The sequence below is a fragment of the Symsagittifera roscoffensis genome, chromosome 2 (genome assembly GCF_963678635.1).
Source record: "Symsagittifera roscoffensis chromosome 2, txSymRosc1.1, whole genome shotgun sequence".
Taxonomy (NCBI): domain Eukaryota; kingdom Metazoa; phylum Xenacoelomorpha; order Acoela; family Convolutidae; genus Symsagittifera; species Symsagittifera roscoffensis.
In genome coordinates, this window is record NC_087063.1 from 74,667,665 (window position 1) to 74,719,640 (window position 51,976).

General features: G+C 35.4%; 3 protein-coding genes across 5 annotated transcripts; 2 read left to right on the forward strand and 1 right to left on the reverse strand.

The window, feature by feature from the left end:
- Positions 1-7,849: 7,849 nt before the first annotated feature.
- On the forward strand, positions 7,850-8,530 carry LOC134840502 (tRNA wybutosine-synthesizing protein 3 homolog). The gene has a single exon (XM_063856347.1). It carries the CDS (start codon positions 7,853-7,855, stop codon positions 8,528-8,530), a length of 678 nt encoding a protein of 225 aa, XP_063712417.1. The 5' UTR covers positions 7,850-7,852.
- A 79-nt stretch (positions 8,531-8,609) lies between these two features.
- On the reverse strand, positions 8,610-23,965 carry LOC134840500 (uncharacterized). Of its 3 annotated transcripts, none has more exons than XM_063856345.1 (5): positions 23,738-23,965; positions 16,616-17,096; positions 16,205-16,355; positions 10,190-10,349; positions 8,610-9,765 (listed from the first exon to the last, which is right to left on the reverse strand). In XM_063856345.1, the coding sequence occupies exons 2-5, from the start codon at positions 16,676-16,678 to the stop codon at positions 8,610-8,612; spliced, it is 1,530 nt and encodes a 509-aa protein (XP_063712415.1). In that variant the 5' UTR covers positions 16,679-17,096; positions 23,738-23,965. The 3 variants fall into 3 exon arrangements, with proteins under 3 accessions (XP_063712415.1, XP_063712414.1, XP_063712413.1); XM_063856344.1 differs by lacking the exon at positions 23,738-23,965 and adding an exon at positions 23,409-23,725; XM_063856343.1 differs by lacking the exon at positions 23,738-23,965 and having other exon boundaries at positions 16,616-17,924.
- On the forward strand, positions 14,376-16,211 carry LOC134840501 (PSME3-interacting protein-like). Its single transcript, XM_063856346.1, has 2 exons — positions 14,376-14,580; positions 15,017-16,211. Exons 1-2 carry the CDS (start codon positions 14,425-14,427, stop codon positions 15,584-15,586), a joined length of 726 nt encoding a protein of 241 aa, XP_063712416.1. The 5' UTR covers positions 14,376-14,424; the 3' UTR covers positions 15,587-16,211.
- Positions 23,966-51,976: the final 28,011 nt, after the last annotated feature.

A 51,976-nucleotide genomic window follows, 5' to 3' on the forward strand; every position in this document is an offset into this window, starting at 1 on the left:
TATGTTGTTTGATTTGCAAAATAGTTGAAATTGGTAAGCGCGAAATGTTTGAGCTTGATCACACCTTATCCTGCGGGGTACCCCATTATTAGAAATGTATCGTTATATAAATTTTAATGCAACATCTGCTGTCGTGTTTGAAACTACCTTAGCCGTTGGGAATTTTGACCACTTGTCTACTGCCGCTAAAATGTACGCGTCTTTATTTAACTCGTCTGGGAGCGGTCCCGCAAAATCCAGCTGGACCTCTTCGTTAGGTTTAACTACTGGTTGCATTTGGAATGAATGTTGTTTGCCAACAATTGGTTTTAAGTTTTTACCTTGTGTACATTGACGACATTCTTGTGCCATTTGTACGATTGTCCTGTGTATATGCGGGAACCAGATGTTTTGCCAAAGATCCAGCATGGCCGCAGATCCAAGATGGGCGAGGTGCAAACTTTCCAGCACTGTTTGAGTTATACGTTCGTCAATGAGTAGACAATCGTCTTTCACGTGTAATCGGTTTCTGATGTTATAACAGTACAGGCCAAAAGACATCTTTAGTGCTTCCCAGTCCCGCTTTCTCACAAAATTGACGAGTGGCTTTCAGTTTCTGTCTTTTCGGGTTGCCGCGGCGATGAAGTTTACCCTGAAGACTTCCTGATGGTTTTTTCTGTACAACGGTGTATCTTCCGCCACCTCTGTGTTGGTCTCCTTGTCGGTTGTGGCTACAATTTCGTCCGCAATGATTTCGTCGCTGGCCTGCAATTGGGTTCTTGACATCGTGGTTGGCTCTATGTTTGGTCGTGTTTTCTCCTGTATTGTGATGTTGGGGTCCTGGCGGCTGACGCAGTATTCATAAGTTTCCTTTATTTCTATTGAAAGGTCCGTTTGGATGATGGCGTTTATTGATTCTGGTTTTGTTTGAGTGTATGTCGTGGTTGTCACTTTCATAGTCGGAGGCGTTTTCTTAATGGGTCTTTCTGTTGAGTCGCTGAACACTAGTTTCGGGAAAGCTGTTGGTTTTCTTTTTTTATTTTCTCTTGCGTCCTTGACGGTGGGCGGTTGTTATTTCGTATCCGATTGTTTTTTTGTTTGGTGGTTGTTTGTGCCATCTAGGGTCAGACAGACTTTCCTCCCGGTCTGATTCTTCTTGCCATAATTCTTTGTTAGTGTTTTCTCCCTTTTGGTTTTTTGGTATAAAACCTCCCGTAAATGCTTTCATATTCTGTTTTCTCATTTCGTCTGGCGTTCTCTCGTTGTATCGTTGTTGGTGTTTTGGCGAGTTGATTTTTCTATTTTGTGTTTCTGACTGATTTTTAAACAGAGTTGTGAGCGAATGATTCAACTTAGGACTTGAATCAGGTTTGAATGTTTGACCGCTTATGCAATGAATGAAATGTATGGAATGCTATTGAGCGTTAGATTGCCTTATTATCGTTCTCTTATTTTCCGCGCGTTTTTTTTATCAGCCGATAGGGCGTTAGTTTCCTATTGGCTAACTGGTTTAAAATTAAGTTGTCAATCATCTCAAGATTGTTAACGAATGAGTTGATTAACACCACAACGATTTCCCCATCATACTCACTTGGGGGTTTTGCGATTCCAACCGGATTTCGGGATATATAGTCAATTAATCGCATTTTATTACCTGCCAAATGTTTGATATCAAAGTTGAAAGGGATAAATCGATCGATCCATCTCGTGAGCCTACTTTGGCTTGTCTTACATCGTTCGCTGATGCTTAATGCACTGATCAAAGCTTGAAGATCAGTGATGACTGTGAAGTTTTTCTCGTAGAAATAGTATTTGAAGAGCTTGTCGCCACACGACCCCCAAGAGTTCTAACTCATTTACTGAATATTTTTCTTCTAAAGAATTTAGGAATCTTAACGCGTATGCAATAGCTACCACCCCTCTTTTGTGTTTTGTTCTAGGGCTGCACCGAGTTCATAAGTAGAAAAATCACATACCACACGCGTATCAAGGTTTTGATCAAAATGTTTATTATGAGTAATTTCAGCGACTAACTTTTTAATCGTTTGGAAGGCGGTTTCATGTTCAGCCGACCAATTAAGTGTTTTGTGCTTGTCTGTGTTTTTTAGGAGAAGACGTAGTGCCGCAGCAGGTTGTGCCAAATGTGGGATATATCTTGTAAGATGATGTATTGACCACCTGAAACTTTTAATTTGTTTTAGGTGGGGAAAGCTTTTCGATAGCGTCTCTTTTCCTTGATATAGGTGTTGTTCCTTCGCTATCAATGTGAAACCCAAGCCATTCAATTTTTTTGCATGCAAACTACTTACATTTATCCAATGATATCGCGAGATTTTCTTCTTCCAGTTTTCTAAGAACTTTTTCAAGTGTATCTCTGTTTCTCTATTGACCCTTTTGTAATGATCAAGATGTCGTCTATATACGCATATGTATTTTTTATAATTAGTTAATGTCAGATCGATTGCTTTTGAAATTCTGCCGGCATATCTGTGAGTCCGTAGAATCCAGTTTGGAACTGGTATGTTCCCGTGGCGTTTACTCCAAATAGACTATAATTGCACTGTTCTCTTGTTTTTTTATCCAAAGGGATTTGTGAATTAGCGTATCGAAAGTCAAGAGATGATAACAGTGTTTGTTCTTTTACGTCGGATTTTATTGTTTGTCCGATGTTATCCAGTAACAAATCGTTGTTCGGCATCTGGTATTTATTCTTGTGGATGAATTTATCAATTTCTTTCGAATCTAATGCGAGTCTTACTGTTTGATCCTTCTATACTGTTATTACAATCGAGCTGGTGAATTGTTTGTCGGAACACTTTTCCAATTTTATAATATGTTTCTGGTCGATTAGTTTGTTGAATCGTTTTCCACCCTTTCGTGCAGGTGGATCTGAATACGTCGACCCTTTTGTTGAATCAGTGTAACGTCCGGAATAAACTTTGTTTTCATTACATGGTTTTTTGCCTTTTCCAATTCTAAAACATAAATTAGTGAAATTTTCTTTTACCCACTATTTTATCTCCGGATGTGATTTGTCTTCTTCTATTATGTTTAAAACCTGTTTATATTGTGGCTTTTCTTCAACTAATTTTATTCCGATGTTTGGCAGTAGGTTACGCCGAGAATATTTGCTTTTTGGTCGTCGACCACAATAAATAGGGCCGATTCAATAGTCCACCCCCCGGATTGTATTGCTAGAATTAGTTGTTCTTTCGGAACGATAACTTTTCCATTATAGCATGCTAGATTTCGTGCTCTATCTTCCGGCGGGATTTTTTTATTAAAAAGTGGATTTATCATTTTGTTGTAGTCGTCGTGCTGTTGTTTCATTTAGGAATGACGTTGGACTCCCTGAATCCACGATAGCAGGTATTTCAGCAGGTTTTGTTTTAAGTTTTACTATATGTCCATTTAAATCTTCGTCACTGGTTTTTACAGTTTGTTTGATTTCGAACGCGTCTGCGATTGCCAACATGGATTATTTATCTCTGTAGCTCCTCCCATCCGTTGTGTGACGTGAACTCAGCAAAAGCGACTGGGTCGTTTTTCTTCGGTTTCGTGAGGTTGTTTTTCTATGTCTTTTCTCGGTTCGTCTTCGTTGTTATTTTGGAAAAAAATTTACGTTATCTGAGCGACAGACTCACACAAAGTGTCCCCGTTTTGCACATTTCGTGTAAATTTTATCTCGGGCTGGGCACGTTTGTAGATGGTTAGGGCCGAAAGATTTCCCACACTTATAGCACTGCTTTTGGGAAGTGTAGTTCTGCGGACCTCTGTTTTGATTTCCTCGTGTGTTTTGTCTTCCGCGCGAGTATTTTCCTCTATTATTGTTCTGAAAATTTGGCAAAAATCCGTCACGACCTCCTCTGGGTTGGATGTACCCCATTGGTTCTTGTTTTATTGTCACAGGCGATGTAGGTCCGATTGGATTCAATTTCATAGTTTTGCTGTGTTCGATGCCCTTTTCGCGTTTTATTGCATATTCGTATGCTTCCTGTGGTGTTCTTGTTTCCGCTAACAATTCCTCGGCAGTTTTTGCATTGTTCATGTGCGCTGTGAACATACCACGAACCCATTCATCTTCTTTGTCCTCACTGTCTGCACGAAAGGCTAGTTCCACCAGATCCGCGTGGAATTTTTCCAGTGTTCCGTTTTTTCTTCGTTCACGGCTGATAAAACTGTATCTTTCGAATGCTAATTCTTTGTGTGATAAAAATGACTTCCAGCACTTGTTTTAATTCTCTTGTCGTTGTCGTTTGTATATTTAACCCTGGTCGTTTTTGTTGGACTTGTCGTTGTCCTTCCATGCTTAGGCATAGGAATAAATAGCTTCGTACTCTCGCATCCGCTTCGTCCCAGATTACTGAGTTGCACATAACACCCTTGTCTCTTGCTTTTTGGCATCTATTTTCCCAATCTACGTTCTTCTCTTGGTTTCTAACCTCTCTGTTTCTCCGTTGTGCATGGGTTTCTCCTTGTATTTCGACCTCTAAGATTGGTTCCGTTGGCAGTGTAATTTCATGTTTTTCACGTAGCAAATTTTGGATCACTATTCCTTCTTTTGCGAATACTGCAAGTTCTACAATTGCGGCCCATTTGCTCCATTCCAGTGGGGGCTCCGATGATGCTTTTTCCCAAAATGAATTAAAGCTGAGTGGGTTTTTTGTAGATCCTGCTGGCTGAGCCATGTCATACCCTGAGGTATGCTAAATGTTTTTATCGAATTCGAATGGATTGGCGAGCTAATTGTGAGTGAGGCTGAGCGCATAAATAAGACCCTTGGTTCGTAAACTCTTTATTCATGTTCTAACGGTATAATCTAAACTCTTCGTTAGGTTTACCTTCAAGGTCAATTGACCAGCTCAACAAAGTGAGCTTAACAATATAATATGTATTTACATAGTACTTTGCCAATCCGGCCGGATGACAGGTACTCTCAGGAGTTGTAACTTGCAAATTTTGCGTCCAAATGCGACTGCTTGAAAAATGCTCTTAGTTTCCGAGATGTGACGATTGTTAGGTCATTTTTTTAAATTAAAATGTTGAAAGAGTTCAGATATGAAGAGTTTCACAAATTTTGAAGTGCTCATCTCTATAGCGAAGCAATGTGAGGGTACTACCAGGGTTTGCGAGTTTTGCCTTCAAATTTGAATGCTCAAATCCTTGTACTTTTTGAGATATGACGTGTTTTATGATTTTTTTTTATTTTTCTGAAAATTTTTATTTTGAAAAATTCAAGAGGTTTGCTTTTGCCATCCTTGTAGTTGGGTTCTGTGCGGATACTCTCAGGAGTTCTAAGATGCAAATTTTGCGTCCAATTGCGATTGCTCAAATGCTCTTACTTCCCAGGATGTGACATTTCTTAGGTCATTTAAAAAAATGTTCAAAGAATTCAGATCTGAAAAGTTTCACAAATTTGAGCCGCCAAATGTGACTGCTCAAATCCTTGCAGTTTTCAAGAAATGATGTTTTGTTGTGATTTTTTTCAAAAATTTTTTACAGAAAACTAATTTGAAAACTATTTTTTTTATTTGAAATTCCTAACCCTGTAGTTGGAGGCTGCTATAGTACTCTCAGGGTTTGTGAATCTTATGTCCAAGTTTTATCCCTCAAATTTTTGTAGTTTTTGGGAAATGACGTTTTCTATGGTTTTTTCGAAGAATTTTTTTTTTGGAAAACTAAATTAGAAGTTTCTCAAAAATTGATTTTTTCCAACGCTGTAGTTGGGTATTGTGAGATTACCCCCGAGAGCTGCAAATCTTGAGTCCAAATGCGGCTGCTCAATTGCTGTTAATTTCCGAGATGTGACATTTTTTATATATTTTTCAAGTTTTTCAAAGAACTTGGATATAAAAAAGGTAGATTAAATATAAATTTTGAATAAAGAAAAACTTGAATATAAAAATTTTTACAAAACTTGAAATTACCATTCCTCTAATTGCGTGCTGTAAGAGTACACTCAAAGGATGCATATACTTTTTTTGTCCAATATGTGCGGTTTTTTATGGGTTGTCAAAAATTAGAAGCACCGGAGGTGCGTTACGCGCTTGTCAACTTGGTTTGGTATTGAACAAATGGACCGAAAGGGTGGGGAGTGGGATACGCTAGAAGAGCCGATTGTGTATTGTTATTGTATGTTAAGAGAGACGTTGGAATATTTTTCGATTGATCTAAAAAAAATTCTGTTAAAAGTTGCTAGTTAGAAAAATACCTTCTAGTATTTGGTTGGGGTGGAGAACGTTCTTTTGGTCAATGTGGGGGAGATGTCCACATAGGCCGAAAGTACGAAGTGCCCGGTGTTGTTAATGACATTTTGTGAATCATGTTGTTAATCATGTAATCCCAAATGTGTGGAAGTGTTTTGAAATTAGAATTGATTCATGTAAAGTGTGTTAAGAAGCGATGTGTGTTATCTCTTCAATAATCTGTCTGAAGAACATCATTTAACCAGTGTGAAAAAGAAGTCTCCAAAACATGGCCTTTTACATACTCGCCTTGTAAGTGTTTCCCTCTTTGGGCATATAATTTTGTCCATCCAGAGGCGAGAGAGTATCCATCAAGGGAACCCTTGGTCCCACTCTCAACCTTGGCTTCACCTTCACTTCTACATCCGATTCACTGTAGCGACGACTTTTATCCTCTTGTCTAGGTCCATTTAATTAAATTAGAGCTTGAACAGAATCTTAGTTATAGGATTAAATCAATGATTGAGCAATTTTTGTCGTAAATGACGTATATGTCAATTTAGAAAAATGTTAGTCAATTTTTAGTCGAGCTGTATTTTTTTGTAAAAAGTACTGATTGTATTTTTCAAAAAGTACTGTAGTGTGCTAAACTTTGGCGAAGTAGAGCTAATCGGTCGACTAGAAAAAAGTTACAAACGTTTCAAGTGTTTCGTCCTTGCCGAATCTATTTATGTACTTCTGTTTTGAACTTATGTGATAGTCAAATTTAGATTCAGTTAGAAGGTTTTGTTTCGAAAAAAAACCACGTGTTTAATTTATTTGAGGTCAAACTGGTCTCGGCAGATATTATTGATTTTAAAAATCCGATAATTTTGCGTTTGCCCTGCCCCCAAATTTGAATTTTGAAGTTATTTTAACGAATTATGCAATGAAATTTTGGATGGCAAATAAATAAACAAAACTGAACACATTTGTGACAAAAGATGTTACTTCATAATTTTGACAAAAAAATAGCACATACCCTTAATAGCATTTAAAAGTATTATGACAATGAAAAACTGGTTATGTCATTGGTGGGTATGTCTCGGAAAGAGCTCATATTTAAACAGACGTTACCCTCCTCCCAGTCTGTATCCAGGGTGGTTTTGATCCATTTTAAGTCCGAAGTAATTGATACTTGGCAGCCTGTAAATTAAGTACGGTATGTTTGATTTTTGACTTCGTTGCTCCATTGCGTGTTACAGATGTGATTTCTCCTAATTTCTTGACCTTCACAAAATTGGAAAGATTCGAATTAGCAATTAGATAACTTTTGTTTTATTAAAAGCTCTTGCTTTGAGATACAAATTAAGAAATAAACGTGCCTGAAAGGTTATTGAATCTCCTTGAGAATGATTAAGATAAGAGGCTACTGGCCTTGTAATCTAAATGTCCAAAGTGAACCAAATTTCCAAATTTTGATTTTTTTTTCACTTATTTTTATGCAAGATCGTAACAGGGAGTTGTTCTATCAGATCATTAGTATTACTTATAATAATATAATAGTATTTTTTATGGCGTTCTCTCAAGTGATGGTTTTGTAATAGACCTAAAATTTTTTCTATATTAAGTTGTATGATAACCTCACTTGAAAATAAATTGTTTTTATTATTAGCCTAATTTGGCCCTTTTCTGGTTTCAGTTTAAATATGAGTGCACTTGAAAATGATGATAAAATAAAGAGCACCGCAGATCTACAGTTTTTGAAGCTGAAGACTGCGAAGTTGTCTTCAGTTGACCTTTCTAAAAAGGGATCAATTGATGAACCTATTCGACCTTTGATACGAAAACTTAACAATTTGCAGGACTATTTCTCTCTCAGCTCGTGTAGTGGTCGCGTTATGATAGCAAGTAAAGAGCGAAATAACGATAAACAGAACATATCTTGGCATGCTAATTTGCACCACTGTCCTAGTTATGACGAATTGAAAAATAATTTAAAAGGTCAAAATACGATTCTGAAGTATGAGCCATTTGTGCTGCACGTTCAGTGTAAAGATTTCATGGCAGCAAAACCGCTGCTGAGTCACGCTTTGCAAAGCGGATTCAGAAATTCGGGGTTAATTCCTGCTAAACAAGGAAGGTATGTTCTCGGAGTTCGAAGTACGCTAACGCTCGAGCTACCGGTTACAAATGAAAACGGAGAAATTTTAGTCAGTGAAACATATATTGAGATTTTGCAGAAAACGATTGAGTCAAAGTTTGCTCAAAATGATATCTACATCAAGCGTTTTGAAGAGAGCATCGACAAAATGGTCGAAAACAAAAAAGAAAACCGGGAAACGTTAATTGATTTGGAAAATCTCAACACTTCTAGCTCCGGTTAATTTAAAAAGAAGAAGCTTTATAATTATAATGTATTCAATTTGAAGTCGCTTTTTGACGTTTTGCGTCCAATTTTGGTTATCAAATTGGTTTTTCTTCCACAGAAACACATGAGTATCGTTCATATTCATCTTGTAAAGCCAAAGGAACGCTGAAGTTTTTCCGTCGAATATACTTTTCTCTATCATCTATCGAAGACGAATCCTCGTTTGTATCTTGAGAAGCTACTTTCGAGATTCTGACAGCGGGAATCCTAGTCCTCGGACCCGAATTTACAGGCGGAGTCTCAATGATTGCAGTCAACACTTCCTCGTCGTTTTCAATTGTAGTAGCCAAGGTGACGAGACTCGTTTCGGTCGGAAGTTTCACGACTTCGCCCATCTTTTTGAAAATCAGAACCCGATGGCCTTCGGGGCTTTCAGCTCGCAGAAAGATATCCGACAACTCGCTCGAATCGGGCATCTCAACTCGTTTCAGCTGCGAAAAGTTTAGATGTCGGCTCAGCGAAGTTTCCTGATATCGCACGCGTTGTGGTTCGGGTGCGACCCACCCGCCGATGCTCCGTGTTTCGGAATCTTGACGCTGGCCGAAATATTTTGGATCTTGTACGAAGTATTGCAGACATTTTTTAATAGAAACACGTGTTGTTTTGTTCATATAGCCGAATAAAATTGGGCTAATTGATACACTCAATCCGTATAGAATCAAAATTAGTTTTGAGTTTATTGCGATTAAATTGATTCTCGATATGTAAAAAGGTATCATGAAAATGTCGAAGAAAATAATTAAAACTATGCTTGACTTTCTGATTTTGTTGAGATTTCGGCGAGATTGGGCGATGTGATTTGAAGATAGAAAATTGAATTCACTGTCTTCGTGATCTGAAATTTTACTTTGACTTAGTTTCCTGGAGTTCAAACGTCGATCATAAATCAGAGTGGCCAAAATTATTAATATGAAACTGGAGTTGAGGGTTAAAATCGGTAGGATAACAGCGACTATTTTGACAGACTGTTCAGTGGTTTTGTTGTTGATTTCGTCTAAGTTAGCTGCACAGTTGAGTAGGTTTGGATCGTAGTGGTATGGTTTGTAGTCTGGCTGTTGTTTGTCTTCTGGTTGTAGCATCCAAAGGAGACTGGTAGATAGTGATGTTATGCATATGATAGTGGTTGTGACGAGGGAGGTTGCTTTGGTCACGAGGTGCGAGTGAATTATTGGGAATAGAATGGCGAGTAGCCTGAAAATGGAAAATCATTTCACGTTTATATAAAAAAAAACAAAGCGAGCACATCCAACGTAGATTAAATTGGTGAAATTGTCAAAAAAATAATCAGAGGTAATTGTTGAAAGAAAATTGATCTGAATTTTGCAAAGTAGGAGTAAAGAAATGTTTGGTATCGCATCAAATGACAATTTTTGTTGCTTGGGTAGGTTCAAAATGTCGTTTTTTACTTTTTTAAATTTCTGCCGAACTATTTTTCAATCAATTTAGTGCGAAGTATACATTATTTTGTCCGTGAATCCCTCTTGAATACAACGGGCATGAATTTACAGGAAAGAAAGTAGGCTTAAGGCTCTACATTTCAAATACCAGCAATTGCTTCAGCTTAAATGTTATTTTAAAAGGGAAGATGTGACTCGTTGGCTGATTTTTCGCTCACCTGTCGAGCGCCATGAGAGTGGCGAGGGAGAGTGTGATGAGTTGACAGGTGGAGCTGATGGTAGCCTGAGAGAGACAGAGTGACTCACTGAATTCCCACTTGTCTCCCCCACTCCACACACACACCAACACACTTAGTGGCATACTCATCATCGTCAACACTATACAAATAAACAGACCAAACTATCCAACGGTTACATGACACAAAATCTTGAATCAATGGGCCCCCATTCTTGATTATCCCCCGAGCGAGGATCCCAATTGCCGATGAAATAGGATCCCATATCGACCAGAAGACAACAAATTTTCATAACAATGAAATATAAGAATTTATCAGTAGTGTAATATGATAACTATAATAAAACATAGCCAACAGACAGTTGGAAAAGAGCCAATGAACGAAAGTAAACAGAAAAAATCTAACTATTTTTTTTGAACTTGAGAATTTCAAAGAAAAAAAGTAGATGGCCTTGAAGCTCTTATAATTACTAGAACTATTTTTTGTTGACATTTTTTTGATAAAATCAACCCAATTTGAGAAAACTGGGTTAAACAGGAAAGTTTTTAATTTGCTGGGAAATCTGCAAATAAAATTCCACTCTCGGAACTAGAATTCGATCACGTTTTTCATGATTTTTACATTTTTGCTGTTCGATAGTTGCGTTTGCCTTCCTTTTAAAAACGAAGTGAACTGAACATAAAAAGAAATCATTAGGCTAACCGCAAAAAAAAAATAAATTTTACCCTGTAGAAATGTTGAGACTTTTCCTGAAAAAATAATCGAAAAAAGTCACCACTACCTATATAAGAATCTGAACTACGTTCATCGACTAATTGGGGTTTCAATTTACGTATGTCTGAGAGTTGCCAACACATTGCAACGTAAATAATGTTTTTTTTGTGATGCCTTTTTCACCTTACATCTGTTGAAGCGCGTATGCTTTAACGATACAGTTTTACCCTTGCTTTAAACTTTTTTTCAAAAAGTGTATAGTTTTTGTGATTATCTTTCAATGTGTGTTCCATGTTTATCTTTCCCCGAACTATATTTGCTCCGGATTTTGATCTTAGCTAGATAAAAATACATTTTTTTTCTTCTAATCTGCTGTGATACTGCATACTTAATATTTTAAAGAAATTAAAGATTATACAAAGTGACTATTCATTTTGTCTTTTTAAAATCAAAATATAGAGAGTTCACAAGTATGCTACCAGCTTCTGTTCAGATGTTTATTGAAGGCTAAAATTCAAAAAAAAAATGTTTTTTTTTGTTTTTTAAAACTGCATTCACTGTTCGAGGTACATCGTCTTGAGTTGACAGTAATTTTTCAAAAAACTTACTGACAAATAAGTCTATCCCTGTTATAGAGTGTTTTTTGCAAATCTGTTGTTTCATTTAGTTCCATAAATTTCAGATATTACTGGAGATTGTGATTGTGAGACTCAGTCTTCCAAAATTTGCTGAAAAAGTTCGTCCAGATTAAATAGTTATTGAGTTTTTCACAATCGCAATTTTTGATCGAATTAAAATATCTGTCGTTCACAGAAATTTTACGGCATTTCTCCAAAAAGTCTCTATCCATAGATTCGAATACTTTCAATTTTTTTATTTCAATATTCTGTGTAAACTATGATTTTTAAGTTTTTTTTATGTGTTTTAGTTTAACATTTAAAGTGATATTCTGTAAAAATCTTTTAATTTGACTTTTTTTTTAAAAAATAAAATTGTAAATTTCCTATTTATTTTCCCACCTCCAGTCCGGATAATTTAAATCAACTCTGTTTATTGTTGTTTTTGTTCCGTCTTTCGAAGAAAGTGAGGAATAATTATATTCTGGTGGTTTTTTTAAACTCTGGTCCTCGGGGGATCAATCTCTTGATCGGCAAGAACCCAACCGGGTGTGCACACCATTATAATAACGTGTCACGAGTCTAAATTGCTCGTTTTATAACTTACACTTGGCGAATTATCCCTCACTACAAAACCGTAAGTGGATTAAGGCAGCTAATTGGTTTTCATTCCATGCACGAATCAATTTATACTGCTTTAGTTTGAATGTATCACACACAAATTTTATTACTTTGAGCCAAAAATTCATAATTTTGCCAATGTTTAATTTAGTAAAAGCTTTTCGAGACCAAATAAATGGTAGTCGGAACATTCGGGATCTACTGTCTATCTATCTATCTACCAATTATTTGATTAGTTTTTCTGGTCGCATGTGTTTAGGAAATCTTGTTAAAGATTTTTCAACGTTTTAGTTTGCATGTTTAACGAAAGAGTTTTTGCAAGTTTGAGCTATATCGTATATTGCAATGCATCAGAAAATCTTTCGCTTTTCGATTATATGAATGATGAACCAATTGTAAAGATGTATTTATATTTGGCCGATTCATTGCAAGTTTTAAAATAATTACCCAAGTCGACCTTTTAAAATCTGTTGGAGCGCAAATGCTTCATCTCTACAATTTTACTTATTTGTAACGCAAAATTTCAATGCTTCTCTGCCACTGTTCATGTCGCCAAATCTAATATTCTCAACCCTATGAAGCGCAACTGTCAATCTGGGTACAGTCAGGGGTTGCAAGTTTGGATTCCAAATTTTACGTCTCATCCTTTTGGCTTCCGAGATATGGCGTTTTTTTATATATTTTTTTTTTCAAAAAATTAAGATTCAAAAAACGAAGAAACTTTCAATCCTATGGTGGTGCGCTATCAAGGTACCTTTCGTAATTGCAAAGCCGGCCTCCAAATTTTACTGCTCAAATCGTTCTAGCTATTAAGTTATGGCGTTTTTATGATTTTTTTAAAAAAAAAATTCGCAAAAGTTGTACATGTAAAAAGCTAACAGAACTTGAAAATCTCAAAGCTATTGTGGGGTGCTCTCAGGGTACACTATGGAGTTGCAATTTTTCGCTCTAAATAGAGCTGCTCAATTTTGGCGGAATGCTATCAGTATACACCCAGATGTTGCAAATCTGGCCATCCAATTTTGCTGTTCAAATCGTTCTGGTTATCGAGATATGGCGTTTTTCTTGATTTTTTCATCGCTTTTCAAAGAATTTGAAAAAAAAATAACAGAAATTGAAATTATACACCATCTGGCGGAGCGCTCTCAGGATACTTTATAGATTTGCATTTGTGCCCTCGCAATATGACTGCTCAAATTCTTTTGGTTATTGAGATACATCGTTTTCTATAGTTTCAAATTGTTCAAAAAAGTTAAATTTGAAAAATAAACAAAAAGAGTTTGAAATTCTCAACCTTCTGGTGGGGTGCTTTCAGGGTGCACTCGGCCTTCAAAAATGGCTTTCAAGTATCACTGATCGAAACCTTTTAAGAACAGAGAAAGAGCGTATTTTAAGTTTTTTTAAATATTTTTTCTTCAAAAAAACATTGGATTTTAAAAACTAAAAAAAGTTGAAATTTTCAACCATGTTTTGTGGTGCCGCCAGTGAGCTCCTAGGGGTTACAAGTTTGCCTTCTATTTGAACTTCTCAATTTTATTTGAATTTTCAGCAAATTAAAGAGTTTTTTCAAGTTAAAAAAAATGTGAAAGGTGTGTGTATGCTTTCGGCTTTTTAGGGTTTTTTTTTAGTTTAAAGCTTCACAAATCTGATAAATGTTTGTGAGATATGACCATTTGGGTGAAAAATAACCTATAAGATGACCTAAAAATGTTCAATAAATGAAATAGAAAACCCCGTTGAAGGGGTCAAATTTAGATTTACGGTTGCATTCATTGTTTTTGTTTTTTGTCAACATTTTAGGAAGCTCTTTTCACGTTCAACATTCGATTTGAAGCATCGTTGGTGCGAGCAATGCGCTAGTCTGTATAATACTCTATAGTTGGGAGTCAATCGCTAGTTTATATTAAACAAAGGTTCATTAACAAGCTTTTAGTCAAGTTTAAAAACAAAACGTTACCAACGATTCGTGAAAGACAATTTTCTGAAATTTCAAATTTTTAAGACATGAAACAGTAACTTACGCGCAGATAAACCATTTTTTGTACACTATGTTCTGATGCGATTGTCCGAAACTGTGTTTTTCTTTTCAATGCAAAGAGGTTTTGTAGGATATGCACCTGTTTACAAGACAAAATTGACGATACACTTTGATTTAAAAACCCTTTTTAAAAAAACTCTAAAAGCTTATTATGCTTCGGGTTACGCATTTCAGATATATTGCCATCAGTTATCTCCCAGCATAGAATTAATCGACCAGTTAATGTCATGTCTTCCGGTGGTATTAGGTTCGAGACTGAGTCTTCTATTGAGGAGCGGCAGAAACAGACACAGGAGGAGTGGGAGCGAGTGAGGAAGGAATCTGACCCCCTTCTAGCACCAGAAGTGGAAGTGTGCAACAAGTCGCTCTTCGAACAACTCCAGGTAAATTAGTCTCTGTCTCACTACTTTGTTAAGATTTGATCAAAGTTGCGTTGCCAAAAATGATGTCTAAAAAATTGCGCCAAAAGACGGCATTTTAAACCATAAATCGAAAAGATATAGCGTGAAGCAATGTTTTTTCTTAAAGCAAAAATATTTCTGATGGACACGACACAGGCGCATGTGAAGAAGCCATGTGAAGCCATTTTTCTAGGCCCCCTATGTTGCAAAAGTTCTCCCTATTTTCGCTCCCCTGTGAAATATAAATTAATTAATTGCGCTTTAACAGCTGGTAAAAATGACTTTTTTAAAAAGTGCAAAAATATAGAATTTTTGGAAAAAATGACATCTGATTTGAGGGCGGAAGCCGGTCTACTGCTTTAACTTTCCTATTTGTAGATGTCCGTGTGTTTAACCAAAACTGATGTTGTGGTTTTAGGAGAACAGAGGTAAACGAGACGAAGAATTCGAAGAGAGTCGCAAGTTCAAAAACCACTTTAGAGGTCTGGAAGAAGAAGAGACCACATTTCTGAGCGAAGTCGAAGTTCAATCTAGAAAACAAAGATCGAATCTGGACTCAGAACTGAAATCACTCATTGAGCAGAACAAAAATGTTGTTATCGAGAACTTGGCGGAGCCTGTAATTGAAACACCAGTGGTTAGTTTTTCAACTCAGAAGTTAGGGAAAAAAGACGAAACGAAAGCGGCAGGATTGAAAAGTTTGGTTGTTAAAAAGAGATTGACAAGCGATCTATCGAGTTTGGTCAAACCGAAGTTTCAAAAATTTGAAGAAACCGTAGAAAAAACGTCAAGCAATCAATTCACCGATCAAGAAAAAGATCTCCTTTCGGAAAAAGACCGAAAAACAGAATGTTTGAAATCTGAATCGGACGTGAAAGTTGAAGAAAGTGAAAAGGTTACAAAAAGGGGCGATGTTATAGTAACTGCGGGATTGAGTGCGTTGGCTTCATATGTTGGCAGTGATTCGGATATTTCAGATTCTGATTAATTTTCATCAACAAATCTCTAGTTAAATTGTTAACATGATTACACTGGTTCTGTTCAGTCTGCAATTTCAAATGTTTATATCGCTTAAAAATATCTGCTCAAATCAAAATTGGAGTTTTTGTGTTCTGTCTAAAAATGACGAATCCGAATAACGAAATCCTTTCTTGTCAAAACTCAAATTGACAACGGTGATTATTTTAAGAGCCATGAACCACAATGTATTGGAGTCGGGGAAAAGTTTTGGTAGTTGTTGCTGTATTACCCTAAAATTTACCGTAATCGATGTTCAGAAACGACGACAGAAAAAAAATCGGACAAAAGCAACATCCTCCTGAATTTACAGCTAAAAATTGAAAGTTATAAAATAGTTTACAGCTGAGAACCGAAACTGCTTGTAAAACGAATTTTATCTACAGAGAACAACCATGTCCCAGTTTTTCACCATATGGTTAAACACAACTGCTACTGCTCGGTTTTCATGTGTGTCGAAAACGATTGTCAAAGTTAATAACCTATATATTAAGCAAATGGAGAAGCAAGATTTGCATTCAAAATAAGAATGAGAAGCTTGGAAAGATAACGAAAACTGAACGTGAATAATGCTTTGTAAGGCTCTTACCAAGGTTACATGTGACGATGATGAAGACAGTCTGCATGGGGAGGTCTCTGAGGATGAGTTTGGGTCTCTTCAGGTAGACATACAACAGCATCCCATTCGAGCAGAGCGACCACACCATGTTCAGAATAGTGAAGATGGCCATGAACACTCCCTGCAATAGAAGACCAGTTGATTTAGTTAGTTGAGACGATACAACCACAAGAGAAAGGACCAGTACGGGCTGAGGAAGGAACTTAGGAGCTGTTCAGCTTTGTGCGGAGAACCGCTGTTAAGATGAGATTTCATTGAGCTTTTTCGCTATACTGAGTTTTCTCAAACCAAAAGGAGAAAATATATTAAAAATGTGGTGCGTGAAAAGTTGTCGAAATAGGTCAATTGATCTTTTGAAAATAGAGTTCAAATTAATGTTACCTTGGCTGCCTCTTTCTCCATGTACACATGCGTCTGTTGTATTCCCTCGATGCGAACCACCATTGATGCGATGCGATTCTTAAGTCAGGTGAGAATGTTCGAGAACTTTCTAGAAGTAACGCAAACGACGAAGCGAAAAATTCAAAGACTCCTTTGCGAAAGTCTTGCGATCAATCAGTCTTAAAAGATAAATTTCTGGAAAAGCACTGAAATTTCTGATAAATTTCGAGAAACAAATAATTAGTAATTAAAAGGTTGGTGATAAAATGTTGAAGTAGCCTACGAATAAGTCCAATGATTCAACGACGAGTAATTTCGAAATATGATTTGAAGAACTAAACGGTTATCTGAAGTTTATTATAGAAGAGTAAGAGATAATGGGCCAAGCTGTAGCGAATAATTTCTTTTTCGCTGTTCCTGGAGTCAAATTTGAACGCTGAATCTTGATGAAGTTTTCAATGATCGCCCACTCAAAAATGGACTAAAACAGTTGAACTGGACAATTTTTCTGAATTTGCTGTATTTTTTTCTTCTTTTGGTGCGTCTATTTTTAGTCTGAAGCTTGTCTGCTGTCTTAAAACCTTTTAGAATACGCTGTGATTTTTTTGGTTATCACCGAAGTTGTCAATCCAATTAGTGTATGTTAACATTTAAAATAAACCTTGTTTCCTTGTTCAAATCTTCTTAATCCCGCTCAAGCAAGCCTAATTAGACGATACTGTTATATTGGGTTTCATTTTAATCTGATTAGAGACGGGTGCTCGGTTGGATTCAAAAGGGGTTTAAAATCCAATTTTAACAAATTAGGAAGAGACAAAATTCGACTAATTATCAATCAGGCAAAATGGAAATTCGATTGTAGAGGTTGGTTGGATCTATTTGAAAATATCTTAAATCCGAAATGAGGCAAAGGAAATGCAAAGTAAAGGAAATGAGCGGCTTCTAATTAAAAAATGGCCAGCTTTCTTGGCAATGGCTTCGATCTTTCAATTTTGAGGGAATCAGATGCTTTTCCTTGCTTTATCTTTTTTATGCTTGCTGTGTTTTTAGTTCATATTTGTCTCTCTGGTTGAGTTATTTTAACATTCAGTTTATAAAAATTACAACTTGTGCTTTGGTTCTTCAAAAAAAAATATTTTACAATTGCGCTTTTGTTAGTCTGTCTGTGCCTTTGTTTTCTTTGTCTGTGCCTTTGTTTTCTTTATTAGCCCGAGAAACTAAAACAATCATTCGGAAAAAAATATTCTCAATCGAAGCGATACATGGCTGATCTCATTGTAGTGTCTATTCATGAAACTGATTTGAAATTGAATTGATTCTGAGGAGAAAGAGCCATGATGGTAAGAGTGAACAAAGCTGTACGCTGTTCAAGGGCTCGGGTGGTTGCTTTTGGCAGATTATTCAATAGATCGTAAATTAAGCCCTTAGAAGTGGAGCAAGTTATTGTAAAGTTAAGAAAACTTACTTAACGCATACCTTCCCACAACTTAAGCTTAGGTAAAATGCTGTAAAAAATCGATTGTATTAGAATTGAGATAAGATACTAAACTGAAGTTAACCGGATAGTCAAAGAAGCAAATTAAAATATCAAAACCAACGAAATTTTTTGAAGAATTGGAATTTTCTCCCAGCGGAGGCGAATGAAAAACTGCATCATAAAGCGGTTTGCAGAAGCTTATTTGCTCGTTTATGGGTATTTAAATTGTCTTTAGACACGAATTAAAAATAAAAAATGTTATCTTTTAGGGTAAAAATGCAACTAAATGTCAGATAAGATCTCAAAGCTACTTCATTTTTCAAATATGTGACGCTTGATGTATCAGTTAACATCTACACATTGTGCTCGGAACTTATCTGGTAAAAAGCCTGAAGAAATGGACTTTTGATTTTGTCCACCATATCAAAGCATCTTTTTAGCTTTTAAGCCAAATTGACCGAGTTTTATGTGCCAATAATTTTTACTACCATACTATTTATCCATTAACTGACCAATTTTAGATGCTAATCTATTCAGCCATATTATACCATATTCAGTCCTATTTAAAAATTGATGGTCAATTGAATACATTAACTGTATGTGCCATACATATGGAATTGGGTTAATTTCTTGGCATTTTTATGACTGTGTAGAATAATCGTAGCACATTTCAACGCGGTAACCTTTCTGAATAGAGTCTATACAAAATCAAGACGTGAAGTATTTCTATTTCAGAATTGATTAGATAAAATGTTCTGGTTTTGCTCTTATGGTTCACTTGTCAGAAACAAGCTCGATGTTCTCATTAGTTTCACAGCGACCAGTTTTAAATTCCACCGGGATTCAATTACTAAGTGACAGTTTTTAGAGCGAAAAGGGATAGAGGTGGAGAATAGGAGAATATATTCTCTGTCAAAAAATCAATGGGTTTATTAGTCAATCATCATGTGAATTAAATGCAGATCAAATCCCAATTTTGGAGGTTTTTTATAGATTCTCTGAAAAAATAGTTTTCTTCGAAACAGGAAAGGAATTTTTCAGTGCATGGAGATATGAAACAATGTATTTAAGGCCTTCTTGGAATATTCTTATGAACTTCAAAAAAGGAGCCTTGATGAAGTGGTCCTCATTCATTTTGCAGAACTATATTTAAGAAAAGTTTATTTATAACACTAGCCATTACTTCAATTCTTCGCAGTTTCGCTCCGTGCTTAGACAATTTTAATTAAACGGGACTGTTAAGTTAAATTAGACGGCTCAGATCTTCCTTCTGTTTTTTTAATCTTTTTTACCGCTAAGTCCTGGACTGAAAAATTTCATTTGTTTTCTTACCAAAATATTTCTTTTTGAAATTGGTTCAGCTGTTTTTCACGGAATCCTCCAGTTTAATTCTTAAATTTAATCCTTAAGCTAGATAGCACGTAATGAAGTTAGGTGGCAGAATGCCTTGGTGTTATAAAAAAAAGGGAACCGATAGAGTGGTTTTGATCGCCTTACATTAGAATGGTTAGTGGCTCGAGAACAACCGTGGCATTTGTTCAATGCCTTAAGGATGTGGCAACATTTCCCAGTCCAGAAAAGGTAAAAGCATAGTCAACGTACAGTTTGGAATATTGTTGGGAATGTGCTCAAATATTAAAAGAGTTTGAAATTTTTCAAAACTTATGAAACTGTTTGACAAGTTCTTTCTGAGTTGAAGCGTGTGTAAACTTTTAACTACTAACTACTACTAATGCGTGTATTGTCCATTTTCCCATTGTGGCGGGACTGGACTTTCAGAAAGTGCGTGAGCAATGGTTCAGATCAAGTCTAATTCTTTAAACAGCAGCAGAGCCGCAATTTGCCGCAATTCGTTCTGAAAACTGCTATTTTGACCGATGATGCACGTATTGCGTCTCTTTCATCGGAAATCATATTTCCCAGATAGCTGAATTTTTTGACAGTATTCAGGGTTTCAATTTGATTGATCTGTAGAGTAGCTTTCTGATTTGAGCGATAATGGGAAGGATTATTGAATCTTGGACAAACATAATTAGTTTTATGTTAAGGTTTTTTCCTCAGACCTCTGAATTTTTTGCACCCATTTATTACAAGAATTGCAGCGTATTGAAACGGCGACGACTCCCTTTAGACAATAAGCACATGATTGTTTTACGGTTTTTTGAAGAATATACTTATGGCTTGAAATCAAATTCTTTGTCTTATCAACAATGATTTTTAAACCGCGTTCTTGCAAAGCCTTGTCCCAAGTTTAATTGTCCTGCTGTTAAGATAGACTGCCGGTTGAAAGTCCAGAAAAACGAGGGAGTGGACGTCAGGAAGGACATCCAGTCCATAGCGATTTCAGTCTGAAAATGCTTTGTTAAGGTCACCGCTCCAAGCAACTCATGGAAAGTCAAACTTTTAAGAAGAAAAAACAAAAAATGTGTACCGCGTTAATAAGTGAAAATGCTTTATTCATGAACATTGAAAGACGTGCTTGTTTCAATCAGGGGTCATCGAAGGTTTTCCATCAGACGATAAAAATTATTTTGTGTCAAACTTTCGATGTGAAATATCAAAAACGATAGGCTGGCGAACATCTGAAAAAACCAGTGGTTTCTGGTTGGCGTATTTTACGATTTCGGATAACCCTCGTTAAGGTTTTTTCCAAAAGAGATAAGAAGTTACGTTGAAATCAGATAGATTATGAATAGCGTGAAATGAAATGAAATTTGTTAATATAAAGGTCGGTGACAGATTGCCAATGATCTATATCGTGAATTAGCTTCAATGACCTTAAAAGTGAACGCGGTACATATGCATTGACTCAACCTGTGTGTACGCTATCAGTGTATATTTTATAGATACTAACAAGACTGCTCGTATCAGGGCGAAGCCCTGAATGTTCCGACTGCCTTTTAAGGTTTATGAAGCAGTAATAATTTCAATGAAAAAAAAAAACAAAATGAAAAAAAAAATTTTCTAAAATTTGAAATTTTTTTAAATAAAAATCAATCCCCCCACACGCAATATAAAGTACAAAAGGATAGATTTCGCTCCTTGTAACAAACCAATTATGGCAAATAAGCTTCTTGTAACCAATTTGGAACGATTTCTAAGTCGGATTAACTCTCCGCTTACGCGTTAATAGCGCGAAATATATCGCGCGTTAATTGTCCCGAATTGGCCAAAATGGCATTATTTAAACCCTTGTAACTCTGCGAAAAATGATCACAGGTGAAATATCTTTTCAAATTTGAGCTCAGGACAACAATACCTTTCGAATGATATAAAATAATTTCGTCAAAAATGGCTAGTTAAAAAGTCGAAATTTGTCTGAAGAAAAAAAACCCACCCCGAGCACAAATATTCCGTTACTTTCGTATCGAAAGTCGGAACAATAAAATATGCAAATAAGGCATTCATCCTTCTTAGGGGTCTATGGCATTCACCTGGCGCTAAAAAAATTATAAATGTATCTGTTCCGACTTTCGAAGAAAGTGCGGATTAATCCCGTACTAAACTTATTTCCAATTACAGACATGACCTGGTATAATCCGGAACTTGAGCTAAAAGCGGTGTGCGCAGGTATGAAAAATACTTGTGTACACCTGCAAATAGGAAAAATGTGCTCAGTCCTGGTTTTAAATAAAATTTATGCTTGGTGGTTCTTTTCAGTCAGTTTTCGACTTCTTAATTAACCAATTTTGACTGAATTTTTGTACCACTTGAAAGATATTGTTGTCCTGAGCTCAAATTGAAAAGATATTTTACCTGTATCAATTTTCGTAAAGTAAAGGAAGTTTGAAAATTGCTAATTTTGCCAATTTGAGAAATTAACGCGCGATGTTTTAAGTTTTTATAACAGGCGTAAGCGAAATTCAATTGAGGCAATACAAGATGCCAAGTACATCCTTTTATAGTTTACATTAGCGTGTGGGCGGATAAATTGAATTAAAAAAATGAAGAAAAGTTAAGTTATTTGTTTTTGCGATTATGTAGTCAATTTTTCAATCTATAACCTTCTGAATTGACTGAAGTGTAGTCGGAAAATTCAGGGCTTCGCCCTGATATACGAGCAGTTTTGTTTTTGAGAGTGATTCGTTCGAGTCTTTTGGCAATTAACAGTTGTTGCTTCATTAAAAAATTAGGTGACTGCTTGATTTTCTTGTTCTATCGGTATAACTTTTTTTGCCCCATATTTTTCTTATTTGTTTTCACTGGTTTTGATTTTTGGTATTTTGACCAGGATCCTGTTCGTCAAGGGCTCAAATCTATTGGAATAGTTCGTGTACACGTCGTCGTGCGCCTTTTCGTCCAGCGAATCTTCGTTCATTCGTGCGATTGAACAAAGATGTGTTCGGTTTGAATGTTACTATCGTCCGGCCAAGTGTTTAGTTCCCTTAAGTTAGCACCACGTCTTTGCACCTATTTGGGTGTGTTCTTCTCCATTCGGTATGTAGTGTTCTGCCGATTCTAGTCTGCTAAATAAAATCGTGCTTGTTGTCTTGTTGTTTGGATGATGTGGGCTAGTCCTACCTTTTCCGTGTGCATCTTTGTTCGCTCCCTTTGCTTACAATTGCATTATTTTTCGCTTTGATTGGAGCCCTATTTAATTCCTTTTGGCTTCTTTTAGTGAATCAAAAATTACGCTGAAATTACCGTATTCATCGGCGAGGAAACTACATCAAAGTGAGTTTTTTTTATATAGCCCAATAAAGTTTATGAAAAGTATCAATTTTTAAGAAGTTTGTAAATCAATATAGTTTTGTATGATAGCCAAAACATGTCCTTTTAACTATATAAAATAGTAATTTTTCTTTTTTTATCTTTTAAACGGTTTTGCCCAATTTTGGAGATTATATGCTTTCTTATATTTGTTGGGCTACGTAAGAGGTTCACTTTGATGTAGTTTGATCATCGATGAAACCGGAGTGTTAACTTAACTTTGATTGACTATAAATGGCCCATTTTGAAATGATTTTTCGGCCCGAGTTTGCTTGATATTAATTCAAGTAAATCTGGTAAACTTTTGTTTCAATATATCTATGTCTAATATCAACCAAGTTTGAGTAAATGCGCGTAGAATTTCCAAGTTTGTTAGCTTTGTCTGGATAATTGAAGTCAACATGATATCCTTAGACTCTGACATGAGCACTATAACGGTTGCTTACTAGTGGGCTGCTTTTATTTATTTTTTCTACAGATTTTCAGTCAATTTGTTTTGTCTACCTAACATCTTTCCAAGATTCGAAGACAAAACTATCGGAACAACCAAATTATTTTTGCTAAAATCGGGTACTCAGTTTACTATCTCAAAATAAGATCACTTACTTCGTTTGCGAATTTTGATGATTGGTTGGTATCAAGTTTGATAACGCTAGTCAATAATAGCCTTCTAGAATTTAAGTTGTTTTCAAGATAGGTTTAATCAAAATCAGTAATGCCTTTTATTTTATGGAGGTTGAATAATATTTTGGCAGCTGCCAGAATTTAGATTCGATGCGTCTCAGATTGTTTAAAATTTACTTCGCTTATTAAAAATTTACTTCACCCAAGATTCCTTCCATAAACTGATAAATCATAAATCGTCAATTCGTAAAAAAAATTAGTTACACCTCGGCAAAAATTTGAGGAATAATTTAAGAATTTTTGAGACTTACGCTTGCGATTAGTTTAGAATTTGTAACCAGGAGATATTAATTCCAGGTGTAAGATGGAATTGAGCTGCAAATGACAATGGTATTAAATTTGAAGCAAGAGCAAAGGTGTTTGCTTTTGTTCTTGGACTAACAAGTGGTAACAAAGGGGGATAGAGTTGTCCAATTTTTCAATTAGTCTGCCCTGATTTGTCCGAGGGCAGTCTGCGTCCGAAAGCCGACAAGCACAAGTGCCGAAAAAGAATGAATCTTCCCCGACTTGGTAAACGAGTCTGAGTAAAATTCAGTACACATGCTCAATAAAAATTTGAAAAAATTGATGATTTTTTAAATAAAGTTTTAAGTAAATCCTTTTTTTCCAAAAACTATTTTCGAGTTTCAGTTTTTGCAAACGTAATTTTACTAGAAGCAATGAAAAATTTCAATATGCATTATGAAAGTGTCTGAGCTCTTTACTGTTACTGTTCTGCTTCAGAAGTGTCTGCTTTGGCGACTAATCCTGGGAGATTTCAAACAGGGAAAAAGAAGATATAAAATTAGGCCGGAGGGGCCGGACTTATGTGGAATCAATTTGTAAATATCTTGTTACGCCATAACTCTCATACAGTCGCAGCTCACCCGCTCAAGTGGAAGTGAAATAAATAGCCTAAGGAACAAGTAACAGATATAATAGAGTTATAGCAGGGAATACTAAACCGGATTCCATAATATGTGAAACAGACCTGAACAATTTCAAAAATAGCCTGAAAATCTGGTTGTTCCAATTTTTTTAAATGCCTCTGTTCTCGAAAGAAGCCCAGATCGTATATTAAATTTGATCAGAAATAAGTTCAGTTAAGAAGATGGCTGGCTTACTTGGCAGTGTTTGGTGGGTATAGCGGCTGATTCCGTCTAAATTTTTCAAAATTAGAACCTTTGTTCTGGTTTGGGAATGAAAAGTCTAATAATTTGGGCCATTTGTCTATTTTTGCGCCCAGTGGTGGATAAGGGTTTCAATGGGAATTGGATGTCGACTGCAGATCCTGAAAAGAACTGGCAATTTGTGTTGGCGTTTGAAGATGAAGAGTTGGAGAATTTAATCAATGAAATAGATTTCAACTTCTGTCATCTTCACTTTATCTAATATCAGCCTAACAGCGCAAAAGGCATGCGAGCTTGATTTTTTTTCAAGTGGGACCGATTTTTCAGCTTGATGATCATTTTGCAGGTCAATTAAATTGATTTTTCGAGCTCGCTCAAAACGGTGAGGACCCTTTTGACCTATTTTTTTTGGCTTTTCGACGGCTCCATTTCCCTTCCAAAGTTTTATGTATGATGGTGCAAAAGGCGTCTTCAGAAAATTTCAAGAGTTACTCGGCCAAAAATGGGTGTCATGATTATTACCGAAGAGAGGAGCTTTTTGGCGGTCAAGGGATGGAATCCCTGAGAGGGGAGGGCATCCTAATGAAAATAGACGTACGGTGATTAACTATGGCCATAAAAAGTCGTTGCTGAACAAACTCGCTTTCCTTGAAAACTCAAACTTTCATCAAGCATACAATTCATTTTATGACAGGATTCACTGTACTGAAACAGTAATGAGGTGGCCAACATGGAGTGCATCCAGTGTTTAGACAACCGCGTATTCATACTCGTCAGTTTTTAGACAAATACTGTATGAACCAATCAGAATCGAGAAAAGACATAAATAATCCAAAATAAATAAAAATTATGTATTAATTTCTTCTTTGTCTCGATTCTGATTGGTTGAAACAGTATTTGTCTAAATACTGACCAGTCTGAATACGTGGTTGTCTAAATACTGCTATGTAACCGGCCAACATATATGGCAAATTTGGGAAAGTCAATTCCACAAAGTCGCTTTTAAACGTCATCAAGGGCGCTTGCAGAGAACAACCTCCCTAATGCAGGTCTCGTCAACACAATAGTGACCATAGTTGGTACGACGCGCGACTCTTAACCAACGTATCGTTTATCAATTTTTTTTGGTTACCTGATAATTTTCATCAAAAATGTCCTTTGTTGGCACTGAATAATTTTTCCCCCTTTTTAAAAATGCATCAGAATCTTCTTGCAGTTGAGCCATGTGAGTTATCCACTGATCAGTCTAGTGTTTTACAGCGGCATGCATAATGCAAGATCAATTTACCACCATTAAGGTTGGAACCTGCGTTTTGTTTTCAAGCTTTGAATTTTTGGCGTGTAACATTACCAAATCAAGCCTCTTTTCAAACATAATCGTGACACGTAAGCATGTGAACCATTTATCGCACTGGTATAGGAACTACAAAACCAGCCGAAAGGTTAACCCAACTTTTCGAAAGCCTACTAATCAATCATCATAGAATGTACCTAAGGAATACTTCTTCAGTGAAAAAATGTTTCGTGAATGAAGTGCAGGTTAATTTTTTCATTTCATATTATTCAAACATAAATCCAACTCAATGTTAAAACGGAAGCAGCTGATCCTCTTAAATTCAAAAGTTGAAAAATCTTGGAAAAAAGTTTGTTTTCATTTCTTTAAATTAATTGACATTTTCCATTTTTTTATGCGTTGAATAGTTTTTTTTTGATCTGAAGTCCTTGTAATGTTATTCAAACAAAGCAACCTTGTTCGCACAACCCAAATATCGGGTTAAATTGTCGACTGGTTGTGCTGATTAATCATTAGAACGGAAGGGTTGCCAGGAAATGCAATGATTAATAGGGCAGCCAAATGTGAACTGAATAATCCATGAAAGTGTGGAAATGGGTGAAAAAGGAAGGAACCCATTGTTTTAGATGTATAGTTTTAGTTCATATTCAATTTTGGGCGCTTTTCCAGTTTCCCACCCCTTTCAAATTCAATTTTGAAAAGCTTAATTAACTTTGATTAATGCAAAGAAATTTGGCGTGGTGAGCAAATCGACAACTGTGAACAGATTTAGTCTTCATACTTTACAGCGTAACATCACGCATTTAGTCGTAACAACACGTAAAAACAAACATAAAACTCGGTATTTTGAAAAAGGGGGAACTGGAAAAGAGCCCAATTTTGACATGCTGTGAAGGCCTATAGCTGGTATGACGCGCCACTCGAAACCGACGCATCGTTTTTCCAATCCTGCTCGGCTTCCTGATTCTTCCTGAAAAAAAAACATTTTCGAAGCACTGGGGGTGTTGAAGCAGTTTAAACATTCATTAACTATTCATTGTCATTGGCTTTTTCCCAACATAGCAAATTATACTATGCATAGCCCCTAGCAGAAACCTACTGCAGTGGTGCTAGAAAACCCCTTTTTACCTAAATTGCGGGGGGCATTTTGGGTAACAGCCTATTATTTTGTGTCATAACCTGATTAACAATTGCGTCATTTATTTTCATATATGATTGGATATAACCCGCATTTAAAATCAAAAAAGGGAAAAATGCATCAGAAGTCAATAGCAAATATGTGACTTCTTAGCAATGTGGCGGCAGCCAACCATTTCTCAGAAAACTTTCATATAAGAGCGCAGTGTCGCGAAATTTTAACACCGATAAAATTAGGTATTCCAGATATTATTATTATTTGCAACTAACTCATAAAACTTAACCAATAAAAAGTCTGGAACCGTGGCAAATTAAATTATCATGAATTTGGGGCTATTAATAATAGCCTTAGGAGTTCAGAGAACTTTCAAGTTTGCAGATGCGGGTCCAATCGCTCGCGAAAACGAGCGACGACTTAGGGGTTCAGTTCCAGTGTTGCCGGATTACAGACCGGGGGGACCGAGACCCTTCTTCGTCAGAGTCGAAGTCACTCAGTCGGAATCCCGAAGGAGGTCGGCAACCGTGACTATATGCAGTGGGACAATTGTTTCTCCTCAGCTAGTATTGGCTTTTAAAGAGTGCTTCAAAAATTACGGTGAGAAAACTATCTTTTACACCTTTTTATCTCTCTCAAACCAAAGCATACAAAAAGTTTTAATATATACTGATTGCATTAAGCAAAAGTAGTTGATTTTGCCCTTTTTTTCATAGTAACACCCCCACCCTCCGGCAGCCTATAATTCTCGAAAATTGTAGCCACTGAAGTGTAGGATTTTTGGGCTTTTTTCCAGTTTTGTCGGATTTCCAAAATCAAGCAAGGTCCGTTTAAAATGTTCAACAACGCATGAGCAACTTTTTTTACTCCTCTTGTTCGAACAAGTGTTCAGTCCTATAACTTATTACAATTAATGAAAACTGGTTTTCCCAGACACGGAATAAAGTCGTAAGTGCTTTAAATCAAAAATTAAAATTTTCGGCCAGAATACTTCAGATCATTTTCGCTCGGTCGATGTGAAATTTTTGTTTACCCTTGCGATAAGCAAGGGTAGTGCAACCGGGTACTTGAATTTTTTTTCCCGTAAACAACTTTCGAAAGGACTCAGCTGGATGTCTATACTCATCTCTACCTTGTTTTCAACTGTATTCAATTTTCTTAGCGTTCCCGGCCAACATAGCCTGGAGGTAAAGAATATGCCTGGGACAGCAAAGTCGTGGGTTCGAATCTGACCTGGATCTTTTTTTTTTCAAACGAGAAATATTCTGTTTCAAATAAAATAGTGGTTAATTGATTTTCTGCTTATCTGTTGTCTTGTCACATCTTGTAATTGTTTTTTTTCTGCGCACATTTTTCGGCTCTTTTCCAGTTCGCCCCCCTTTCAAATTCAATTTTGAAAAGTTTATTTGACGTTGTCATAATGCAATGAAATTTGGCATGGCGAACAAACTGACAATTGTGAACTGATTTGTATTTCATACTTTACAGCGTAACATCACGCACTTAGCCTTAAAAACACGTAAAACAAACATAAAACTCGATGTTTTGAAAGGGGGAACTGGAAAAGAGCCCATTTTTTTCTAATGTTCTTTGTAAGGTTTGATTTACGCCTGCATTTTGTAATTTTACTTGCCTTGACTTCCTATTTCCTTCTTTGTTTTTTTTTGTTTCGCTAAAAAATACCTCGGCCAAAATAATTTCGGCTAAATTCTCATTGGCCGTATTACCTAATTTTTGGCCATTTCAAGATTGACACAATTTCAAAAATCTCCTTTGCGTTTTTCAAGTTTTTTGTTTGTTTACCAATCGGTTTGTTGAAATTTCAATTTTTTCGTTTTGGAAATTTTTTTCACTTTTGCAAAATTTTTAGTTTTTCTCAGAAATTTCTCCTAATTTTCAAAAGGGGTTAGCTCGAGGGTAGACTTTTGTGTGCATGCGTACCCACGTAGAGTATTTTTTAATTGACCCCTCTGTCTACAGCCTGAATATGAGGCTGAATATGTGGCTGAGTATTTGACCCAAATTTTTAATTTTTTTTTTCAATTCCTCGAAAACTACTCTTAAATATGAGTTTTTGGTTTCATTGAATTGAAACGTTTTGAAAAACTCCCTCTCATAAATAAATGGCTACGACCATTTTTTTTGCACAAATTTGTGGCCCTCGGAATAGTCGAACTTTTGGTTCTGTGAATCTTTTCGACTTTTCTCGAAAACTAATCTCTCAAATCCAATTTTATTGATTCTAGGAAAAAACAGGTAGTAAAAAGCTCCTCTGAATTAGCGGGCACTAACAAAAAATTTAATACAAGAAGTTATCGCTCCCTGAAAATTCATTTCCATTTTGACCATTTTTTCTTAAATTTTTGAATATTCACGAAAACTACCCTGCCATGCCTGAGAATTTACATTCAATTCTCAGATTTGGGAGTATAGTTTTCGAGAAAAGTCCAAAAACTTTTTTAAAAAAACGGTCACAAATTTAAAAATCTTCAGAAGGGCCAAAAGTTTCAGCATCAAAAAAAATTTGAGCCTATTTGCATATTTAATTGAGCTTCTCGAAGCCCGTTGATTGAACCTAAAATCTCAGATTTGGGAGTATAGTTTTCGAGAAAAGTCCAAAAACTTTTTTAAAAAAACGGTCACAAATTTAAAAATCTTCAGAAGGGCCAAAAGTTTCAGCATCAAAAAAAATTTGAGCCTATTTGCATATTTAATTGAGCTTCTCGAATTCAAAGCTCAATGAAATACAGCTTCTCGAATTCTCGGTCACAAATTCAAAGCTCAATTAAATATGCAAATAGGCTCAAATTTTTTTTGATGCTGAAACTTTTGGCCCTTCTGAAGATTTTTAAATTTGTGACCGTTTTTTTAAAAAAGTTTTTGGACTTTTCTCGAAAACTATACTCCCAAATCTGAGATCAAGGTTCAATCAACGGGCTTCGAGAAGCTCAATTAAATATGCAAATAGGCTCAAATTTTTTTTGATGCTGAAACTTTTGGCCCTTCTGAAGATTTTTAAATTTGTGACCGTTTTTTTAAAAAAGTTTTTGGACTTTTCTCGAAAACTATACTCCCAAATCTGAGATTTTAGGTTCAATCAAAATGACAGGTTGCGTGCATCCCTTCTGCATAATTTTCTCAAACAAGAAGCTATTTTTCTCGGAATTGTCAAATTTTGATTTGTTGACCGTTTTTTGGACTTTTCTCGCTAATTATCCTGCCAATCTGATATTATAGATTTAATCGAAAAACTGGTTGTTAAAAGCCTACTTTTATAATTGGCTATTCCCAGTTTGTTTAAGAGAAAAATTTATGGCTTTCAATAGTGTTTTAAATTGCGAATATGTGATTACAAATGAAATCGGCGGATCGAACTGTTTGGTCTTGTATGTAATTGAGGGTCTTCGTACGACTCAATTCATTGCTTATCATAATTATCTGTTCAGGTGACATTACAAGAAAATGCAGTTTTGCTTAGAAAACTCATACAACAATTCAAAGTTGATGAAAAACTTGAAAAAGCTACATGTAATAAAACTATTCTGCCACTTCTCTTAAAATGTTTTTGATATGAAGACTCGTGAGATTAAAACTGGACGATTTTGTCTCTTTTCCATTTTCTTCCATATTTCAAATTCAAGTTTGAAAAACTATTTCGACGTTTTCATAATTCAACGAAACTATTGCCATGTTGAACAAACACTTATTTGAAGAGACTTTATCATAGCGTCATGGTAACATCACCCATTTCGCCAACATAACACGTAAGACAATAGAAACAACAATACGTAAAAATAGAAATATTGAACTATACACTTAATTACTTTTACTTTTAATAGTGTTCAACATGTTCTAATGGCAAAATGCGTATAGTTACGATGCTGAGCAGGATAAAAAAGTCAAATTGTTGTTCGTTAAATATGCCAAATTTCTTTAGTTTATGCTCACTACGATGCAAAATTTAGCACAGACGGTGAAAAGTGGCATTCGCGGACCCAGAAAAAACTAAGTGCTTAAAAAGAAAAAATAAGACTCTCAGTGAGGGTAGTTAAGCTGATTTGCTGCCGGTCGATACAATTTTTTTTAATTCTAAGTAAATATTGTTTCAAATGGTCTTAAAAGTTGGGCTTTTTAAAGATTGAAAAAGCTCAACTTTGCGTTTTATTGTGCCAGTCGGTCATATCTGGAGGTTTGACCTTGAGGGACGTGAAAATGCGTAATTTTGGAGTGAAGTTTTGATTTTCAAAATTTCGAATGGAGCCTGTCATGCTCAGTTTTCTCGCACCAACTGAAAACACAAAGTGAAAAATCAGAACGATCGAATTTACAATTGCGGGAAAATACTTAAGAAAACAGCAGGAAATTGCTATTCGCAATTTCCAGATACAAAAGACACGAGTAGAGCTGTCTTATCCCGAAATAGGAGGAGAGATAATAAAAAAAAGAGAGAACAACTATTCGAAACAAACCAGAGTGAACCTTCAATGGAAAGGTGGACAGCTTGAGTGTCCCAATGGTTCATACAAAAACTCCAATTCTAGAGTCAGAACTTACTTCTGTTATCAAAACTGACCAGTATTAAACTTATCTAGTTATATTATCTAATTCTCGAGTTGCTAATCAATTCAATTACTCCCTGTGCTTGAGTGCATCAACATGTGAGTCCCTAATTTAATTTTCTCGAGCGTGTTTTATGATTGTTATGTTGAGATAAGGCGAGTTTTAGGTTGATCCATCTGAAATGGATCAAAGTTCCACTGTCCAATAAAAAGTAACTTAACGGATTGTTCTGACCCTGTTTTTAACGGCGTTCGTGTATTTTGGGTAATTTGAGACCTAAATATGGGAACGTTCTTATTTTCTAGAGTGGGGGGATATTTTGGTACTAGCCTTTAAGCTGTAACGGGTTCTAGTCTCATGTCGCAAGCGAACCGAATTGGCTCCGACCGTTCTTGAGGTAGAAAAACACAAGAGATAGTGTCCCTGACTCTTGAGCCAATGGTTATAGTGCCTATTTTTCTTAAGCCTCATATGTGCCTGAAGTAGGCGACTGTTACATATTTTGCTCGCTAGTGTACTTTTGTTACAAGTTTGGAACTCTCTGAAAAATTTAGGTGGCGCTTAATTTGTACATAAAAAAAGATGAGAGACGTCTTCTCTAAGCACGTCTTCACTATCCTCAACGATCGCAGAGTTTCTCTACTTTATACCGTTATAGCGGGGGACACTAAGACACTACATTATCTACAGACCTGAAAGGGTTATGATGGTGGTAAAAATGAAGGGCTCTGATCAAAAGGCTTCGCAGCTTCCTCGTGATTTGCTGTTTTCGGCTCTCCTTTTGCGTTTTTAGTTTGTTCCCTAAATTGTGGGCATAAAATACTGAAGAAAAAAGGAACGCAACCGACTAAGTAAAAAGATGAAATACATGGTTTGAAATATGGTCAACATTGTTGTTTTTCCGACAGAAGGAAAAAAAATTCATGCTCAAAGGTTTCTAAATGAAACTTAAAATTTCTTACAAAGCCCGCTTTTTGTTCTGTTTGGCAAACGCCTCTTCAGCTAGCTCGTCAATCTGCGCTTGATTTAATTCGCATTAGTCAACTCCAACAATTCTCTCAGCTCACGCAACTTTATCAAGCAGTACGATACTTGGGTTAAATCAACTAAACTAATAAGAGACGCTGGAGCTCTCACGGACCAGTTCACCTTCTCGGCTTGCTCATTTGTTTCTTTAACGTTAAGAATCAATAACTCGACTCAAAAGCAATACTTGATCTGACTCCTGGAAGCTCTCCAGTAACCTCCCCTTCTTTATCTTTATTTTTACATAGTTTTGGCTAAACTATTAACGCATTTTCCTATCGGCCCTGGCACTTGCTTAATTCACTCCCCCGCATATGCTTTATAACCCCGTCTCTCGCCTTCTCAACACAGACAAGTCTATTTTCTGTTCTAACCTCGACCTTCTAGCTAACAGGGTGACCTAGTTTGTTCATTAGAGATCAATGTGGGCCAAAAAATCTCCTCCAAGGAGCCCAGTGACTTTCCCGTCCGATCATTCTGTTTAAGGGACGTACTTCTCATGCCACGCTCCTATTACTACCACTTTCCTTTGAGACTTCTTTTTTTGGTTTTGTCAAATTTTATTAATAGTTCAATTATCATACCTAAGCTCAACTCAATATTTTCCAGGTCCAGTTTAGTAAACTCCTTTACTCCAACATTGCCAAGTGAAAATTATATTGTTTCATTTTCTGATTCCTTTCCGAATGGACAAACTCCCTCGGATTTTAACTATAGCGACCGTCTTTTTTCTGTTGGGGTTGGAGCTGGAGAATAGACTTTTTCCCGCTGTTAACCGTGGGTCTTCTTGGCTATTTTAGGCCCGAATGCCAAAAAGACATTCAAAGGTCTCCCGGGGTCATCAGAGGAGTCAATATCCTTTTTTGGTTCAAGAACCTCATGGTGGTTTTACCTGTGAAGTTTTAGCCACATCTCATTAGTACTTCCCTAGTTACCTTGTTTTAAATGTTCACTATCTTTATTCACTGGAAACGGCTAATAATAGAGGAAGGAAGAGCCTAATAAATTCTGAAGGAACCGTTGGATTTGGTTCAATTTCTAAAACACAATGTACCATGTCACTTCCTACCATATCACAAAAATTTGGCTCCCTGCGATCAGTGGGGCCCGAGAAACGACTTTCGGAAGCCGGAATGGGGACTATTTGTTTAAGGCATAACACCAGAAGCAGGTTCCAGGAGGTCTGTCGTATAAACTTAATTTTCCTAGGTCTATAACAAATTGAACTTTTGGGCTGTTCAAACGACTAGCTGCCGAGTTCTGATGGGGCTGTTTGTTTTTCCCGGAACCGTTATCACTTGGTCTAGTGCGGTATAAGGTGTCCGGGATTTTGCATGCCCGGCTCGAGTCATCTCTAGTATCCGTACTATAAGTTTCGTAAAGTTAGCTGCCGTAGATTCAATTTATGGGAGAGTTGTTAGTTATATCATCTTACTTCACTTGGGTGTTCAGCCATAGGAGGGACTAATTCTTCCAATGGCGAGCTATTTTGAGCCTTGACCTTTCGTTTAATTTTCTACTTATGGTTTTGACTTAACAATCTTAGGCTTAGGTTACTAGAACATGTAAAACAGTACGATTACCATTTCTACAGTACACTAGTATAAAAATAAGCTTGTTTTTTCTTCCACTTCTTGAACTATCTCTACGAAGTTTTTCCACCTCATAAACTATCTCTTAACTTTATTTTGTATCGGGTTAGTGATTATCCAATGTATTGGGTAGGAAAATCAAATGTTTAATGCAATCAGAATAAATAAACATCAATTTACAAGTAAAATATTAGATAGAGAGGAGGATTGATTAACTCAATGATAAAAACTGGACAAAAAACAAAGATTTGAAGAAAAAAATTCATTTTAAGTCAACTTAAAACGGTAACTCGAGCCTTAATTGTATCCTCAGAGGATTATCCACTCATTTGTACTTATGGCAGGGACGGATCTAAAATTTTTTTGTGGGCGGAGGGCTGATTTTCAAAAAAAATTCAAAATATTGTCGACCTTTTTTATGTCGATCAAATTGATTTTCCGAGCTCTCCCAAAGCACTAAAAAGTGCGTATTGGCCAAATTTTCTGCGCCCCTAGCAAGTTTTGCAAAAAACAGGCCACAAAAACTGCGTTTTTTAGCGCGCGTTCCCTTCATAAGATTAGTATATATTGGCGCCAGAAGAATTTTAAGGTCCGAAAAAAAAACCAAAAACGGATATCTCAAAAATGAATATCCTTTGGGTCGGGAGGGGTTTTCTAATAAGTCAGGAGCCTTTCCCCCTCTCCCTAAACCCGCCCCTGACGTTCCAAAGAACGTTACATAAAACCCAATACTTGTTTTAACTGCTAAAAATGTTTTTAAGGTGCTGATGCGCACTTAAAATTGTTCTAACAAGTCTCGTTTTTAGGGTGCTGATTCATACTTGAAATTTTTCTAAAAAATCTTGTTTTTAAGGTGCTGATTCATAATTATTTTTTTGTCAAAGTTTTTTCAAAAAAATAAGCTTTGAAGGGCGGTCCAAAGCTGAAATTTTGGCAATATTAACTAAATTTTTTGCTCTTTTACTCCCCAGTATTTGAATTCAAGTTTTAAAAAATCGTTTTAAAGTTGTTATTTCTAAAGTTATCCGTTCTGCATAATGACATAAAGAAATGTTTGGAAATAAATATTGCGCTCTTTTGGCTGCCCTCCTTTTGTTTACGTTGTCAGATTGACATATTTTTTGTCCAATCCTTTTTCCAATCCTATTTTATCCTCATTTCTCTTCAATTAAATATTAAAAGCTAGATAATTGATTCAATTAAAATATTAAGTTTTATCTCAATTTCGTCCTCAGATAATTATCCATTTGTAGCCCAAAAAATTAATGAAACCCAAATTTTTTGTTAAACTGGTTGTGTTATTTTTTGATTAATTCATTTTTTGCACTTGTCGAAAAATTCGCAATAAAAATAAATTGTGAAAACTGTCAAGTAGTTTGATAACCCAAATGAAAAGGCATTTAGTCCTCATCAAAATTTGGAAAAACCAATGGTTAGGTAGGGTTGAAAAATTGATGGTTAAGGTGCTGATTCATAATAATTTTTTTGGTCAAAGTTTTTTCAAAAAAAAGCTTTGAAGGGCGGTCCAAAGCTGAAATTTTGGCAATATTAACTAATTTTTTTGCTCTTTTACTCCCCAGTATTTGAATTCAAGTTTTAAAAAATCGTTTTAAATTTGTTTTTTTCTAAACTTATCCGTTCTGCATAATGATATAAAGAAATGTTTGGAAATAAATATTGCGCTCTTTTGGCTGCCCTCCTTTTGTTTACGTTGTGAGATTGACCTATTTTTTGTCCAATCCTTTTTCCAATCCTATTTTATCCTCATTTCTCTTCAATTAAATATTAAAAGCTAGATAATTGATTCAATTAAAATATTAATTGTTATCTCAATTTCGTCCTCAGATAATTATCCATATGTAGCCCAAAAAATTAATGAAACCCAAATTTTTTGTTAAAACTGGTTGTGTTATTTTTTGATTAATTCATTTTTTGCACTTGTCGAAAAATTCGCAATAAAAATGAATTGTGAAAACTGTCAAGTAGTTTGATAACCCAAATGAAAATGCATTTAGTCCTCATCAAAGTTTGGAAAAACCAATGGTTAGGTAGGGTTGAAAAATTGATGGTTAAGGTGCTGATTCATAATTATTTTTTTGGTCAAAATTTTTTCAAAAAAAAAAGCTTTGAAGGGCGGTCCAAGCTGAAATTTTGGCAATATTAACTAAATTTTTTGCTCTTTTACTCCCCAGTATTTGAATTCAAGTTTTAAAAAATCGTTTTAAAGTTGATATTTCTAAACTTATCCGTTCTGCATAATGACATAAACAAATGTTTGGAAATAAATATTGCGCTCTTTTGGCTGCCCTCCTTTTGTTTACGTTGTCAGATTGACATATTTTTTGTCCAATCCTTTTTCCAATCCTATTTTATCCTCATTTCTCTTCAATTAAATATTAAAAGCTAGATAATTGATTCAATTAAAATATTAAGTGTTATCTCAATTTCGTCCTCGGATAGTTATCCATTTGTAGCCCAAAAAATTAATGAAACCCAAATTTTTTGTTAAACTGGTTGTGTTATTTTTTGATTAATTCATTTTTTGCACTTGTCGAAAAATTCGCAATAAAAATGAATTGTGAAAACTGTCAAGTAGTTTGAGAACCCAAATGAAAATGCATTTAGTCCTCATCAAAATTTGGGAAAACCAATGGTTAGGTAGGGTTGAAAAATTGATGGTTAAGGTGCTGATTCATAATTTTTTTTTCGGTCAAAGTTTTTTCAAAAAAAAAGCTTTGAAGGGCGGTCCAAAGCTGAAATTTTGGCAATATTAACTAAATTTTTTGTTCTTTTACTCTCCAGTATTTGAATTCAAGTTTTAAAAAATCGTTTTAAAGTTGTTATTTCTAAACTTATCCGTTCTGCATAATGACATAAAGAAATGTTTGGAAATAAATATTGCGCTCTTTTGGCTGCCCTCCTTTTGTTTACGTTGTCAGATTGACATATTTTTTGTCCAATCCTTTTTCCAATCCTATTTTATCCTCATTTCTCTTCAATTAAATATTAAAAGCTAGATAATTGATTCAATTAAAATATTAAGTGTTATCTCAATTTCGTCCTCAGATAATTATCCATTTGTAGCCAAAAAAATTAATGAAACCCAAATTTTTTGTTAAACTGGTTGTGTTATTTTTTGATTAATTCATTTTTTGCACTTGTCGAAAAATTCGCAATAAAAATGAATTGTGAAAACTGTCAAGTAGTTTGATAACCTAAATGAAAATGCATTTAGTCCTCATCAAAATTTGGAAAAACCAATGGTTAGGTAGGGTTGAAAAACTGATGGTTAAGGTGCTGATTCATAATTATTTTTTTGGTCAAAATTTTTTCAAAAAAAAAGCTTTGAAGGGCGTCCAAAGCTGAAATTTTGTCAATACTAACTAAATTTTTTGCTCTTTTACTCCCCAGTATTTGAATTCAAGTTTTAAAAAATCGTTTTAAAGTTGTTATTTCTAAAGTTATCCGTTCTGCATAATGACATAAAGAAATGTTTGGAAATAAGTATTGCGCTCTTTTGGCTGCCCTTCTTTTGTTTACGTTGTCAGATTGACATGTTTTTTGTCCAATCCTTTTTCCAATCCCATTTTATCCTCATTTCTCTTCAATTAAATATTAAAAGCTAGATAATTGATTCAATTAAAATATTAAGTGTTATCTCAATTTCGTCCTCAGATAATTATCCATTTGTAGCCCAAAAAATTAATGAAACCCAAATTTTTTGTTAAACTGGTTGTGTTATTTTTTGATTAATTCTTTTTTTGCACTTGTCGAAAAATTCGCAATAAAAATGAATTGTGAAAACTGTCAAGTAGTTTGATAACCTAAATGAAAATGCATTTAGTCCTCATCAAAATTTGGAAAAACCAATGGTTAGGTAGGGTTGAAAAATTGATGGTTAAGGTGCTGATTCATAATTATTTTTTTGGTCAAAATTTTTTCAAAAAAAAAGCTTTGAAGGGCGGTCCAAAGCTGAAATTTTGTCAATACTAACTAAATTTTTTGCTCTTTTAATCCCCAGTATTTGAATTCAAGTTTTAAAAAATCGTTTTAAAGTTGTTATTTCTAAACTTATCCGTTCTGCATAATGACATAAAGAAATGTTTGGAAATAAATATTGCGCTCTTTTGGCTGCCCTCCTTTTGTTTACGTTGTCAGATTGACATATTTTTTGTCCAATCCTTTTTCCAATCCTATTTTATCCTCATTTCTCTTCAATTAAATATTAAAAGCTAGATAATTGATTCAATTAAAATATTAATTGTTATCTCAATTTCGTCCTCAGATAATTATCCATATGTAGCCCAAAAAATTAATGAAACCCAAATTTTTTGTTAAAACTGGTTGTGTTATTTTTTGATTAATTCATTTTTTGCACTTGTCGAAAAATTCGCAATAAAAATAAATTGTGAAAACTGTCAAGTAGTTTGATAACCCAAATGAAAAGGCATTTAGTCCTCATCAAAATTTGGAAAAACCAATGGTTAGGTAGGGTTGAAAAATTGATGGTTTATATATGCTGGGGGATGGGTTGTGGCAGGAACGGCAGAAAGACGCCTGCGGAATCAAATTGAGCTAATTTTTAAGATGATCAAGAATTGATGCCTTCCCGAATTAAATTGAGAAATTGCTAAAAGGAAACTGCGATGAAAAAAAAACAGACAAATTGATTGATGCTTATGCCTAAATTATGTTTCAGGATCCGCAAGAGTTTTGGTTGGTGACTTCGAAACACCAAATGGCACCAAGACGTACCATAAGGTCACAGATGTCATTAAGTAAGTACAAATCTTGTTTGGTTTTGGCTTTTCCACTTCCCTTTTAATTTTTGCCGACATACGAGGGAACTAGACGGAACGACTACGCCTGTGACGACTCAGAAGAACGGTAAAAAGTAAAAAGCCTTTTTTTCATACCGGTCATAGAGTAGAGAAATGCTACATTAACCAATCAGAATCGAGTACAGAAAGCAAACTAAAGGAAATAAATAATGAATGCTTCCTGTTCTCCATTCGGATTGGTCAATATAGTAGTTGTCTTCTTTATGACGAGTCTAATTCATGACTTGTCTACTTTTCGCTACGTAACAGACGACTAAGGTCCTAAGTTGAAACCCGGAAAGGATCCGTTTTTTTTTTCAAATTGAAACTATTAAATTTGTCGAACTATCGTTTGCATGATCATAACAGGCCTATCTGTTTTGTGGTCTTTGTTGAAACATGGGAATTATCTTGCTCTGTAAGTATTTCTCAAAATGTTTGCTATAGCAAATGTTCTGCAACCGGGTACTAGACTTATACCCGTAGCGAACTGTGTTCACAGATTTCAGCATGCATGCAGTGCACAACATATGCATGCAGTATACCCACTGTGGAACCCTATTAGAGCTTTTCAAATATATTTGCCAATCAAATACTTTTAATGAAATTTCTTTGGTGTTTTTTGTTTTTTCGACTTCGTCGGTTTGTATTTTTTCTCGGCCTTAGTTTTGTTTCCTTTTACAAGCTAAATACATCGCTTATTTAAAGCTATCTATGCAGGTAGACAATCCTATTACATTTTGTTTAAAAAAGTTGTAAAATTACATTTGTTTTACAGTTGTAAAATTTTAAAATTTGTATTAAGCACTTTTTTGACCAAATTTGATGCTCACAATTTTTCAACAATAAAATTTTTTTTCGGTTTGGAAATTTTTTGAATTTAATTTTCAGTTTTTTTATCAAAAGGTTTCTGATTTTTTTTGTTAGATTAAGTTTTTTTTCAGTTTTATTAGTGATTGTGGTATTCATTTTTTAAAATCGGTTTATGGTGATTGAACTGCGTTTTGTTTTTTTAATCACTTTTCGGAAAAAATTTCATATATTTCTGATTTTTTTTGCAATTTTGACATGAATCTTTCGTCTGCGACAAATTGTGGTGATTAAGGAACGATATTCAAATACGTGGTTTCCCGGCTAACGTTTTCGAAAAAAAAGTAAAATTTGTGTTTTTTTATTTCCTTAACGAGCGTCTTTTTTTGTTGAAAGTAGTTTTTTAACTTTCCAATTTTGACAAAGTTAATGTAACGGTTTTTTTAAAACTTGTTTTGAAGTTTTTTTGAATGTTTTTTGTAGCAATTAATTAACTTTTGCAATCATTTTGGTCAATTTTCATTTTGATTTCTCAATTCAGTTTTAGCTTATAGCAAGCAACGGATAGGGCTCATTATGATCCCCAAGTTTTCTAGCAGAATGAGCATGTTGTTTTATTGCATAAACTTAAGCAAAATTTTTGAATGCGCTAGGAATTTGTGCATCGTTTCCGTTTTCAAGACAGTTTTTTTGCTTATCGTTTCCATCTGTTTGGTTTGAGAAAGAAATGAATGAATAGAGTTTTTTAGCTTTAAACTTGTATCCAAACTGGTGCGACTCTCAGCGTCGCCTCAGTGCTGAGCTTGAATGTAATTTTTGGTTTTCGCTCATGTTTTATTGACTTAGTGACCTAATTTTGCGTAGTTTGGAAGAAAACAAGATTTTTTACGCTCAATACATGTTCCTGAAGGCTTGGTGCTAAATTAACTTTTCTGAAAAACTATTTTGCGCCGGCCATTTTAGTGCCGAATGCATTTTGTGATTTTTTTAATACTTTTTCTTTGTATTAACCATCCATTTTTGACAGATAGCTAGTTGTTGAAAATAGCTAAGATGAGAAGACAACAGATCGGGAAAAAAATAGCACATCAATGCTGATGCCGACTTGAAAGAAAACTTTGCAGCCAAAACAGCTGATGCCGCCTTGGAGAGCTCCGTTAGCTCTCATTAGGCAGCAGCTGTTAACACATAATTACTCGGGTGGAAATTGTGCCAAAATTGAATGCAGAAGGCCTGCCATTTATCCATAGACCTTTTACGGAGTTTGCTGCCAGCCTTATTACATAGGAAAGTATCGGCGACTCTGGGTCATATATGTTTGAATATGAATTACAACCCCATCAGGTTTCCCCTACAAATCAGTATATTAACGCTGAGCCTGCCATATCTGCTAATTTTGAAAATTTTTTGTCATCGTCCTTTTTAATTTTAATCGGTATGGCAGTTGGTCAAAACTGTTATCACCACATACTATTATTAGTAATATCGATTATGTTTATGGTAAGAAAAGAAAAACTCTAATAGCTGTTGGTCTGCCGATAGAATTAATTTTGGTTAATCCACTTCCCTTGTCGATAGGGATCTTGTCTACTTGATTCAGGCGCATTGCTGAGAACGTAGATCTTGCTTAACTAGTTAAAGCATGGTAAGAGTTCTGCAGCCAATCAACGAGCGCATAACTTGTTTGAAACAACAACGTACCATGATATTGACACGGTACCGGATAGGAACGTTTTGACCCAATGATGGCAGTGATTTACCCAACGCTTATTTATCTAGTTATTTACTCAGCGCTGGTAAACTTTGAGACACTCGAAAAACTCTACAAAGATAGTGTTTTATAAATAAATAAACTGATACAATGAAGGATAACATTATTAAAAGATATGTTGTTTGCGTTAAAATGCAGGATTTGCTGAATTATTTTTGCCCCTGAATGGTTTTACCCATTGTCCTCTCTTCAACCCAAACAAACCGGTTAAGGCTCATCTTGTTTTTATTTGGCGCGTCAAAATTTTACGACTAAAAACTGAACAAATCTTTGCTCGTAGGGTCTGATTTACTGCAAGTCTCGTTACACGTACTCATGCGCTTCTGTCAACATCAGTTTGTAGTCTCGCAACTCCTGGTGATCAACTTTTTTTGCGTTTTGTTTTGGGCGCGAATGTGCTACTTCGGTTGTGTAAGCTCTTTAGTATACCCGGCATAATTCTGATGCTCGGGAATACCCGACGTGCTCGAAGTTCACACTTCAGCAAAGAGCCAAGGATGACGTTGAAAAGAGGGCTGAAGCATCTAAAGCATTACTTAATAGATTCCAATTGGATGATTACTTGGATGACATGACAATTCCGATGACTCTTTGAGAATAAGTAAGGTCCTGCTGAACATCCCTAAATTGGGGGATTTAGTCTCAACAAAAAAGTTATTTTTGCTCCCGATCTGAATCAAGCTTGAGCCATTCTTTTGATGTCACTGCAAAATTTCATATCATTGCAGTCCTAGTGATTATTTGGCTTCTCATATAATATGACTCAATTGGAACCGGTTAAATCAGCAATGGTAAAAATGAAATTGATGTTTTTGGCTCAATCTGATATGTTACTAGTTGAGTTCAAACAAATTCAACCTGGCCTACCCGTGAGTAGATCGTTTTCGCCTTAGTCAACAATTATCGGCACTAAGGGCTTTAATCGTTCCACGGAACAGACTTAACGCTTAGCCGAAACCAAATTTCTGATTAAGCGTTCCATCATTTTGGATTCTCGCCACTTATTGGTTTTTTTAGGCAAATTCGATATGCGAACACCATCAACACTTCGATTCTTTACAATCCATATTACAAATGAGCTTAGGTGGTATTAGGTCTGCTATGGTATTAGGTCTGTGGTATTAGGTCTGCAAGCGACTCTCACATTGAATGATGTTGTTTTTCTTTTTCAGAAAACACAAAGCGAGCACGTTACATAGAATGTTGTCAGACTTCTGTCGAATGGCTTGGTAACTTTCAACGGCCAATCAGTAATTGTGAGGTGAATTGTTATGGTTTTTTGTTCACCTGCATGACTACCAGTGCTGTGCACATGAAAATGGTTCCCTCTAAGAAACCGGCTCTCGCGTCATGGGGGCAGAAAGGTTTATCGCAAGCACTTTACGCCAAATCTTTTGTAGTCAACCAATAGTACCAACTCCGATGGATCCAAGACAGAACTCTTCGAGCATAAGGCAATTTGTCAGTGCATAAGGGTTTCAGATGGAAATACAATCCTTTCGGCGCCCCGCATCATGGCGGGTCTTGGTGATAATTAGTGCGCAGTTTCAAACATGTCAACTAAGCAGTCGTCAGTACTCGCAAGTAAACGGTTGAGCTAGTGTATACCACGCTTTTGTTTAAAGAAGCAATCGTTAAAAGCCAGTCCAAAAACGCCTGTTGGTCCCGGTTCCAGTAAATTGGAAGCATTAACGCCTTACAATCTCTTTTTAGATGGGCACACGGCTAGCTTACCGTTGCGAACACTTAAATAAAGCTTTGACCACCGAAAACGCTATGTAGGAACAAGCCCACGCAAAAACTATCTAGCAACGGTGGCTGAAGGAGTATGTTACTTCTTCAAAAAAGAGCTGGTAATGGCTTGCCAATTCGACACGTGACTGGCAGACTGGGAATCTCAATTGAATCATCGATCCCAGTGGCAATAACCCTTAGGCCAAGTAACTAGATTACACAACAGAAAGATAAGACCTTATCGGTTCAATTAGTAAGGCCCCTTGTTAAGCTAGCTCCGGTTCTCGCCTTATCGGGCGGTGAGGACGTTGCTGAGCAAAGAGAATAAGAACGTGAACGTAACTGCAAAAAATTGAGCTAAAAATGCATTGTACTACAGCTACTTTTGTCTGGAGATTAAGAATAGCGTTTCGGTCGTTTCGGCCAAGGTTGGAATACCACGTAGGCCGTTTGCTTTATCAAACACGATATCGTTTCGTTTATCAAAAGTTTGAAAGCTCTCACGCGTTTATCATCGGTGCTGTTTAAAGCAAAACGGTTGATGGTTTTTGAGCCAATTTAATGTTGAAGTTTCCAAAAGTTCCTCAAAATTGTTCTGTGTCAATTTATAGCGGATAAAACAAAATTGGACGACATCGTTTTGAGGCAGCAAAAAAATTAAAATGTTTCTGGTTAGATCTGGTTGATTAAGGTCCCAAAATGTGTAGATCTGCTGGTCAAAGAATGAGCAAAGATGCTAATCCCAGAAAAATTGCTGATCTAAAAAAAACATGTCAATCCATTAAATAACACTAAAAAGTTGTGATCAAAGCGAGGAAAAGCAGGGTGAAAACGTCCAAATAGACTAGACAAAAAATTGAGTATTTTCTATTGGTATATTTCATATCACGAACAAACTCCGGTCGAAAATTTTCTTTTGATGATCGAGCAGATAGTTCATCAAAACCAAAACACCAAAACATGTAATTATGCCTAAAAACTATCCATTGAGCAAAGAGAATAAGAACGTGGACGTAACTGCAAAAAATTGAGCTACAAATGCATTGTACTAAAGCTACTTTTGTCTGGAGATTAAGAATAGCGTTTCGGTCGTTTCGGCCAAGGTTGGAATACCACGTAGGCCGTTTGCTTTATCAAACACAATATCGTTTCGTTTATCAAAGGTTTGAAAGCTCTCACGCGTTTATCATCGGTGCTGTTTAAAGTTTCCAAAAGTTCCTCAAAATTGTTCTGTGTCAATTTATAGCAGATAAAACAAAATTGGACGACATCGTTTTGAGGCAGCAAAAAAATTAAAATGTTTCTGATTTTAGGTTCTTGTCGGTACCATTGTTGCTTAGTTTGCAAATCGTCGCTTTTTGAAATAACTATACATTGGTTCTACGAGTTGTTGCTTTCGACCAATTTTCGCCGAACTCTTATTTTGTTACAAAGAGCAGATTCAAATGGGTTCTGAGAAAACTTATAATGAATCTGAGCAAGTACGAGCTTTTTTTCTCAAAATTTTGTCGGCAAAGTTTCCAATTAACAAAAATTTCTATATTGTTTTTTCCATTATTGGTCAGAGCGGGTTAAATGAGCCGATTTTTTTCCTATTTTTTGCAGCATAAGAATTTATGTAAACTTTACAAGTTTCAACATTTTCAAGTCCAAAATTGTCCCAACCAGCCCCTCGAAAAAGCCTCGAATGTTGCATCAAAGTTCATACAACAAAACAACACAGATTACTTTTCTTCAACGCAGGAGACTTTCTGCTGAATTCTCTGGTCTCGATGGTAAAAACGGACTGTCTTTTCAGTGACTAGATAAAAGCTTTTCGAGAGTTTGTCCATTGTTAAATTTTGCTGCTCTCAATGAGATATAACAAGAAAAAGTTGTGAGATAGATCTTATTGGGTTGGCAGGAACTGGTAATGAGAATCATTGAGATTTAAACCTGATCAGAGAGGTTTTTGCCACATTTAGAAACAACAGAATCAAAGACGCGGCTGAATAATGAGACTGTCTTTTCAGCCGTTCATTTCTTTTTTCATCGTTTCTGCATGAAAAACACTTCAAAATATTACAATGTGATGTGTGGGTTTAATGCGTGGGTTGGTAGCTCCTTACTTTGTTTGCACTAAACAGACCTAAGCTCAATTGTTTGGAAAGGCAATTGTTTGGAACCGGGTTTTCATATCCTAGTTTTGAGTGACAGCGCGTGTCCACTTAGTACCTGACTATTACGCCCCTCCTAACTCATGACAACTCATGTCACCTGAATCATTCGATTTTCTGACAACATACATCGACTTTTGCGACCCTCTGCGCGACTCATGTCCAGACTTTCCAGACCCAAACTCTCGGAGCGACTATGCAATTTGGGTCTAAATCCTGATGCGCCGCAACCCAAAAAATCTGGACATGTGCCTGGGACCTCGACACGGGTGTTTAACGGTATCCAAATTTATGGCAATTTTTACGGGCGCTTTACGGCAAAAAAAAACATATTTTTGATCAAAACCTTTCAAAAATACTTAAAAACGTTCCTCTGATTTGTTTTTTGCCTGCAGTGAGCAAAATTATGAAATTCATCTATATTCCTTTTTTAAAAAAAATTAGACGACCTGTGAAAAGTAAGGATATACTTGCTTGAAGTTCTTATGAAAAATTTTTAGCGCCTGAGGCAAATCTGATGCAAGGGACAAAATACTTTATTAGAAATTTTCTAAATTCTCCACAAATTTTGCTTTCATTTTACAGCAACAACTGAGGTTTCGCATGAAACCTATTTTTTGAAATTTTTAAATTAATATAATTCATTCCGATCACTATAACAAAGTCATAAAGTATCAAACAGGTAACTCCAACTGTAGCTACTACTCATACTGAGTTGATTATGATTCGAAAAATATTACTCATACTACTCCTAATTATATTAAAAGAGAATTTCATTATTGAGTTTTGGTCCTGGGTGGCTTTCTCATAGAGTAATTTCAGATAAGGTACACCGTCTGTTCGTCACGTTATCTTATAACGGACCGGCTAGGTTCGTGCATTTTCGTAGTCTAATAACAATCCTAATCTAACTCTTATATCTCCTAACCTCAATAGGTCTAGTGTATACTGGTGTTATTGCGTGGCGTAGAATCAAAAACGGTTCTTAGGAACAACAGCTGCTTGCTAGCTTTCTAAGCTAAGTTTGTTCTATTCTCGCTGAAACTACAAATAGTTTCAGCCTTACAAGTTATTGTAAGCTTTAGTAATGGATCTTGATTGTTTAGTTGCAAAAATTTTACAGATGGTTATCAAGAATTTAATAGGATAACATCAATACTTGTTTTAAACTGATTACAACCAACCTGGTTTTTCGTAAGTAGTAAAGTTTCAAGTTTGTTCTCGTGAAGGATGGATGGAAAATTTTCTTGATTCTTTGGAATAGATTCTTTGAAGTAGTGAATGCGCGAAGAGAGAAGAGAAACTGTTGCTCGTATTGTGGAGTATTTGTCTTAATAGAGACAGATGGAGTACATTTGCTCGTATTGCAGAAGTGGGTTTCGTGTATTGTGGTTGAGTTGAAGGATTCGGTCTAGGTTGCAGAATCAAATAGTGACGTGTCGAATTCGTTAAGTAGAGCGAGAGTACGTGCATTCTCAACTAATTATCGAATAGCGAGATAGAGTTTGACTTATCTGTGTAAAGGGTCAAGTGACTAGGATTCGTACGTTTGAGTTAATTATCGCGTTGGTCATTGTTTTTGTCCAATGGGTACCAGTGTTGCGATGTTGGCTCCATACTTTGAGGATTGTGATTACGGCATCAAAACAATAGAGTCGGAATTTGGTCTTTTCATCTCCCTTTGCTGCTCGTTCCTTTTGCTCTTCTAAATTTTTTTTCACTACAAATTTATATCTGCAACTTGTTGGTGAGTTCAGTTTTAGTTATGATTGTTATTAATGTTTTCGCAAAAATGTTTTTTTTTTATTTTCGGTTATTTTAAAGAGTTGCTCACATTAGAGCTACTCCTAGTTAAAATTGAGGGTCGCAAACTGAGCGTTTGGTGGGCACATGTACTTCGAGCGACGTCGTTTCGAGGCCAGAGGAGTGTGTAATTTTTTTGGTCTCTTTGAGCAGAGTCTGTGTTTGTGTTTAACCTTTTTGTTCTTTTTTATCTGGTGTATTTCTTTTTTTGTCCTTTGGTTTTTTGGTTGTGTCTTTTTTTCAAAATCGGGTTGTTTCAATAATATGTCCGAGGAATTTGACACAAGTGTGGATAAATGTGATTTGTCGGGGGCTGTTTTCATATTTTCTTTTAATAGAATCTGATGGTTTTTATATAAGACTTTGAACATTTCTTATTTTGTTTGGGATTGGATGAGAACATCGTCCAAACATGTGATAACATTTTACATAAAATTAGTGGTCTGAAAACCTTATCCATGACAGCAGAAATAGCTGAAGATCATATGTATATACCATAGAATAGTCTATTGAGATCGTATTGTTGGTTTCCAATAACGAATTGTTTCAAGCGGCGTGATTGATCTAGTGCCTTTTTTATATGCTTTGTTCATGTCAGCTGTGGTATAGTACTGTCCGTTTGTTTTTGTGAGTATTACTTGTATGGGCTCAATGGGTCAATTGCTTTTTGATTCGTCAATTAAGGAATTTAGATATCGTGCGTCTAAAACTATCTTAAGAGATAGTTCTTTTGCGAATATGGCTACTGGAATAATAAGGGTGTTTTGCTTAGTTTAGTGGACTTTTTGGCTAGTGAAATTATTTCATAGTGTTCGAGAATGTGTAAAAGTCTGTTTACTTTGTCTTGTAATTGTATTGGAACTTTGCTTGCGCGTTTTTTCTTAAATACTGCGTCGGGCTTATATGAAAAGTGTTATGGCAAATGTATTTTGCCGACTTCAAATTTTGACATTGCCTAAACCATGGGATATTTTTATAGTAATTTTGCTAAGTGTTCAAACTCTTGTTGGTTAAATTGAGAATGTTAAAATGTAGGTTTAAAATAAGGGTCTTTGTTAAGTAATCTGTGTTTTGTTTTGTGTAAATTGTGATGTTGTTAATAGATAATTCTCATTAAGAATTCTTGATTGGCAAATTTCATTTTGTTTTGCAAATGTAATAATTTTAAATTCTTAATTACTCCATATTCTTTTTCTTGTGTTGGATGTAATGTTGCGTTCGTTTCACAATATCCTAGTAATACTAAAGGTAGTGTAATTTTGTAATTCTGTATGGCGAATTGATGTATACAAGTAGTGCTAATGTATCTGTATTTGTGTTTTTCGCATATTTTATTAATGATTTTGTTACTCTAAAAAAATAGTGAATCGGCCTAAATTCAAGTTCAGACATTTACATATTTTGTGTATTCCGATCGTGTATATATTGATTGATAAAAAAATTGTATACATTTCCAGTTAGTGGTTTTGAGTGTTTTCGTTGTTGGTTCGAGATAGGGTAAAATTTGGAAAAAATGGAGGTTGCTTTGTCTTTGAAAAAATGTTAGAAACGTATTGTTCGTTCTTGAGTGTTTATTTGTAATTTAAAGTTTGCTATTTAGAATGTTTATAATCGGAAAAGGTTTTGTAGTAAATGGTTTTCCAACTATATTGTCTTTAATAACTGTTATATAGAATATCTGCTTAAACGGTTTAATTAAATGTTTATTTTCCTCCATTGTTCAGGTTGGTATTAGTGATAATTGAATATTTTTATAGTTTGTTGAACTCGTGCCTTGTATTGAGGGTAGCTTGCTTGAAGTTTTAGAAAATGAGAGTTTTATATTTAATTTTTGGATTTCTTTCTTTGTAGAAGTATTAATGATATTTGATTCTGCTCCTGAATCGATTAAAATAAATATTTCAAGGTCTGGTTGTTGAAAATTTTTTGTTGGGCTTTTCAAAAAAAGTAAATTGTTCAAATGTTTTTTTTAGGTGGAGCTACTTTGGTTGTTGTGTTTTGATATATGTTGTTCTTATTTGAGTGATTTTTGACTTGATGAAGGGTATAATCTATTGTAATATCTTGATTAATTTTTGATTATTGAAAGTTTGAGTTAAGATTGTCATTCTAAAAATAAGTCGAATCAATTGGAATTTCATTTTCATGTTCTCTTTTTAGCACGTTTATAACTAATGTGCTTTCGGTTTTGCTTTTATCGTCTGTGCTTTCACAGTGTATACGCTTCGTTGTATTTTAGACATTTACGTGTTATCAACTCCTGGTGGGTCTGGGGTAGTTTTGTTTGTAGATTGTACATGATTGATTTGTCGTTGATGTTTAGGTATACTTCTTTTATAGTTTTTGTTCTGTCGATTTGGATATTGTGAATTATTTCAATAAGATGATTGAGAGTAGTTTTTTGATCTGTTTTGATAACTATTGATTATTTTTCTAGAAATGTCACGGGTTCCATTATTATAATTGTTATTCTATGGTCTGCTGGTAGAACAGTTCTGTGATCTATTGTTGGAGTAATTTCTGTTACGATTGTTTGAACAGTTCCTATCGAAGTTTTATGAAGAGTTTCATGACCGATTTTTAAAATAGTACTTATTTCGTTAGTTTGAGTATGAACGAGTTCTATTATAGTTTGAGTAGTTACTTCTATTAGAGTTTGATCTGGAATAGTTGTTTCTGTACTGGTTATTCTGACTACTTGATCTACTGTATCTGTTTTATGAATAATATTGTGGGTTTCGTCTGTCTGGTGATCTTCGACGAAAATTATTAGAATATGGGCACTGTGATCTGCCCTTATTGTAGCTTGTTTAAAGTGGTTTCTCCGAATTGTTGTTACTATTTATGTTCTTATTCGGTAAACTTTGTTCTTTTTTCTTGTATTGGTAGAAGGATTTCTCTGGTTTTTTTATGTTATGGTGGTCTATTCGATTTATGCTCTGGTTTTTGTCTGCATTCAGCAATACTGTGTCCGTATCTGCGGCAATAGTTTTAACATTTTTGAAAAGATTGTTTACTTAAAATTTGGGTTCTTTTCAGAATTATCAGAAACTGGGTAGTTTTTTGGCTAAATTTTTATCGGAGTCGTGGGTATTGCTAATATTTGAGGTTGTTGATTGGATGTTAATTAAGAATTGTGACTTCAAATTTTCTAATTCTTCTAAATTCGTTGTAATTTCAACTTGTTCTAACTTTTCTATAAGTTTGCGAAAATCTATGTCGGATTCTGGAATTGATGATGGATGTTTTGCTCTCTTTTGTTTTGCTATTTTTCTTATCGTGGTGTTCTTATCGTGGTGTTCTTATGGTGGTGTTTCAGTGAACATTTTTTTGTAGTATTAGATAATTAGAGAATAAGCTTTTTGTACTAGAATTTCCACTCTTACAGCGAGTTGTTTCATGGTGTCGTTTTGGAATCTGCGAGCTTCATTACATAGAACTGTTTGATGTTGTTCGTTTCGCTCAGATTCAAACATTTTTGAGTAATTCGTTTCCAATCTGCTTTGACCTATCTTGGTTAAAGTGGAAACCATAGATGGGCTGCTCCGTCAAATGTTCTTTCTCTCAATGCCGCGCATCTATGAATCCATTTTTGAGGGAGTGGTGTAATTATAGGTTCTTTGCCTATCATCAGGGTTAGGCTAGCTGTAACAGCGTTTAAGTAATCGTCTGCTGAGGTTTCAGGTTTGGTTATAGATGTAGATGATCAACCCTTAAGGTATGGTTTCATCATCATTTGAAGTAATTCCGCTGCATTTGGTATTTGTGTAAAAGTTGTGAGTTGTTTTTAGTTATTTCAGCTTGTTGTAAATAATATGGTAAGGAATTTTCATTTCTCCTTGATTCGGCTTGGTAACATTGAATATTAGTGTAATTTTGTGATTGCGTGTTTTTATTTGGTTGTATCAAATTGTGTTTTTGAGAAAATTGTTGTTGTGCTCGTCTTGGTTTTTGAAGATGCAGATAAGGTTCGAAAATGTCTGATTGAAAATTATCATCTGGTTGATCTTTGTCATTCCAGTAGTTTTTTCGTTGGTTATTTTCACACTGTTGTTGGTTTCGATAAAAGGAACCTTCGTCTTCAGAGTAGTGTTGGTGACTTCGTGTGAAAGGTATACTATTTGAATTGTTTTTATTTTGCTGAAAAATAAGTTTTAATGCGGTCTGTCTGATAATTTGTTTTATCATTTAAGTTTGCAGATTGAGATATTGAATTTTGTTGGTAATTGTTGGGTATAATAATGTTCCTAGGAAAAATTTTGTGTTGTGTAAAGTGGTCGTGCTATCAGATTGCTAATGTTAATATTAGTGGAAAATCATAATTGTTTGCAAAGTTATTTTCTTTTGTGTGTTTTGGTTTGTTAGGTGGTCGTTTTTAAGTTGTTGGTCTATTTGTTTGATAATCTATATGCGAGTGTTTTGGAACGACTGATTGTTCGACTGTTGATTGTAATGTCGTCGGTGGAAATGGAGTATTTTTTATTGTGTGGTGTTGTAATTTTTGGATGTATAGCTGAGATACTTTGTGCCGTGGTAGGTAGTGTTTCAACTATTTCTTTGCTCACAAAATGTGATCGGGATTGAATATCTTGTTGTGTTAGACTTCTAGTTTCATTAAGAGTTTTCTGTGTGTTTATAAACGTTGACTTTAAACTATTGTTGCTTGTCTTGTCATGAGATATT

Excerpts from the sequence above, each read along its gene's own strand:
- LOC134840502 (XM_063856347.1), top strand. The coding sequence starts at position 7,853 with ATGAGTGCACTTGAAAATGATGATAAAATAAAGAGCACCGCAGATCTA.
- LOC134840501 (XM_063856346.1), top strand. The coding sequence starts at position 14,425 with ATGTCTTCCGGTGGTATTAGGTTCGAGACTGAGTCTTCTATTGAGGAG. Across the intron at positions 14,581-15,016 it reads CGCTCTTCGAACAACTCCAG|GAGAACAGAGGTAAACGAGA; the intron begins GTAAATTAGTCT and ends TTGTGGTTTTAG.
- LOC134840500 (XM_063856345.1), bottom strand. The coding sequence starts at position 16,678 with ATGGTGGTTCGCATCGAGGGAATACAACAGACGCATGTGTACATGGAG. Across the intron at positions 16,356-16,615 it reads TGGAGAAAGAGGCAGCCAAG|GGAGTGTTCATGGCCATCTT; the intron begins GTAACATTAATT and ends CTTCTATTGCAG. Across the intron at positions 9,766-10,189 it reads ACTCTCATGGCGCTCGACAG|GCTACTCGCCATTCTATTCC; the intron begins GTGAGCGAAAAA and ends TTCCATTTTCAG.